A 72089-nucleotide genomic window follows, 5' to 3' on the forward strand; every position below is an offset into this window, starting at 1 on the left:
TCTCTAGACTCACTGCACTGCATCCCCAGTGGTGCCAGTGCACTCTCTGGACTCACTGCACTGCATCCCCAGTGGTGCCAGTGCACTCTCTGGACTCACTGCACTGCATCCCCAGTGGTGCCAGTGCACTCTCTGGACTCACTGCAGTGCATCCGCTCTTGTGGCAGTGCACTCTCTGCACTCACTGCGCTGCATCCTCAGTGGTGCCACTGCACTCTCTGGACTCACTGCACTGCATCCCCAGTGGTGCCAGAACACTCTCTGGACTCACTGCACTGCGTACCCAGTGGTGCCAGTGCACTCTCTGGACTCACTGAAGCGCATCCCCAGTGGTGCCTGTGCACTCTCTGGTCTCACTGCACTAAAACCCCAGTGGAGCCAGTGCACTCTCCGGACTCACTGCAGTGCATCCCCAGCGGTGCCAGTGCACTCTCTGGACTCACTGTACTGCATCCCCAGTGGAGCCAGTGCACTCTCTGGACTCACTGCACTGCATCCCCAGCGGTGCCAGTGCACTCTCTGGACTCACTGTACTGCATCCCCGGTGGTGCCAGTGCACTCTCTGGACTCACTGCACTGCATCCCCAGTGGTGCCAGTGCACTCTCTGGAGTCACTGCACTGCATCCCCAGTAGTGACAGTGCACTCTCTGTAGTCACTGCGCTGCATCCCGGTGGTGGTGACAGTGCACTCTCTGGACTCACTGCACTGCATCCCCAGTGGTGCCAGTGCACTCTCCGGACTCACGGCAGTGCATCTCCAGTGGTGCCAGTGCACTCTCTGGACTCACTGCAGTGCATCCCCAGTGGTGCCAGTGAACTCTCTGGACTCACTGCAGTGCATCCCCAGTGGTGACAGTGCACTCTCCGTAATCACTGCGCTGCATCCCCAGTGGTGACAGTGCACTTTCTGGACTCACTGCACTGCATCCCCAGTGGTGCCAGTGCACTCTCTGGACTCACTGCACTGCATCAGCATTGGTGCCAGGGCACTCTCCGGACTCACCGGGGTGCATCCGCAGTGGTGCCAGTGCACTTTTACAAGTCAGTGCACTGCATCCCCATTCGTGCCAGTGCATTCTCTGGACTCACTGCACTGCATCCCCAGTGGTGCCAGTGCACTCTCTGGACTCACTGCACTGCATCCCCTGTTGTGCTAGTGCATTCTCTGCCCTCACTGCACTGCATCCCCAGTGGTGCCAGTGCACTCTCTGCACTGCATCCCCAGTGGTGCCAGTGCACTCTCTGGACTCACTGCACTGCATCCCCAGTGGTGCCAGTGCACTCTCTGGACTCACTGCATTGCATCCCCATTGGTGCCAGTGCACTCTCTGGACTCACCGCACTGCATCCCCAGTGGTGCCAGTGCACTTTCTGGACTCACCGGGGTGCATCCGCAGTGGTGCCAGTGCACTTTCTGGAGTCACTGCAATGCACCTCCAGTGGTGCCAGTGCACTCTCTGGACTCACTGCACTGCATCCACAGTGGTGCCAGTGCACTCTCTGGACTCACTGCACTGCATCCCCAGTGGTGCCAGTGCACTCTCTGGACTCACTGCACTGCATCCCCCGTGGTGCCAGTGCACTCTCTGCACTCACTGCACTGCATCCCCAGTGGTTACAGTGCACTCTCTGGACTCACTGCACTGCAACCACAGTGGTGCCAGTGCACTCTCTGGACTCACTGCACTGCATCCCCAATGGTGCCACTGCACTCTCTGGACTCACTGCAGTGCATCCCCAGTGGTGCCAGTGGACTCTCTGGAGTCACTGCACTGCATCCCCAGTGGTGCCAGTGCAGTCTCTGGACTCACTGCAGTGCATCCCCAGTGCTGCCAGTGCACTCTCTGGACTCACTGCGCTGCATCACCAGTGGTGACATTGCACTCTCTGGACTCACTGCAGTGCATCCCCAGTGGTGCCAGTGCACTCTCTGGACTCACTGCACTGCAAGCCCTGTGCTGACAGTGCACTCTCTGGACTCACTGCACTGCATCCCCAGTGGTGCCAGTGCACTCTCTGGACTCACTGCACTGCATCCCCAATGGTGCCACTGCACTCTCTGGACTCACTGCAGTGCATCCCCAGTGGTGCCAGTGCACTCTCTGGACTCACTGCACTGCATCCCCAGTGGTGCCAGTGGACTCTCTGGAGTCACTGCACTGCATCCCCAGTGGTGCCAGTGCAGTCTCTGGACTCACTGCAGTGCATCCCCAGTGGTGCCAGTGCACTCTCTGGACTCACTGCACTGCATCCCCAGTGGTGCCAGTGCACTTTCTGGACTCACCGGGGTGCATCCGCAGTGGTGCCAGTGCACTTTCTGGAGTCACTGCAGTGCACCTCCAGTGGTGCCAGTGCACTCTCTGGACTCACTGCAATGCATCACCAGTGGTGCCAGTGCACAATCTGAGTCACTGCAGTGTATACCCTGTGGTGCCAGTGCACTCTGTGGACTCACAGCACTGCATCCCGGTGGTGCCAGTGCACTCTCTGCACTCACTGCAGTGCATCCCCAGTGCTGCCAGTGCACTCTCTGGACTCACTGCACTGCATCCCCAGTGGTGCCAGTGCACTCTCTGCACTCAATGCACTGCATCCCCAGTGGTGCCAGTGCACTCTCTGCACTCACTGCACTGCATCCCCAATGGTGCCACTGGACTCTCTGGACTCACTGCAGTGCATCCCCTGTGGTGCCAGTGCACTCTCTGGACACACTGCACTGCATCCCTAGCGGTGCCAGTGCACTCTCTGGACTCACTGCACTGCATCCCCAGTGGTGCCAGTGCACTCTCTGGACTCACTGCAGTGCATCCCCAGTGGTGCCAGTGCACTCTCTGGACACACTGCACTGCATCCCCAGTGGTGCCAGTGGACTCTCTGGACTCACTGCACTGCATCCCCAGTGGTGACAGTGCACTCTCTGTAATCACTGCGCTGCATCCCCAGTGGTGCCAGTGCACTCTCTGGACTCACTGCACTGCATCCCCAGTGGTGTCACTGCACTCTCTGGACTCACTGCACTGCATCACCATTGGTGCCAGGACACTCTCCGGACTCACTGGGGTGCATCCGCAGTGGTGCCAGTGCACTTTTTCGAGTCACTGCACTGCATCCCCATTAGTGCCAGTGCATTCTCTGGACTCACTGCACTGCATCCCCAATTGTGCCAGTGCACTCTCTAGACTCACTGCACTGCATCCCCAGTGGTGCCAGTGCACTCTCTGGACTCACTGCAGTGCATCCCCAGTGGTGCCAGTGCACTCTCTGGACTCACTGCACTGCATCCCCAGTGGTGCCAGTGCACTCTCTGGAGTCACTGCACTCCGTCGCCAGTGGTGCCAGTGTACTCTCTGGACTCACTGCACTGCATCTCCAGTGGTGCCTGTGCACTCTCTGGTCTCACTGCTCTAAAACCCCAGTGGAGCCAGTGCACTCTCTGGACTCACTGCACTGCATCCCCAGCAGTGCCAGTGCACTCTCTGGACTCACTGCACTGCATCCCCGGTGGTGCCAGTGCACTCTCTGGACTCACTGCACTGCATCCCCAGTGGTGACAGTGCACTCTCTGTAGTCACTGCGCTGCATCCCGGTGGTGGTGACAGTGCACTCTCTGGACTCACTGCACTGCATCCACAGTGCTGCCAGTGGAGTCTCTGGAGTCACTGCAGTGCATCCCCAGTGGTGCCAGTGAACTCTCTGGACTCACCGGAGTGCATCCGCAGTGGTGCCAGTGCACTTTTTCGAGTCAGTGCACTGCATCCCCATTAGTGCCAGTGAATTCTCTGGACTCACTGCACTGCATCCCCAATTGTGCCAGTGCATTCTCTGGACTCACTGCAGTGCATCCCCAGTGGTGCCAGTGCACTCTATGGACTCACTGCAGTGCATCACCAGTGGTGCCAGTGCACTCTCTGGACTTCTGCAGTGCATCCCCAGTGGTGCCAGTGCACTCTCTGGACTCACTGCACTGCATCCCCAGTGGTGCCAGTGCACTCTCTGGACTCACTGCACTGCATCCCCTATTGTGCTAGTGCATTCTCTGCACTCACTGCACTGCATCCCCAGTGGTGCCTGTGCACTGTCTGCACTGCATCCCCAGTGATGCCAGTGCACTCTCTGGACTCACTGCAGTGCATCCCCAGTGGTGCCAGTGCACTCTCTGGACTGACTGCATTGCATCCCCAGTGGTGCCAGTGCACTCTCTGGACTCACTGCAGTGCAACCCCAGTGGTGCCAGTGGACTCTCTGGACTCACCGCACTGCATCCCCAGTGGTGCCAGTGCACTTTCTGGACTCACGGCAGTGCATCTCCAGTGGTGCCAGTGCACTCTCTGGACTCACTGCAGTGCATCCCCAGTGGTGCCAGTGAACTCTCTGGACTCACTGCAGTGCATCCCCAGTGGTGACAGTGCACTCTCCGTAATCACTGCGCTGCATCCCCAGTGGTGACAGTGCACTTTCTGGACTCACTGCACTGCATCCCCAGTGGTGCCAGTGCACTCTCTGGACTCACTGCACTGCATCAGCATTGGTGCCAGGGCACTCTCCGGACTCACCGGGGTGCATCCGCAGTGGTGCCAGTGCACTTTTACAAGTCAGTGCACTGCATCCCCATTCGTGCCAGTGCATTCTCTGGACTCACTGCACTGCATCCCCAGTGGTGCCAGTGCACTCTCTGGACTCACTGCACTGCATCCCCTGTTGTGCTAGTGCATTCTCTGCCCTCACTGCACTGCATCCCCAGTGGTGCCAGTGCACTCTCTGCACTGCATCCCCAGTGGTGCCAGTGCACTCTCTGGACTCACTGCACTGCATCCCCAGTGGTGCCAGTGCACTCTCTGGACTCACTGCATTGCATCCCCATTGGTGCCAGTGCACTCTCTGGACTCACCGCACTGCATCCCCAGTGGTGCCAGTGCACTTTCTGGACTCACCGGGGTGCATCCGCAGTGGTGCCAGTGCACTTTCTGGAGTCACTGCAATGCACCTCCAGTGGTGCCAGTGCACTCTCTGGACTCACTGCACTGCATCCACAGTGGTGCCAGTGCACTCTCTGGACTCACTGCACTGCATCCCCAGTGGTGCCAGTGCACTCTCTGGACTCACTGCACTGCATCCCCCGTGGTGCCAGTGCACTCTCTGCACTCACTGCACTGCATCCCCAGTGGTTACAGTGCACTCTCTGGACTCACTGCACTGCAACCACAGTGGTGCCAGTGCACTCTCTGGACTCACTGCACTGCATCCCCAATGGTGCCACTGCACTCTCTGGACTCACTGCAGTGCATCCCCAGTGGTGCCAGTGGACTCTCTGGAGTCACTGCACTGCATCCCCAGTGGTGCCAGTGCAGTCTCTGGACTCACTGCAGTGCATCCCCAGTGCTGCCAGTGCACTCTCTGGACTCACTGCGCTGCATCACCAGTGGTGACATTGCACTCTCTGGACTCACTGCAGTGCATCCCCAGTGGTGCCAGTGCACTCTCTGGACTCACTGCACTGCAAGCCCTGTGCTGACAGTGCACTCTCTGGACTCACTGCACTGCATCCCCAGTGGTGCCAGTGCACTCTCTGGACTCACTGCACTGCATCCCCAATGGTGCCACTGCACTCTCTGGACTCACTGCAGTGCATCCCCAGTGGTGCCAGTGCACTCTCTGGACTCACTGCACTGCATCCCCAGTGGTGCCAGTGGACTCTCTGGAGTCACTGCACTGCATCCCCAGTGGTGCCAGTGCAGTCTCTGGACTCACTGCAGTGCATCCCCAGTGGTGCCAGTGCACTCTCTGGACTCACTGCACTGCATCCCCAGTGGTGCCAGTGCACTTTCTGGACTCACCGGGGTGCATCCGCAGTGGTGCCAGTGCACTTTCTGGAGTCACTGCAGTGCACCTCCAGTGGTGCCAGTGCACTCTCTGGACTCACTGCAATGCATCACCAGTGGTGCCAGTGCACAATCTGAGTCACTGCAGTGTATACCCTGTGGTGCCAGTGCACTCTGTGGACTCACTGCACTGCATCCCGGTGGTGCCAGTGCACTCTCTGCACTCACTGCAGTGCATCCCCAGTGCTGCCAGTGCACTCTCTGGACTCACTGCACTGCATCCCCAGTGGTGCCAGTGCACTCTCTGCACTCAATGCACTGCATCCCCAGTGGTGCCAGTGCACTCTCTGCACTCACTGCACTGCATCCCCAATGGTGCCACTGGACTCTCTGGACTCACTGCAGTGCATCCCCTGTGGTGCCAGTGCACTCTCTGGACACACTGCACTGCATCCCTAGCGGTGCCAGTGCACTCTCTGGACTCACTGCACTGCATCCCCAGTGGTGCCAGTGCACTCTCTGGACTCACTGCAGTGCATCCCCAGTGGTGCCAGTGCACTCTCTGGACACACTGCACTGCATCCCCAGTGGTGCCAGTGGACTCTCTGGACTCACTGCACTGCATCCCCAGTGGTGACAGTGCACTCTCTGTAATCACTGCGCTGCATCCCCAGTGGTGCCAGTGCACTCTCTGGACTCACTGCACTGCATCCCCAGTGGTGCCACTGCACTCTCTGGACTCACTGCACTGCATCACCATTGGTGCCAGGACACTCTCCGGACTCACTGGGGTGCATCCGCAGTGGTGCCAGTGCACTTTTTCGAGTCACTGCACTGCATCCCCATTAGTGCCAGTGCATTCTCTGGACTCACTGCACTGCATCCCCAATTGTGCCAGTGCACTCTCTAGACTCACTGCACTGCATCCCCAGTGGTGCCAGTGCACTCTCTGGACTCACTGCAGTGCATCCCCAGTGGTGCCAGTGCACTCTCTGGACTCACTGCACTGCATCCCCAGTGGTGCCAGTGCACTCTCTGGAGTCACTGCACTCCGTCGCCAGTGGTGCCAGTGTACTCTCTGGACTCACTGCACTGCATCTCCAGTGGTGCCTGTGCACTCTCTGGTCTCACTGCTCTAAAACCCCAGTGGAGCCAGTGCACTCTCTGGACTCACTGCACTGCATCCCCAGCAGTGCCAGTGCACTCTCTGGACTCACTGCACTGCATCCCCGGTGGTGCCAGTGCACTCTCTGGACTCACTGCACTGCATCCCCAGTGGTGACAGTGCACTCTCTGTAGTCACTGCGCTGCATCCCGGTGGTGGTGACAGTGCACTCTCTGGACTCACTGCACTGCATCCACAGTGGTGCCAGTGGAGTCTCTGGAGTCACTGCAGTGCATCCCCAGTGGTGCCAGTGAACTCTCTGGACTCACCGGAGTGCATCCGCAGTGGTGCCAGTGCACTTTTTCGAGTCAGTGCACTGCATCCCCATTAGTGCCAGTGAATTCTCTGGACTCACTGCACTGCATCCCCAATTGTGCCAGTGCATTCTCTGGACTCACTGCAGTGCATCCCCAGTGGTGCCAGTGCACTCTATGGACTCACTGCAGTGCATCACCAGTGGTGCCAGTGCACTCTCTGGACTTCTGCAGTGCATCCCCAGTGGTGCCAGTGCACTCTCTGGACTCACTGCACTGCATCCCCAGTGGTGCCAGTGCACTCTCTGGACTCACTGCACTGCATCCCCTATTGTGCTAGTGCATTCTCTGCACTCACTGCACTGCATCCCCAGTGGTGCCTGTGCACTGTCTGCACTGCATCCCCAGTGATGCCAGTGCACTCTCTGGACTCACTGCAGTGCATCCCCAGTGGTGCCAGTGCACTCTCTGGACTGACTGCATTGCATCCCCAGTGGTGCCAGTGCACTCTCTGGACTCACTGCAGTGCAACCCCAGTGGTGCCAGTGGACTCTCTGGACTCACCGCACTGCATCCCCAGTGGTGCCAGTGCACTTTCTGGACTCACCGGGGTGCATCCTCAGTGGTGCCAGTGCACTTTCTGGAGTCACTGCAGTGCACCTCCAGTGGTGCCAGTGCACTCTCTGGACTCACTGCACTGCATCCCCAGTGGTGCCAGTGCACAATCTGAGTCACTGCAGTGTATACCCTGTGGTGCCAGTGCACTCTGTGGACTCACTGCAGTGCATCAGCAGTGGTGCCAGTGCACTCTCTGGACTCACTGCAGTGCATCCCCAGTGGTGCCAGTGCACTCTCTGGACTCACTGCACTGCATCCCTAGCGGTGCCAGTGCACTCTCTGGAGTCACTGCACTGCATCCAAAGTGGTGCCCCTGCACTCTCTGGACTCACCGGGTTGCATCCGCCGTGGTGCCAGTGCACTCTCTGGACTCACTGCAGTGTATCCTCTGTGGTGCCAGTGCAATCTCTGGACTCACTGCAGTGCAACCCCAGTGGTGCCAGTGTACTCTCTGGACACACTGCACTGCATCCCCAGTGGTGCCCGTGTACTCTCTGCACTCACTGCAGTGCATCCCCAGTGGTGCCAGAGCACTCTCTGGACTCACTGCATTGCATCCCCAGTGGTGCCAGTGCACTCTCTGGACTCACTGCAGTGAATTCCCTCTGGAGCCAGTGCACTCTCTGGACTCACTGCACTGCATCCCCTGTTGTGCTAGTGCATTCTCTGCACTCACTGCAGTGCATCCCCAGTGGTGCCAGTGCACTCTCTGCACTGCATCCCCAGTGGTGCCAGTGCACTCTCTGGACTCACTGCACTGCATCTCCAGTGGTGCCAGTGCACTCTGTGGACTCACTGCATTGCATCCCCATTGGTGCCAGTGCACTCTCTGGACTCACTGCAGTGCAACCCCAGAAGTGCCAGTGCACTCTCTGGACTCACCGCACTGCATCCCCAGTGGTGCCAGTGCACTTTCTGGACTCACCGGGGTGCATCCGCAGTGGTGCCAGTGCACTTTCTGGAGTCACTGCAGTGCACCTCCAGTGGTGCCAGTGCACTCTCTGGACTCACTGCAATGCATCACAAGTAGTGCCAGTGCACAATCTGAGTCACTGCAGTGTATAGCCTGTGGTGCCAGTGCACTCTGTGGACTCACTGCACTGCATCCCGGTGGTGCCAGTGCACTCTCTGCACTCACTGCAGTGCATCCCCAGTGCTGCCAGTGCACTCTCTGGACTCACTGCACTGCATCCCCAGTGGTGCTAGTGCACTCTCTGGACTCACTGCACTGCATCCCCAGTGGTGCCAGTGCACTCTCTGCACTCACTGCACTGCATCCCCAGTGGTGACAGTGCACTCTCTGTAGTCACTGCGCTGCATCCCCAGTGGTGCCAGTGCACTCTCTGGACTCACTGCAGTGCATCCCCAGTGGTGCCAGTGCACTCTCCTGACTCACTGCACTGCATCCCCTGTGCTGACAGTGCACTCTCTGGACTCACTGCACTGCATCCCCAGTGGTGCCAGTGCACTCTCTGGACTCACTGCACTGCATCCCCAGTGGTGCCAGTGCACTCTCTGGACTCACTGCACTGCATCCCCTGTTGTGCTAGTGCATTCTCTGCACTCACTGCACTGCATCCCCAGTGGTGCCAGTGCACTCTCTGCACTGCATCCCCAGTGGTGACAGTGCACTCTCTGGAGTCACTGTGCTGCATCCCCAGTGGTGCCAGTGCACTCTCTGGACTCACTGCAGTGCATCCCCAGTGGTGCCAGTGCACTTTCTGGACTCACCGGGGTGCATCCGCAGTGGTGCCAGTGCACTTTCTGTAGTCACTGCAGTGCACCTCCAGTGGTGCCAGTGCACTCTGTGGACTCACTGCACTGCATCCCAGTGGTGCCAGTGCACTCTCTGCACTCACTGCAGTGCATCCCCAGTGCTGCCAGTGCACTCTCCTGACTCACTGCACTGCATCCCCTGTGCTGACAGTGCAGTCTCTGGACTCACTGCACTGAATCCCCAGTGGTGCCAGTGCACTCTCTGGACTCACTGCACTGCATCCCCAATGGTGCCACTGGACTCTCTGGACTCACTGCAGTGCATCCCCTGTGGTGCCAGTGCACTCTCTGGACACACTGCACTGCATCCCCAGCGGTGCCAGTGCACTCTCTGGAGTCACTGCACTGCATCCCCAGTGGTGCCAGTGCACTCTCTGGACTCACTGCAGTGCATCCCCAGTGGTGCCAGTGCACTCTCTGGACACACTGCACTGCATCCCCAGTGGTGCCAGTGGACTCTCTGGACTCACTGCACTGCATCCCCAGTGGTGACAGTGCACTCTCTGTAATCACTGCGCTGCATCCCCAGTGGTGCCAGTGCACTCTCTGGACTCACTGCACTGCATCCCCAGTGGTGCCACTGCACTCTCTGGACTCACTGCACTGCATCACCATTGGTGCCAGGGCACTCTCCGGACTCACTGGGGTGCATCCGCAGTGGTGCCAGTGCACTTTTTCGAGTCAGTGCACTGCATCCCCATTAGTGCCAGTGCATTCTCTGGACTCACTGCACTGCATCCCCAATTGTGCCAGTGCACTCTCTAGACTCACTGATCTGCATCCCCAGTGGTGCCAGTGCACTCTCTGGACTCACTGCAGTGCATCCCCAGTGGTGCCAGTGCACTCTCTGGACTCACTGCACTGCATCCCCAGTGGTGCCAGTGCACTCTCTGGAGTCACTGCACTCCGTCGACAGTGGTGCCAGTGTACTCTCTGGACTCACTGCACTGCATCTCCAGTGGTGCCTGTGCACTCTCTGGTCTCACTGCTCTAAAACCCCAGTGGAGCCAGTGCACTCTCTGGACTCACTGCACTGCATCCCCAGCAGTGCCAGTGCACTCTCTGGACTCACTGCACTGCATCCCCGGTGGTGCCAGTGCACTCTCTGGACTCACTGCACTGCATCCCCAGTGGTGCCAGTGCACTCTCTGGACTCACTGCACTGCATCCCCAGTGGTGACAGTGCACTCTCTGTAGTCACTGCGCTGCATCCCGGTGGTGGTGACAGTGCACTCTCTGGACTCACTGCACTGCATCCACAGTGGTGCCAGTGGAGTCTCTGCACTCACTGCAGTGCATCCCCAGTGGTGCCAGTGAACTCTCTGGACTCACCGGAGTGCATCCGCAGTTGTGCCAGTGCACTTTTTCGAGTCAGTGCACTGCATCCCCATTAGTGCCAGTGCATTCTCTGGACTCACTGCACTGCATCCCCAATTGTGCCAGTGCATTCTCTGGACTCACTGCAGTGCATCCCCAGTGGTGCCAGTGCACTCTCTGGACTCACTGCAGTGCATCACCAGTGGTGCCAGTGCACTCTCTGGACTTCTGCAGTGCATCCCCAGTGGTGCCAGTGCACTCTCTGGACTCACTGCACTGCATCCCCAGTGGAGCCAGTGCACTCTCTGGACTCACTGCACTGCATCCCCTATTGTGCTAGTGCATTCTCTGCACTCACTGCACTGCATCCCCAGTGGTGCCTGTGCACTGTCTGCACTGCATCCCCAGTGGTGCCAGTGCACTCTCTGGACTCACTGCAGTGCATCCCCAGTGGTGCCAGTGCACTCTCTGGACTGACTGCATTGCATCCCCATTGGTGCCAGTGCACTCTCTGGACTCACTGCAGTGCAACCCCAGTGGTGCCAGTGGACTCTCTGGACTCACCGCACTGCATCCCCAGTGGTGCAAGTGCACTTCCTGAACTCACCGGGGTGCATCCTCAGTGGTGCCAGTGCACTTTCTGGAGTCACTGCAGTGCACCTCCAGTGGTGCCAGTGCACTCTCTGGACTCACTGCACTGCATCCCCAGTGGTGCCAGTGCACAATCTGAGTCACTGCAGTGTATACCCTGTGGTGCCAGTGCACTCTGTGGACTCACTGCACTGCATTCCAATGGTGCCAGTGCACTCTCTGCACTCACTCCAGTGCATCCCCTGTGGTGCCAGTGCACTCTCTCCCTAGCGGTGCCAGTGCACTCTCTGGAGTCACTGCACTGCATCCCCAGTGGTGCCCCTGCACTCTCTGGACTCACCGGGTTGCATCCGCAGTGGTGCCAGTGCACTCTCTGGACTCACTGCAGTGTATCCTCTGTGGTGCCAGTGCAATCTCTGGACTCACTGCAGTGCAACCCCAGTGGTGCCAGTGTACTCTCTGGACACACTGCACTGCATCCCCAGTGGTGCCCGTTTACTCTCTGCACTCACTGCAGTGCATCCCCAGTGGTGCCAGAGCACTCTCTGGACTCACTGCATTGCATCCCCAATGGTGCCAGTGCACTCTCTGGACTCACTGCAGTGAATTTCCTCTGGAGCCAGTGCACTCTCTGGACTCACTGCACTGCATCCCCTGTTGTGCTAGTGCATTCTCTGCACTCACTGCAGTGCATCCCCAGTGGTGCCAGTGCACTCTCTGCACTGCATCTCCAGTGGTGCCAGTGCACTCTCTGGACTCACTGCACTGCATTCCCAGTGGTGCCAGTGCACTCTCTGGACTCACTGCATTGCATCCCCATTGGTGCCAGTGCACTCTCTGGACTCACTGCAGTGCAACCCCAGAAGTGCCAGTGCACTCTCTGGACTCACCGCACTGCATCCCCAGTGGTGCCAGTGCACTTTCTGGACTCACCGGGGTGCATCCGCAGTGGTGCCAGTGCACTTTCTGGAGTCACTGCAGTGCACCTCCAGTGGTGCCAGTGCACTCTCTGGACTCACTGCAATGCATCACCAGTGGTGCCAGTGCACAATCTGAGTCACTGCAGTGTATACCCTGTGGTGCCAGTGCACTCTCTAGACTCACTGCACTGCATCCCCGTGGTGCCAGTGCACTCTCTGCACTCACTGCAGTGCATCCCCAGTGGTGCCAGTGCACTCTCTGGACTCACTGCACTGCATCCCCAGTGGTGCTAGTGCACTCTCTGGACTCACTGCACTGCATCCCCAGTGGTGCCAGTGCACTCTCTGCACTCACTGCACTGCATCCCCAGTGGTGACAGTGCACTCTCTGTAGTCACTGCGCTGCATCCCCAGTGGTGCCAGTGCACTCCCTGGACTCACTGCAGTGCATCCCCAGTGGTGCCAGTGCACTCTCCTGACTCACTGCACTGCATCCCCTGTGCTGACAGTGCAGTCTCTGGACTCACTGCACTGAATCCCCAGTGGTGCCTGTGCACTCTCTGGACTCACTGCACTGCATCCCCAATGGTGCCACTGCACTCTCTGGACTCACTGCAGTGCATTCCCAGTGGTGCCAGTGCACTCTCTGGACTCACTGCAGTGCATCCCCAGTGGTGCCAGTGGACTCTCTGGAGTCACTGCACTGCATCCCCAATGGTGCCACTGGACTCTCTGGACTCACTGCACTGCATCCCCAGTGGTGCCAGTGCACTCTCTGGACTCACTGCACTGCATCCCCAGTGGTGCCCCTGCACTCTCTGGACTCACCGGGTTGCATCAGCAGTGGTGCCAGTGCACTCTCTGGACTCACTGCAGTGTATCCTCTGTGGTGCCAGTGCAATCTCTGGACTCACTGCAGTGCAACCCCAGTGGTGCCAGTGTACTCTCTGGACACACTGCACTGCATCCCCAGTGGTGCCAGTGTACTCTCTGCACTCACTGCAGTGCATCCCCAGTGGTGCCAGAGCACTCTCTGGACTCACTGCATTGCATCCCCAGTGGTGCCAGTGCACTCTCTGGACTCACTGCAGTGAATTCCCTCTGGAGCCAGTGCACTCTCTGGACTCACTGCAGTGAATCCACGCTGGTGCCAGTGCACTCTCTGGACTCACTGCACTGCATAACCATTGGTGCCAGGGCACTCTCCGGACTCACCGGGGTGCATCCGCAGTGGTGCAAGTGCAATTTTTCGAGTCAGTGCACTGCATCCCCATTAGTGCAGGGAAATTCTCTGGACTCACTGCACTGCATCCCCAAATGTGCCAGTGCATTCTCTGGACTCACTGCACTGCATCCCCAGTGGTGCCAGTGCACTCTCTGGACTCACTGCACTGCATCCCCAGTGGTGCCAGTACACTCTCTGGACTCACTGCACTGCATCCCCAGTGGTGCCAGTGCACTTTCTGGACTCACCGGGGTGCATCCGCAGTGGTGCCAGTGCACTTTCTGGAGTCACTGCAGTGCACCTCCAGTGGTGCCAGTGCACTCTCTGGACTCACTGCAATGCATCACCAGTGGTGCCAGTGCACAATCTGAGTCACTGCAGTGTATATCCTGTGGTGCCAGTGCACTCTGTGGACTCACTGCACTGCATCCCAGTGGTGCCAGTGCACTCTCTGCACTCACTGCAGTGCATACCCAGTGCTGCCAGTGCACTCTCTGGACTCACTGCAGTGCATCCCCAGTGGTGCCAGTGCAGTCTCTGGACTCACTGCACTGCATCCCCAGTGGTGCCAGTGCACTCTCTGCACTCACTGCACTGCATCCCCAGTGGTGACAGTGCACTCTCTGGACTCACTGCATTGCATCCCCTCTTGTGCTAGTGCATTCTCTGCCCTCACTGCACTGCATCCCCAGTGGTGCCAGTGCACTCTCTGCACTGCATCCCCAGTGGTGCCAGTGCACTCTCTGGACTCACTGCACTGCATCCCCAGTGGTGCCAGTGCACTCTCTGGACTCACTGCATTGCATACCCATTGGTGCCAGTGCACTCTCTGGACTCACCGCACTGCATCCCCATTGGTGCCAGTGCACTTTCTGGACTCACCGGGGTGCATCCGCAGTGGAGCCAGTGCACTTTCTGGAGTCACTGCAATGCACCTCCAGTGGTGCCAGTGCACTCTCTGGACTCACTGCAATGCATCACCAGTGGTGCCAGTGCACAATCTGAGTCACTGCAGTGTATACCCTGTGGTGCCAGTGCACTCTCTGGCCTCTCTGCAGTGCATCCCCAGTGGTGCCAGTGCACTCTCTGCACTCACTGCACTGCATCCCCAGTGGTGCCAATGCACTCTCTGGACTCACTGCACTGCATCCCCAAGGTGCCCGTGCACTCTCTGGACTCACTGCACTGCATCCCCAGTGGTGCCAGTGCAGTTTCTGGACTCACTGCACTGCATCCCCAGTGGTGCCAGTGCACTCTCTGGACTCACTGCAGTGCATCCCCAGTGGTGCCAGTGCACTCTCTGGACTCACTGTACTGCATCCCCAGTGGTGCCAGTGCACTCTCTGGACTCACTGCACTGCATCCCCAGTGGTGCCAGTGCACTCTCTGGACTCACTGCACTGCATCCCCAGTGGTGCCAGTGCACTCTCTGGACTCACTGCACTGCATCCCCTTTTGTGCCAGTGCACTCTCTGGACTCACAGCACTGCATCCCCTTTTGTGCCAGTTCACTCTCTGCACTCACTGCAGTGCATTCCCAGTGGTGCCTGTGCACTCTCTGGACTCACTACACTGCATACCCAGTGGTGCCAGTGCACTCTCTGGACTCACTGCAGTGCATCCCCAGTGGTGCCAGTGTACTCTCTGGACTCACTGCACTGCATCCCCTGTGGTGCCAGTGCACTCTCTGGACTCACTGCACTACATCACCAGTGGTGCCACTGCACTCTCTGGAATCACTGCACTGCATCCACAGTGGTGCCAGTGCACTCTCTGGACTCACTGCACTGCATCCCCAGTGGTGCCAGTGCACTCTCTGGACTCACTGCAGTGCATCCCTAGTGGTGCTAGTGCACTGTTGGACTCACTGCACTGCATCCCAAGGTGCCAGTGCACTCTCTGGACTCACTGCATTGCATCCCCAGTGGTGCCAGTGTACTCTCTGGACACACTGCACTGCATCCCCAGTGGTGCCAGTGTACTCTCTGCACTCACTGCAGTGCATCCCCAGTGGTGCCAGAGCACTCTCTGGACTCACTGCATTGCATCCCCAGTGGTGCCAGTGCACTCTCTGGACTCACTGCAGTGAATTCCCTCTGGAGCCAGTGCACTCTCTGGACTCACTGCAGTGAATCCCCGCTGGTGCCAGTGCACTCTCTGGACTCACTGCACTGCATAACCTTTGGTGCCAGGGCACTCTCCGGACTCACCGGGGTTCATCCGCAGTTGTGCAAGTGCAATTTTTCGAGTCCGTGCACTGCATCCCCATTAGTGCAGGGAAATTCTCTGGACTCACTGCACTGCATCCCCAAATGTGCCAGTGCATTCTCTGGACTCACTGCACTGCATCCCCAGTGGTGCCAGTGCACTCTCTGGACTCACTGCACTGCATCCCCAGTGGTGCCAGTGCACTCTCTGGACTCACTGCACTGCATCCCCTGTTGTGCTAGTGCATTCTCTGCACTCACTGCACTGCATCCCCAGTGGTGCCAGTGCACTCTCTGCACTGCATCCCCAGTGGTGACAGTGCACTCTCTGGAGTCACTGTGCTGCATCCCCAGTGGTGCCAGTGCACTCTCTGGACTCACTGCAGTGCATCCCCAGTGGTGCCAGTGCACTTTCTGGACTCACCGGGGTGCATCCGCAGTGGTGCCAGTGCACTTTCTGGAGTCACTGCAGTGCACCTCCAGTGGTGCCAGTGCACTCTGTGGACTCACTGCACTGCATCCCAGTGGTGCCAGTGCACTCTCTGCACTCACTGCAGTGCATCCCCAGTGCTGCCAGTGCAGTCTCTGGACTCACTGCACTGAATCCCCAGTGGTGCCAGTGCACTCTCTGGACTCACTGCACTGCATCCCCAATGGTGCCAGTGGACTCTCTGGACTCACTGCAGTGCATCCCCTGTGGTGCCAGTGCACTCTCTGGACACACTGCACTGCATCCCTAGCGGTGCCAGTGCACTCTCTGGACTCACTGCACTGCATCCCCAGTGGTGCCAGTGCACTCTCTGGACTCACTGCAGTGCATCCCCAGTGGTGCCAGTGCACTCTCTGGACACACTGCACTGCATCCCCAGTGGTGCCAGTGGACTCTCTGGACTCACTGCACTGCATCCCCAGTGGTGACAGTGCACTCTCTGTAATCACTGCGCTGCATCCCCAGTGGTGCCAGTGCACTCTCTGGACTCACTGCACTGCATCCCCAGTGGTGCCACTGCACTCTCTGGACTCACTGCACTGCATCACCATTGGTGCCAGGGCACTCTCCGGACTCACTGGGGTGCATCCGCAGTGGTGCCAGTGCACTTTTTCGAGTCAGTGCACTGCATCCCCATTAGTGCCAGTGCATTCTCTGGACTCACTGCACTGCATCCCCAATTGTGCCAGTGCACTCTCTAGACTCACTGATCTGCATCCCCAGTGGTGCCAGTGCACTCTCTGGACTCACTGCAGTGCATCCCCAGTGGTGCCAGTGCACTCTCTGGACTCACTGCACTGCATCCCCAGTGGTGCCAGTGCACTCTCTGGAGTCACTGCACTCCGTCGCCAGTGGTGCCAGTGTACTCTCTGGACTCACTGCACTGCATCTCCAGTGGTGCCTGTGCACTCTCTGGTCTCACTGCTCTAAAACCCCAGTGGAGCCAGTGCACTCTCTGGACTCACTGCACTGCATCCCCAGCAGTGCCAGTGCACTCTCTGGACTCACTGCACTGCATCCCCAGCAGTGCCAGTGCACTCTCTGGACTCACTGCACTGCATCCCCGGTGGTGCCAGTGCACTCTCTGGACTCACTGCACTGCATCCCCAGTGGTGCCAGTGCACTCTCTGGACTCACTGCACTGCATCCCCAGTGGTGACAGTGCACTCTCTGTAGTCACTGCGCTACATCCCGGTGGTGGTGACAGTGCACTCTCTGGACTCACTGCACTGCATCCACAGTGGTGCCAGTGGAGTCTCTGCACTCACTGCAGTGCATCCCCAGTGGTGCCAGTGAACTCTCTGGACTCACCGGAGTGCATCCGCAGTGGTGCCAGTGCACTTTTTCGAGTCAGTGCACTGCATCCCCATTAGTGCCAGTGCATTCTCTGGACTCACTGCACTGCATCCCCAATTGTGCCAGTGCATTCTCTGGACTCACTGCAGTGCATCCCCAGTGGTGCCAGTGCACTCTCTGGACTCACTGCAGTGCATCACCAGTGGTGCCAGTGCACTCTCTGGACTTCTGCAGTGCATCCCCAGTGGTGCCAGTGCACTCTCTGGACTCACTGCACTGCATCCCCAGTGGTGCCAGTGCACTCTCTGGACTCACTGCACTGCATCCCCTATTGTGCTAGTGCATTCTGTGCACTCACTGCACTGCATCCCCAGTGGTGCCTGTGCACTGTCTGCACTGCATCCCCAGTGGTGCCAGTGCACTCTCTGGACTCACTGCAGTGCATCCCCAGTGGTGCCAGTGCACTCTCTGGACTGACTGCATTGCATCCCCATTGGTGCCAGTGCACTCTCTGGACTCACTGCAGTGCAACCCCAGTGGTGCCAGTGGACTCTCTGGACTCACCGCACTGCATCCCCAGTGGTGCAAGTGCACTTCCTGAACTCACCGGGGTGCATCCTCAGTGGTGCCAGTGCACTTTCTGGAGTCACTGCAGTGCACCTCCAGTGGTGCCAGTGCACTCTCTGGACTCACTGCAATGCATCCCCAGTGGTGCCAGTGCACAATCTGAGTCACTGCAGTGTATACCCTGTGGTGCCAGTGCACTCTGTGGACTCACTGCACTGCATTCCAATGGTGCCAGTGCACTCTCTGCACTCACTCCAGTGCATCCCCTGTGGTGCCAGTGCACTCTCTCCCTAGCGGTGCCAGTGCACTCTCTGGAGTCACTGCACTGCATCCCCAGTGGTGCCCCTGCACTCTCTGGACTCACCGGGTTGCATCCGCAGTGGTGCCAGTGCACTCTCTGGACTCACTGCAGTGCATCCCCTGTGGTGCCAGTGCACTCTCTGGACACACTGCACTGCATCCCTAGCGGTGCCAGTGCACTCTCTGGACTCACTGCACTGCATCCCCAGTGGTGCCAGTGCACTCTCTGGACTCACTGCAGTGCATCCCCAGTGGTGCCAGTGCACTCTCTGGACACACTGCACTGCATCCCCAGTGGTGCCAGTGGACTCTCTGGACTCACTGCACTGCATCCCCAGTGGTGACAGTGCACTCTCTGTAATCACTGCGCTGCATCCCCAGTGGTGCCAGTGCACTCTCTGGACTCACTGCACTGCATCCCCAGTGGTGCCACTGCACTCTCTGGACTCACTGCACTGCATCACCATTGGTGCCAGGGCACTCTCCGGACTCACTGGGGTGCATCCGCAGTGGTGCCAGTGCACTTTTTCGAGTCAGTGCACTGCATCCCCATTAGTGCCAGTGCATTCTCTGGACTCACTGCACTGCATCCCCAATTGTGCCAGTGCACTCTCTAGACTCACTGATCTGCATCCCCAGTGGTGCCAGTGCACTCTCTGGACTCACTGCAGTGCATCCCCAGTGGTGCCAGTGCACTCTCTGGACTCACTGCACTGCATCCCCAGTGGTGCCAGTGCACTCTCTGGAGTCACTGCACTCCGTCGCCAGTGGTGCCAGTGTACTCTCTGGACTCACTGCACTGCATCTCCAGTGGTGCCTGTGCACTCTCTGGTCTCACTGCTCTAAAACCCCAGTGGAGCCAGTGCACTCTCTGGACTCACTGCACTGCATCCCCAGCAGTGCCAGTGCACTCTCTGGACTCACTGCACTGCATCCCCAGCAGTGCCAGTGCACTCTCTGGACTCACTGCACTGCATCCCCGGTGGTGCCAGTGCACTCTCTGGACTCACTGCACTGCATCCCCAGTGGTGCCAGTGCACTCTCTGGACTCACTGCACTGCATCCCCAGTGGTGACAGTGCACTCTCTGTAGTCACTGCGCTACATCCCGGTGGTGGTGACAGTGCACTCTCTGGACTCACTGCACTGCATCCACAGTGGTGCCAGTGGAGTCTCTGCACTCACTGCAGTGCATCCCCAGTGGTGCCAGTGAACTCTCTGGACTCACCGGAGTGCATCCGCAGTGGTGCCAGTGCACTTTTTCGAGTCAGTGCACTGCATCCCCATTAGTGCCAGTGCATTCTCTGGACTCACTGCACTGCATCCCCAATTGTGCCAGTGCATTCTCTGGACTCACTGCAGTGCATCCCCAGTGGTGCCAGTGCACTCTCTGGACTCACTGCAGTGCATCACCAGTGGTGCCAGTGCACTCTCTGGACTTCTGCAGTGCATCCCCAGTGGTGCCAGTGCACTCTCTGGACTCACTGCACTGCATCCCCAGTGGTGCCAGTGCACTCTCTGGACTCACTGCACTGCATCCCCTATTGTGCTAGTGCATTCTCTGCACTCACTGCACTGCATCCCCAGTGGTGCCTGTGCACTGTCTGCACTGCATCCCCAGTGGTGCCAGTGCACTCTCTGGACTCACTGCAGTGCATCCCCAGTGGTGCCAGTGCACTCTCTGGACTGACTGCATTGCATCCCCATTGGTGCCAGTGCACTCTCTGGACTCACTGCAGTGCAACCCCAGTGGTGCCAGTGGACTCTCTGGACTCACCGCACTGCATCCCCAGTGGTGCAAGTGCACTTCCTGAACTCACCGGGGTGCATCCTCAGTGGTGCCAGTGCACTTTCTGGAGTCACTGCAGTGCACCTCCAGTGGTGCCAGTGCACTCTCTGGACTCACTGCAATGCATCCCCAGTGGTGCCAGTGCACAATCTGAGTCACTGCAGTGTATACCCTGTGGTGCCAGTGCACTCTGTGGACTCACTGCACTGCATTCCAATGGTGCCAGTGCACTCTCTGCACTCACTCCAGTGCATCCCCTGTGGTGCCAGTGCACTCTCTCCCTAGCGGTGCCAGTGCACTCTCTGGAGTCACTGCACTGCATCCCCAGTGGTGCCCCTGCACTCTCTGGACTCACCGGGTTGCATCCGCAGTGGTGCCAGTGCACTCTCTGGACTCACTGCAGTGTATCCTCTGTGGTGCCAGTGCAATCTCTGGACTCACTGCAGTGCAACCCCAGTGGTGCCAGTGTACTCTCTGGACACACTGCACTGCATCTCCAGTGGTGCCCGTGTACTCTCTGCACTCACTGCAGTGCATCCCCAGTGGTGCCAGAGCACTCTCTGGACTCACTGCATTGCATCCCCAATGGTGCCAGTGCACTCTCTGGACTCACTGCAGTGAATTCCCTCTGGAGCCAGTGCACTCTCTGGACTCACTGCACTGCATCCCCTGTTGTGCTAGTGCATTCTCTGCACTCACTGCAGTGCATCCCCAGTGGTGCCAGTGCACTCTCTGCACTGCATCTCCAGTGGTGCCAGTGCACTCTCTGGACTCACTGCACTGCATCCCCAGTGGTGCCAGTGCACTCTCTGGACTCACTGCATTGCATCCCCATTGGTGCCAGTGCACTCTCTGGACTCACTGCAGTGCAACCCCAGAAGTGCCAGTGCACTCTCTGGACTCACCGCACTGCATCCCCAGTGGTGCCAGTGCACTTTCTGGACTCACCGGGGTGCATCCGCAGTGGTGCCAGTGCACTTTCTGGAGTCACTGCAGTGCACCTCCAGTGGTGCCAGTGCACTCTCTGGACTCACTGCAATGCATCACCAGTGGTGCCAGTGCACAATCTGAGTCACTGCAGTGTATACCCTGTGGTGCCAGTGCACTCTCTAGACTCACTGCACTGCATCCCCGTGGTGCCAGTGCACTCTCTGCACTCACTGCAGTGCATCCCCAGTGCTGCCAGTGCACTCTCTGGACTCACTGCACTGCATCCCCAGTGGTGCTAGTGCACTCTCTGGACTCACTGCACTGCATCCCCAGTGGTGCCAGTGCACTCTCTGCACTCACTGCACTGCATCCCCAGTGGTGACAGTGCACTCTCTGTAGTCATTGCGCTGCATCCCCAGTGGTGCCAGTGCACTCTGTGGACTCACTGCAGTGCATCCCCAGTGGTGCCAGTGCACTCTCCTGACTCACTGCACTGCATCCCCTGTGCTGACAGTGCAGTCTCTGGACTCACTGCACTGAATCCCCAGTGGTGCCAGTGCACTCTCTGGACTCACTGCACTGCATCCCCAATGGTGCCACTGCACTCTCTGGACTCACTGCAGTGCATTCCCAGTGGTGCCAGTGCACTCTCTGGACTCACTGCAGTGCATCCCCAGTGGTGCCAGTGGACTCTCTGGAGTCACTGCACTGCATCCCCAATGGTGCCACTGGACTCTCTGGACTCACTGCACTGCATCCCCAGTGGTGCCAGTGCACTCTCTGGACTCACTGCACTGCATCCCCAGTGGTGCCCCTGCACTCTCTGGACTCACCGGGTTGCATCCGCAGTGGTGCCAGTGCACTCTCTGGACTCACTGCAGTGTATCCTCTGTGGTGCCAGTGCAATCTCTGGACTCACTGCAGTGCAACCCCAGTGGTGCCAGTGTACTCTCTGGACACACTGCACTGCATCCCCAGTGGTGCCAGTGTACTCTCTGCACTCACTGCAGTGCATCCCCAGTGGTGCCAGAGCACTCTCTGGACTCACTGCATTGCATCCCCAGTGGTGCCAGTGCACTCTCTGGACTCACTGCAGTGAATTCCCTCTGGAGCCAGTGCACTCTCTGGACTCACTGCAGTGAATCCCCGCTGGTGCCAGTGCACTCTCTGGACTCACTGCACTGCATAACCATTGGTGCCAGGGCACTCTCCGGACTCACCGGGGTGCATCCGCAGTGGTGCAAGTGCAATTTTTCGAGTCAGTGCACTGCATCCCCATTAGTGCAGGGAAATTCTCTGGACTCACTGCACTGCATCCCCAAATGTGCCAGTGCATTCTCTGGACTCACTGCACTGCATCCCCAGTGGTGCCAGTGCACTCTCTGGACTCACTGCACTGCATCCCCAGTGGTGCCAGTACACTCTCTGGACTCACTGCACTGCATCCCCAGTGGTGCCAGTGCACTTTCTGGACTCACCGGGGTGCATCCGCAGTGGTGCCAGTGCACTTTCTGGAGTCACTGCAGTGCACCTCCAGTGGTGCCAGTGCACTCTCTGGACTCACTGCAATGCATCACCAGTGGTGCCAGTGCACAATCTGAGTCACTGCAGTGTATATCCTGTGGTGCCAGTGCACTCTGTGGACTCACTGCACTGCATCCCAGTGGTGCCAGTGCACTCTCTGCACTCACTGCAGTGCATACCCAGTGCTGCCAATGCACTCTCTGGACTCACTGCAGTGCATCCCCAGTGGTGCCAGTGCAGTCTCTGGACTCACTGCACTGCATCCCCAGTGGTGCCAGTGCACTCTCTGCACTCACTGCACTGCATCCCCAGTGGTGACAGTGCACTCTCTGGACTCACTGCACTGCATCCCCTCTTGTGCTAGTGCATTCTCTGCCCTCACTGCACTGCATCCCCAGTGGTGCCAGTGCACTCTCTGCACTGCATCCCCAGTGGTGCCAGTGCACTCTCTGGACTCACTGCACTGCATCCCCAGTGGTGCCAGTGCACTCTCTGGACTCACTGCATTGCATACCCATTGGTGCCAGTGCACTCTCTGGACTCACCGCACTGCATCCCCATTGGTGCCAGTGCACTTTCTGGACTCACCGGGGTGCATCCGCAGTGGAGCCAGTGCACTTTCTGGAGTCACTGCAATGCACCTCCAGTGGTGCCAGTGCACTCTCTGGACTCACTGCAATGCATCACCAGTGGTGCCAGTGCACAATCTGAGTCACTGCAGTGTATACCCTGTGGTGCCAGTGCACTCTCTGGCCTCTCTGCAGTGCATCCCCAGTGGTGCCAGTGCACTCTCTGCACTCACTGCACTGCATCCCCAGTGGTGCCAATGCACTCTCTGGACTCACTGCACTGCATCCCCAAGGTGCCAGTGCACTCTCTGGACTCACTGCACTGCATCCCCAGTGGTGCCAGTGCAGTTTCTGGACTCACTGCACTGAATCCCCAGTGGTGCCAGTGCACTCTCTGGACTCACTGCAGTGCATCCCCAGTGGTGCCAGTGCACTCTCTGGACTCACTGCACTGCATCCCCAGTGGTGCCAGTGGACTCTCTGGAGTCACTGCACTGCATCCCCAGTGGTGCCAGTGCAGTCTCTGGACTCACTGCAGTGCATCCCCAGTGGTGCCAGTGCACTCTCTGGACTCACTGCACTGCATCCCCAGTGGTGCCAGTGCACTTTCTGGACTCACCGGGGTGCATCCGCAGTGGTGCCAGTGCACTTTCTGGAGTCACTGCAGTGCACCTCCAGTGGTGCCAGTGCACTCTCTGGACTCACTGCAATGCATCACCAGTGGTGCCAGTGCACAATCTGAGTCACTGCAGTGTATACCCTGTGGTGCCAGTGCACTCTGTGGACTCACTGCACTGCATCCCAGTGGTGCCAGTGCACTCTCTGCACTCACTGCAGTGCATCCCCAGTGCTGCCAGTGCACTCTCCTGACTCACTGCACTGCATCCCCTGTGCTGACAGTGCAGTCTCTGGACTCACTGCACTGAATCCCCAGTGGTGCCAGTGTACTCTCTGGACTCACTGCACTGCATCCCCAATGGTGCCACTGGACTCTCTGGACTCACTGCAGTGCATCCCCTGTGGTGCCAGTGCACTCTCTGGACTCACTGCAGTGCATCCCTAGCGGTGCCAGTGCACTCTCTGGAGTCACTGCACTGCATCCCCAGTGGTGCCAGTGCACTCTCTGGACTCACTGCAGTGCATCCCCAGTGGTGCCAGTGCACTCTCTGGACACACTGCACTGCATCCCCAGTGGTTCCAGTGGACTCTCTGGACTCACTGCACTGCATCCCCAGTGGTGACAGTGCACTCTCTGTAATCACTGCGCTGCATCCCCAGTGGTGCCAGTGCACTCTCTGGACTCACTGCACTGCATCCCCAGTGGTGCCAGTGCACTCTCTGGACTCACTGCACTGCATCACCATTGGTGCCAGGGCACTCTCCGGACTCACTGGGGTGCATCCGCAGTGGTGCCAGTGCACTTTTTCGAGTCAGTGCACTGCATCCCCATTGGTGCCAGTGCATTCTCTGGACTCACTGCACTGCATCCCCAATTGTGCCAGTGCACTCTCTAGACTCACTGATCTGCATCCCCAGTGGTGCCAGTGCACTCTCTGGACTCACTGCAGTGCATCCCCAGTGGTGCCAGTGCACTCTCTGGACTCACTGCACTGCATCCCCACTGGTGCCAGAACACTCTCTGGACTCACTGCACTGCGTCCCCAGTGGTGCCACTGCACTCTCTGGACTCACTGAAGCGCATCCCCAGTGGTGCCTGTGCACTCTCTGGTCTCACTGCACTAAAACCCCAGTGGAGCCAGTGCACTCTCCGGACTCACTGCAGTGCATCCCCAGCGGTGCCAGTGCACTCTCTGGACTCACTGCACTGCATCCCCGGTGGTGCCAGTGCACTCCCTGGACTCACTGCAGTGCATCCCCAGTGGTGCCAGTGCACTCTCTGCACTCACTGCACTGCATCCCCAGTGGTGACACTGCACTCTCTGTAGTCACTGTGCTGCATCCCGGTGGTGGTGCCAGTGTACTCTCTGCACTCACTGCAGTGCATCCCCAGTGGTGCCAGTGCACTCTCTGGACTCACTGCACTGCATCCCCAGTGGTGCCAATGCACTCTCTGGACTCACTGCACTGCATCCCCAAGGTGCCAGTGCACTCTCTGGACTCACTGCAGTGCATCCGCTCTTGTGCCAGTGCACTCTCTGCATTCACTGCGCTGCATCCTCAGTGGTGCCAGTGCACTCTCTGGACTCACCGGGGTGCATCCGCAGTGGTGCCAGTGCACTTTCTGGACTCACTGCACTGCATCCCCAGTGGTGCCAGTGCACTCTCTGGACTCACCGCAGCGCATCCCCAGTGGTGCCTGTGCACTCTCTGGTCTCACTGCACTAAAAACCCAGTGGAGCCAGTGCACTCTCTGGACTCACTGCACTGCATCCCCAGCGGTGCCAGTGCACTCTCTGGACTCACTGTACTGCATCCCCGGTGGTGCCAGTGCACTCTCTGGACTCACTGCACTGCATCCCCAGTGGTGCCAGTGCACTCTCTGGAGTCACTGCACTGCATCCCCAGTGGTGACAGTGCACTCTCTGTAATCACTGCGCTGCATCCCGGTGGTGGTGACAGTGCACTCTCTGGACTCACTGCACTGCATCCCCAGTGGTGCCAGTGCACTCTCCGGACTCACTGCAGTGCATCTCCAGTGGTGCCAGTGCACTCTCTGGACTCACTGCAGTGCATCCCCAGTGGTGCCAGTGAACTCTCTGGACTCACTGCAGTGCATCCCCAGTGGTGACAGTGCACTCTCTGTAATCACTGCGCTGCATCCCCAGTGGTGACAGTGCACTTTCTGGACTCACTGCACTGCATCCCCAGTGGTGCCAGTGCACTCTCTGGACTCACTGCACTGCATCAGCATTGGTGCCAGGGCACTCTCCGGACTCACCGGGGTGCATCCGCAGTGGTGCCAGTGCACTTTTACAAGTCAGTGCACTGCATCCCCATTCGTGCCAGTGCATTCTCTGGACTCACTGCACTGCATCCCCAATTGTGCCAGTGCATTCTCTGGACTCACTGCAGTGCATCCCCAGTGGTGCCAGTGCACTCTCTGGACTCACTGCAGTGCATCCCCAGTGGTGCCAGGGCACTCTCTGGACTTCTGCAGTGCATCCCCAGTGGTGCCAGTGCACTCTCTGGACTCACTGCACTGCATCCCCAGTGGTGCCAGTGCACTCTCTGGACTCACTGCACTGCATCCCCTGTTGTGCTAGTGCATTCTCTGCCCTCACTGCACTGCATCCCCAGTGGTGCCAGTGCACTCTCTGCACTGCATCCCCAGTGGTGCCAGTGCACTCTCTGGACTCACTGCACTGCATCCCCAGTGGTGCCAGTGCACTCTCTGGACTCACTGCATTGCATCCCCATTGGTGCCAGTGCACTCTCTGGACTCACCGCACTGCATCCCCAGTGGTGCCAGTGCACTTTCTGGACTCACCGGGGTGCATCCGCAGTGGTGCCAGTGCACTCTCTGGACTCACTGCAATGCACCTCCAGTGGTGCCAGTGCACTCTCTGGACTCACTGCACTGCATCCACAGTGGTGCCAGTGCACTCTCTGCACTCACTGCACTGCATCCCCCGTGGTGCCAGTGCACTCTCTGCACTCACTGCACTGCATCCCCAGTGGTGACAGTGCACTCTCTGGACTCACTGCGCTGCATCCCCAGTGGTGACATTGCACTCTCTGGACTCACTGCAGTGCATCATCAGTGGTGCCACTGCACTCTCTGGACTCACTGCACTGCAAGCCCTGTGCTGACAGTGCACTCTCTGGACTCACTGCACTGCAACCACAGTGGTGCCAGTGCACTCTCTGGACTCACTGCACTGCATCCCCAATGGTGCCACTGCACTCTCTGGACTCACTGCAGTGCATCCCCAGTGGTGCCAGTGCACTCTCTGGAGTCACTGCACTGCATCCCCAGTGGTGCCAGTGCAGTCTCTGGACTCACTGCAGTGCATCCCCAGTGGTGACAGTGCACTCTCTGGACTCACTGCGCTGCATCACCAGTGGTGACATTGCACTCTCTGGACTCACTGCAGTGCATCCCCAGTGGTGCCAGTGCACTCTCTGGACTCACTGCACTGCAAGCCCTGTGCTGACAGTGCACTCTCTGGACTCACTGCACTGCATCCACAGTGGTGCCAGTGCACTCTCTGGACTCACTGCACTGCATCCCCAATGGTGCCACTGCACTCTCTGGACTCACTGCAGTGCATCCCCAGTGGTGCCAGTGCACTCTCTGGACTCACTGCACTGCATCCCCAGTGGTGCCAGTGGACTCTCTGGAGTCACTGCACTGCATCCCCAGTGGTGCCAGTGCAGTCTCTGGACTCACTGCAGTGCATCCCCAGTGGTGCCAGTGCACTCTCTGGACTCACTGCACTGCATCCCCAGTGGTGCCAGTGCACTTTCTGGACTCACCGGGGTGCATCCGCAGTGGTGCCAGTGCACTTTCTGGAGTCACTGCAGTGCACCTCCAGTGGTGCCAGTGCACTCTCTGGACTCACTGCAATGCATCACCAGTGGTGCCAGTGCACAATCTGAGTCACTGCAGTGTATACCCTGTGGTGCCAGTGCACTCTGTGGACTCACTGCACTGCATCCCAGTGGTGCCAGTGCACTCTCTGCACTCACTGCAGTGCATCCCCAGTGCTGCCAGTGCACTCTCCTGACTCACTGCACTGCATCCCCTGTGCTGACAGTGCAGTCTCTGGACTCACTGCACTGAATCCCCAGTGGTGCCAGTGTACTCTCTGGACTCACTGCACTGCATCCCCAATGGTGCCACTGGACTCTCTGGACTCACTGCAGTGCATCCCCTGTGGTGCCAGTGCACTCTCTGGACTCACTGCAGTGCATCCCTAGCGGTGCCAGTGCACTCTCTGGAGTCACTGCACTGCATCCCCAGTGGTGCCAGTGCACTCTCTGGACTCACTGCAGTGCATCCCCAGTGGTGCCAGTGCACTCTCTGGACACACTGCACTGCATCCCCAGTGGTGCCAGTGGACTCTCTGGACTCACTGCACTGCATCCCCAGTGGTGACAGTGCACTCTCTGTAATCACTGCGCTGCATCCCCAGTGGTGCCAGTGCACTCTCTGGACTCACTGCACTGCATCCCCAGTGGTGCCAGTGCACTCTCTGGACTCACTGCACTGCATCACCATTGGTGCCAGGGCACTCTCCGGACTCACTGGGGTGCATCCGCAGTGGTGCCAGTGCACTTTTTCGAGTCAGTGCACTGCATCCCCATTGGTGCCAGTGCATTCTCTGGACTCACTGCACTGCATCCCCAATTGTGCCAGTGCACTCTCTAGACTCACTGATCTGCATCCCCAGTGGTGCCAGTGCACTCTCTGGACTCACTGCAGTGCATCCCCAGTGGTGCCAGTGCACTCTCTGGACTCACTGCACTGCATCCCCAGTGGTGCCAGTGCACTCTCTGGAGTCACTGCACTCCGTCGCCAGTGGTGCCAGTGTACTCTCTGGACTCACTGCACTGCATCTCCAGTGGTGCCTGTGCACTCTCTGGTCTCACTGCTCTAAAACCCCAGTGGAGCCAGTGCACTCTCTGGACTCACTGCACTGCATCCCCAGCAGTGCCAGTGCACTCTCTGGACTCACTGCACTGCATCCCCGGTGGTGCCAGTGCACTCTCTGGACTCACTGCAGTGCATCCCCAGTGGTGACAGTGCACTCTCTGTAGTCACTGCGCTGCATCCCGGTGGTGGTGACAGTGCACTCTCTGGACTCACTGCACTGCATCCACAGTGGTGCCAGTGAACTCTCTGGACTCACCGGAGTGCATCCGCAGTGGTGCCAGTGCACTTTTTCGAGTCAGTGCACTGCATCCCCATTAGTGCCAGTGAATTCTCTGGACTCACTGCACTGCATCCCCAATTGTGCCAGTGCATTCTCTGGACTCACTGCAGTGCATCCCCAGTGGTGCCAGTGCACTTTATGGACTCACTGCAGTGCATCACCAGTGGTGCCAGTGCACTCTCTGGACTTCTGCAGTGCATCCCCAGTGGTGCCAGTGCACTCTCTGGACTCACTGCACTGCATCCCCAGTGGTGCCAGTGCACTCTCTGGACTCACTGCACTGCATCCCCTATTGTGCTAGTGCATTCTCTGCACTCACTGCACTGCATCCCCAGTGGTGCCTGTGCACTGTCTGCACTGCATCCCCAGTGGTGCCAGTGCACTCTCTGGACTCACTGCAGTGCATCCCCAGTGGTGCCAGTGCACTCTCTGGACTCACTGCAGTGCAACCCCAGTGGTGCCAGTGGACTCTCTGGACTCACCGCACTGCATCCCCAGTGGTGCCAGTGCACTTTCTGGACTCACCGGGGTGCATCCTCAGTGGTGCCAGTGCACTTTCTGGAGTCACTGCAGTGCACCTCCAGTGGTGCCAGTGCACTCTCTGGACTCACTGCACTGCATCCCCAGTGGTGCCAGTGCACAATCTGAGTCACTGCAGTGTATACCCTGTGGTGCCAGTGCACTCTGTGGACTCACTGCACTGCATCCCAATGGTGCCAGTGCACTCTCTGGACTCACTGCATTGCATCCCCATTGGTGCCAGTGCTCTCTCTGGACTCACTGCAGTGCAACCCCAGAAGTGCCAGTGCACTCTCTGGACTCACCGCACTGCATCCCCAGTGGTGCCAGTGCACTTTCTGGACTCACCGGGGTGCATCCGCAGTGGTGCCAGTGCACTTTCTGGAGTCACTGCAGTGCACCTCCAGTGGTGCCAGTGCACTCTCTGGACTCACTGCAATGCATCACCAGTGGTGCCAGTGCACAATCTGAGTCACTGCAGTGTATAGCCTGTGGTGCCAGTGCACTCTCTGCACTCACTGCAGTGCATCTCCAGTGGTGCCTGTGCACTCTCTGGACTCACTGCACTGCATCCCCAGTGGTGCTAGTGCACTCTCTGGACTCACTGCACTGCATCCCCAGTGGTGCCAGTGCACTCTCTGCACTCACTGCACTGCATCCCCAGTGGTGACAGTGCACTCTCTGTAGTCACTACGCTGCATCACCAGTGGTGCCAGTGCACTCTCTGGACTCACTGCAGTGCATCCCCAGTGGTGCCAGTGCACTCTCCTGACTCACTGCACTGCATCCCCTGTGCTGACAGTGCAGTCTCTGGACTCACTGCACTGAATCCCCAGTGGTGCCAGTGCACTCTCTGAACTCACTGCACTGCATCCCCAGTGGTACCAGTGCACTCTCTGGACTCACTGCACTGCATTCCCAGTGGTGCCAGTGCACTCTCTGGACTCACTGCAGTGCATCCCCAGTGGTGCCAGTGGACTCTCTGGAGTCACTGCACTGCATCCCCAATGGTGCCACTGGACTCTCTGGACTCACTGCAGTGCATCCCCTGTGGTGCCAGTGCACTCTCTGGACTCACTGCACTGCATCCCTAGCGGTGCCAGTGCACTCTCTGGAGTCACTGCACTGCATCCCCAGTGGTGCCCCTGCACTCTCTGGACTCACCGGGTTGCATCCGCAGTGGTGCCAGTGCACTCTCTGGACTCACTGCAGTGTATCCTCTGTGGTGCCAGTGCAATCTCTGGACTCACTGCAGTGCAACCCCAGTGGTGCCAGTGTACTCTCTGGACACACTGCACTGCATCCCCAGTGGTGCCAGTGTACTCTCTGCACTCACTGCAGTGCATCCCCAGTGGTGCCAGAGCACTCTCTGGACTCACTGCATTGCATCCCCAGTGGTGCCAGTGCACTCTCTGGACTCACTGCAGTGAATTCCCTCTGGAGCCAGTGCACTCTCTGGACTCACTGCAGTGAAACCCCGCTGGTGCCAGTGCACTCTCTGGACTCACTGCACTGCATAACCATTGGTGCCAGGGCACTCTCCGGACTCACCGGGGTGCATCCGCAGTGGTGCAAGTGCAATTTTTCGAGTCAGTGCACTGCATCCCCATTAGTGCAGGGAAATTCTCTGGACTCACTGCACTGCATCCCCAAATGTGCCAGTGCATTCTCTGGACTCACTGCACTGCATCCCCAGTGGTGCCAGTGCACTCTCTGGACTCACTGCACTGCATCCCCAGTGGTGCCAGTACACTCTCTGGACTCACTGCACTGCATCCCCAGTGGTGCCAGTGCACTCTCTGGACTCACTGCACTGCATCCCCTGTTGTGCTAGTGCATTCTCTGCACTCACTGCACTGCATCCCCAGTGGTGCCAGTGCACTCTCTGCACTGCATCCCCAGTGGTGACAGTGCACTCTCTGGAGTCACTGTGCTGCATCCCCAGTGGTGCCAGTGCACTCTCTGGACTCACTGCAGTGCATCCCCAGTGGTGCCAGTGCACTTTCTGGAGTCACTGCAGTGCACCTCCAGTGGTGCCAGTGCACTCTCTGGACTCACTGCAATGCATCACCAGTGGTCCCAGTGCACTCTGTGGAATCACTGTACTGCATCCCCAGTGGTGCCAGTGCACTCTGTGGACTCACTGCACTGCATCCCAATGGTGCCAGTGCACTCTCTGGACTCACTGCATTGCATCCCCATTGGTGCCAGTGCACTCTCTGGACTCACTGCAGTGCAACCCCAGAAGTGCCAGTGCACTCTCTGGACTCACCGCACTGCATCCCCAGTGGTGCCAGTGCACTTTCTGGACTCACCGGCGTGCATCCGCAGTGGTGCCAGTGCACTTTCTGGAGTCACTGCAGTGCACCTCCAGTGGTGCCAGTGCACTCTCTGGACTCACTGCAATGCATCACCAGTGCTGCCAGTGCACAATCTGAGTCACTGCAGTGTATAGCCTGTGGTGCCAGTGCACTCTCTGCACTCACTGCAGTGCATCCCCAGTGGTGCCAGTGCACTCTCTGGACTCACTGCACTGCATCCCCAGTGGTGCTAGTGCACTCTCTGGACTCACTGCACTGCATCCCCAGTGGTGCCAGTGCACTCTCTGCACTCACTGCACTGCATCACCAGTGGTGACAGTGCACTCTCTGTAGTCACTGCGCTGCATCACCAGTGGTGCCAGTGCACTCTCTGGACTCACTGCAGTGCATCCCCAGTGGTGCCAGTGCACTCTCCTGACTCACTGCACTGCATCCCCTGTGCTGACAGTGCAGTCTCTGGACTCACTGCACTGAATCCCCAGTGGTGCCAGTGCACTCTCTGGACTCACTGCACTGCATCCCCAATGGTGCCACTGCACTCTCTGGACTCACTGCACTGCATTCCCAGTGGTGCCAGTGCACTCTCTGGACTCACTGCAGTGCATCCCCAGTGGTGCCAGTGGACTCTCTGGAGTCACTGCACTGCATCCCCAATGGTGCCACTGGACTCTCTGGACTCACTGCAGTGCATCCCCTGTGGTGCCAGTGCACTCTCTGGACTCACTGCACTGCATCCCTAGCGGTGCCAGTGCACTCTCTGGAGTCACTGCACTGCATCCCCAGTGGTGCCCCTGCACTCTCTGGACTCACCGGGTTGCATCCGCAGTGGTGCCAGTGCACTCTCTGGACTCACTGCAGTGTATCCTCTGTGGTGCCAGTGCAATCTCTGGACTCACTGCAGTGCAACCCCAGTGGTGCCAGTGCACTCTCTGGACTCACTGCACTGCATCCCCAGTGGTGCCAGTGCACAATCTGAGTCACTGCAGTGTATACCCTGTGGTGCCAGTGCACTCTGTGGACTCACTGCACTGCATCCCAATGGTGCCAGTGCACACTCTGGACTCACTGCATTGCATCCCCATTGGTGCCAGTGCACTCTCTGGACTCACTGCAGTGCAACCCCAGAAGTGCCAGTGCACTCTCTGGACTCACCGCACTGCATACCCAGTGGTGCCAGTGCACTTTCTGGACTCAGCGGGGTGCATCCGCAGTGGTGCCAGTGCACTTTCTGGAGTCACTGCAGTGCACCTCCAGTGGTGCCAGTGCACTCTCTGGACTCACTGCAATGCATCACCAGTGGTGCCAGTGCACAATCTGAGTCACTGCAGTGTATAGCCTGTGGTGCCAGTGCACTCTCTGGACTCACTGCAGTGCATCCCCAGTGCTGCCAGTGCACTCTCTGGACTCACTGCACTGCATCCCCAGTGGTGCTAGTGCACTCTCTGGACTCACTGCACTGCATCCCCAGTGGTGCCAGTGCACTCTCTGCACTCACTGCACTGCATCCCCAGTGGTGACAGTGCACTCTCTGTAGTCACTGCGCTGCATCACCAGTGGTGCCAGTGCACTCTCTGGACTCACTGCAGTGCATCCCCAGTGGTGCCAGTGCACTCTCCTGACTCACTGCACTGCATCCCCTGTGCTGACAGTGCAGTCTCTGGACTCACTGCACTGAATCCCCAGTGGTGCCAGTGCACTCTCTGGACTCACTGCACTGCATCCCCAATGGTGCCACTGCACTCTCTGGAGTCACTGCACTGCATTCCCAGTGGTGCCAGTGCACTCTCTGGACTCACTGCAGTGCATCCCCAGTGGTGCCAGTGGACTCTCTGGAGTCACTGCACTGCATCCCCAATGGTGCCACTGGACTCTCTGGACTCACTGCAGTGCATCCCCTGTGGTGCCAGTGCACTCTCTGGACTCACTGCACTGCATCCCTAGCGGTGCCAGTGCACTCTCTGGAGTCACTGCACTGCATCCCCAGTGGTGCCCCTGCACTGTCTGGACTCACCGGGTTGCATCCGCAGTGGTGCCAGTGCACTCTCTGGACTCACTGCAGTGTATCCTCTGTGGTGCCAGTGCAATCTCTGGACTCACTGCAGTGCAACCCCAGTGGTGCCAGTGTACTCATGGACACACTGCACTGCATCCCCAGTGGTGCCAGTGTACTCTCTGCACTCACTGCAGTGCATCCCCAGTGGTGCCAGAGCACTCTCTGGACTCACTGCATTGCATCCCCAGTGGTGCCAGTGCACTCTCTGGACTCACTGCACTGCATAACCATTGGTGCCAGGGCACTCTCCGGACTCACCGGGGTGCATCCGCAGTGGTGCACGTGCAATTTTTCGAGTCAGTGCACTGCATCCCCATTAGTGCAGGGAAATTCTCTGGACTCACTGCACTGCATCCCCAAATGTGCCAGTGCATTCTCTGGACTCACTGCACTGCATCCCCAGTGGTGCCAGTGCACTCTCTGGACTCACTGCACTGCATCCCCAGTGGTGCCAGTACACTCTCTGGACTCACTGCACTGCATACCCAGTGGTGCCAGTGCACTCTCTGGACTCACTGCACTGCATCCCCTGTTGTGCTAGTGCATTCTCTGCACTCACTGCACTGCATCCCCAGTGGTGCCAGTGCACTCTCTGCACTGCATCCCCAGTGGTGACAGTGCACTCTCTGGAGTCACTGTGCTGCATCCCCAGTGGTGCCAGTGCACTCTCTGGACTCACTGCAGTGCATCCCCAGTGGTGCCAGTGCACTTTCTGGACTCACCGGGGTGCATCCGCAGTGGTGCCAGTGCACTTTCTGGAGTCACTGCAGTGCACCTCCAGTGGTGCCAGTGCACTCTCTGGACTCACTGCAATGCATCACCAGTGGTCCCAGTGCACTCTGTGGAATCACTGTACTGCATCCCCAGTGGTGCCAGTGCACTCTGTGGACTCACTGCACTGCATCCCAATGGTGCCAGTGCACTCTCTGGACTCACTGCATTGCATCCCCATTGGTGCCAGTGCACTCTCTGGACTCACTGCAGTGCAACCCCAGAAGTGCCAGTGCACTCTCTGGACTCACCGCACTGCATCCCCAGTGGTGCCAGTGCACTTTCTGGACTCACCGGCGTGCATCCGCAGTGGTGCCAGTGCACTTTCTGGAGTCACTGCAGTGCACCTCCAGTGGTGCCAGTGCACTCTCTGGACTCACTGCAATGCATCACCAGTGGTGCCAGTGCACAATCTGAGTCACTGCAGTGTATAGCCTGTGGTGCCAGTGCACTCTCTGCACTCACTGCAGTGCATCCCCAGTGGTGCCAGTGCACTCTCTGGACTCACTGCACTGCATCCCCAGTGGTGCTAGTGCACTCTCTGGACTCACTGCACTGCATCCCCAGTGGTGCCAGTGCACTCTCTGCACTCACTGCACTGCATCCCCAGTGGTGACAGTGCACTCTCTGTAGTCACTGCGCTGCATCACCAGTGGTGCCAGTGCACTCTCTGGACTCACTGCAGTGCATCCCCAGTGGTGCCAGTGCACTCTCCTGACTCACTGCACTGCATCCCCTGTGCTGACAGTGCAGTCTCTGGACTCACTGCACTGAATCCCCAGTGGTGCCAGTGCACTCTCTGGACTCACTGCACTGCATCCCCAATGGTGCCACTGCACTCTCTGGACTCACTGCACTGCATTCCCAGTGGTGCCAGTGCACTCTCTGGACTCACTGCAGTGCATCCCCAGTGGTGCCAGTGGACTCTCTGGAGTCACTGCACTGCATCCCCAATGGTGCCACTGGACTCTCTGGACTCACTGCAGTGCATCCCCTGTGGTGCCAGTGCACTCTCTGGACTCACTGCACTGCATCCCCAGTGGTGCCAGTGCACTCTCTGGAGTCACTGCACTGCATCCCCAGTGGTGCCCCTGCACTCTCTGGACTCACCGGGTTGCATCCGCAGTGGTGCCAGTGCACTCTCTGGACTCACTGCAGTGTATCCTCTGTGGTGCCAGTGCAATCTCTGGACTCACTGCAGTGCAACCCCAGTGGTGCCAGTGCACTCTCTGGACTCACTGCACTGCATCCCCAGTGGTGCCAGTGCACAATCTGAGTCACTGCAGTGTATACCCTGTGGTGCCAGTGCACTCTGTGGACTCACTGCACTGCATCCCAATGGTGCCAGTGCACACTCTGGACTCACTGCATTGCATCCCCATTGGTGCCAGTGCACTCTCTGGACTCACTGCAGTGCAACCCCAGAAGTGCCAGTGCACTCTCTGGACTCACCGCACTGCATACCCAGTGGTGCCAGTGCACTTTCTGGACTCAGCGGGGTGCATCCGCAGTGGTGCCAGTGCACTTTCTGGAGTCACTGCAGTGCACCTCCAGTGGTGCCAGTGCACTCTCTGGACTCACTGCAATGCATCACCAGTGGTGCCAGTGCACAATCTGAGTCACTGCAGTGTATAGCCTGTGGTGCCAGTGCACTCTCTGGACTCACTGCAGTGCATCCCCAGTGCTGCCAGTGCACTCTCTGGACTCACTGCACTGCATCCCCAGTGGTGCTAGTGCACTCTCTGGACTCACTGCACTGCATCCCCAGTGGTGCCAGTGCACTCTCTGCACTCACTGCACTGCATCCCCAGTGGTGACAGTGCACTCTCTGTAGTCACTGCGCTGCATCACCAGTGGTGCCAGTGCACTCTCTGGACTCACTGCAGTGCATCCCCAGTGGTGCCAGTGCACTCTCCTGACTCACTGCACTGCATCACCTGTGCTGACAGTGCAGTCTCTGGACTCACTGCACTGAATCCCCAGTGGTGCCAGTGCACTCTCTGGACTCACTGCACTGCATCCCCAATGGTGCCACTGCACTCTCTGGACTCACTGCACTGCATTCCCAGTGGTGCCAGTGCACTCTCTGGACTCACTGCAGTGCATCCCCAGTGGTGCCAGTGGACTCTCTGGAGTCACTGCACTGCATCCCCAATGGTGCCACTGGACTCTCTGGACTCACTGCAGTGCATCCCCTGTGGTGCCAGTGCACTCTCTGGACTCACTGCACTGCATCCCTAGCGGTGCCAGTGCACTCTCTGGAGTCACTGCACTGCATCCCCAGTGGTGCCCCTGCACTGTCTGGACTCACCGGGTTGCATCCGCAGTGGTGCCAGTGCACTCTCTGGACTCACTGCAGTGTATCCTCTGTGGTGCCAGTGCAATCTCTGGACTCACTGCAGTGCAACCCCAGTGGTGCCAGTGTACTCATGGACACACTGCACTGCATCCCCAGTGGTGCCAGTGTACTCTCTGCACTCACTGCAGTGCATCCCCAGTGGTGCCAGAGCACTCTCTGGACTCACTGCATTGCATCCCCAGTGGTGCCAGTGCACTCTCTGGACTCACTGCAGTGAATTCCCTCTGGAGCCAGTGCACTCTCTGGACTCACTGCAGTGAAACCCCGCTGGTGCCAGTGCACTCTCTGGACTCACTGCACTGCATAACCATTGGTGCCAGGGCACTCTCCGGACTCACCGGGGTGCATCCGCAGTGGTGCAAGTGCAATTTTTCGAGTCAGTGCACTGCATCCCCATTAGTGCAGGGAAATTCTCTGGACTCACTGCACTGCATCCCCAAATGTGCCAGTGCATTCTCTGGACTCACTGCACTGCATCCCCAGTGGTGCCAGTGCACTCTCTGGACTCACTGCACTGCATCCCCAGTGGTGCCAGTACACTCTCTGGACTCACTGCACTGCATCCCCAGTGGTGCCAGTGCACTCTCTGGACTCACTGCACTGCATCCCCTGTTGTGCTAGTGCATTCTCTGCACTCACTGCACTGCATCCCCAGTGGTGCCAGTGCACTCTCTGCACTGCATCCCCAGTGGTGACAGTGCACTCTCTGGAGTCACTGTGCTGCATCCCCAGTGGTGCCAGTGCACTCTCTGGACTCACTGCAGTGCATCCCCAGTGGTGCCAGTGCACTTTCTGGACTCACCGGGGTGCATCCGCAGTGGTGCCAGTGCACTTTCTGGAGTCACTGCAGTGCACCTCCAGTGGTGCCAGTGCACTCTTTGGACTCACTGCAATGCATCACCAGTGGTCCCAGTGCACTCTGTGGAATCACTGTACTGCATCCCCAGTGGTGCCAGTGCACTCTGTGGACTCACTGCACTGCATCCCAGTGGTGCCAGTGCAAACTCTGCACTCACTGCAGTGCATCCCCAGTGCTGCCAGTGCACTCTCCTGACTCACTGCACTGCATCCCCTGTGCTGACAGTGCAGTCTCTGGACTCACTGCACTGAATCCCCAGTGGTGCCACTGCACTCTCTGGACTCACTACACTGCATCCCCAATGGTGCCACTGGACTCTCTGGACTCACTGCAGTGCATCCCCTGTGGTGCCAGTGCATTCTCTGGACTCACTGCACTGCATCCCTAGCGGTGCCAGTGCACTCTCTGGAGTCACTGCACTGCATCCCCAGTGGTGCCAGTGCACTCTCTGGACTCACTGCAGTGCATCCCCAGTGGTGCCAGTGCACTCTCTGGACACACTGCACTGCATCCCCAGTGGTGCCAGTGGACTCTCTGGACTCACTGCACTGCATCCCCAGTGGTGACAGTGCACTCTCTGTAATCACTGCGCTGCATCCCCAGTGGTGCCAGTGCACTCTCTGGACTCACTGCACTGCATCCCCAGTGGTGCCACTGCACTCTCTGGACTCACTGCACTGCATCACCATTGGTGCCAGGGCACTCTCCGGACTCACTGGGGTGCATCCGCAGTGGTGCCAGTGCACTTTTTCGAGTCAGTGCACTGCATCCCCATTAGTGCCAGTGCATTCTCTGGACTCACTGCACTGCATCCCCAATTGTGCCAGTGCACTCTCTAGACTCACTGATCTGCATCCCCAGTGGTGCCAGTGCACTCTCTGGACTCACTGCAGTGCATCCCCAGTGGTGCCAGTGCACTCTCTGGACTCACTGCACTGCATCCCCAGTGGTGCCAGTGCACTCTCTGGAGTCACTGCACTCCGTCGCCAGTGGTGCCAGTGTACTCTCTGGACTCACTGCACTGCATCTCCAGTGGTGCCTGTGCACTCTCTGGTCTCACTGCTCTAAAACCCCAGTGGAGCCAGTGCACTCTCTGGACTCACTGCACTGCATCCCCAGCAGTGCCAGTGCACTCTCTGGACTCACTGCACTGCATCCCCGGTGGTGCCAGTGCACTCTCTGGACTCACTGCACTGCATCCCCAGTGGTGCCAGTGCACTCTCTCGACTCACTGCACTGCATCCCCAGTGGTGACAGTGCACTCTCTGTAGTCACTGCGCTGCATCCCGGTGGTGGTGACAGTGCACTCTCTGGACTCACTGCACTGCATCCACAGTGGTGCCAGTGCACTCTCTGGAGTCACTGCACTGCATCCCCAGTGGTGACAGTGAACTCTCTGGACTCACCGGAGTGCATCCGCAGTGGTGCCAGTGCACTTTTTCGAGTCAGTGCACTGCATCCCCATTAGTGCCAGTGCATTCTCTGGACTCACTGCACTGCATCCCCAATTGTGCCAGTGCATTCTCTGGACTCACTGCAGTGCATCCCCAGTGGTGCCAGTGCACTCTCTGGACTCACTGCAGTGCATCACCAGTGGTGCCAGTGCACTCTCTGGACTTCTGCAGTGCATCCCCAGTGGTGCCAGTGCACTCTCTGGACTCACTGCACTGCATCCCCAGTGGTGCCAGTGCACTCTCTGGACTCACTGCACTGCATCCCCTATTGTGCTAGTGCATTCTCTGCACTCACTGCACTGCATCCCCAGTGGTGCCTGTGCACTGTCTGCACTGCATCCCCAGTGGTGCCAGTGCACTCTCTGGACTCACTGCAGTGCATCCCCATTGGTTCCAGTGCACTCTCTGGACTCACTGCAGTGCATCCCCAGTGGTGCCAGTGCACTCTCTGTAGTCACTCTGCTGCATCCCCAGTGGTGCCAGTGCACTCTCTGGACTCACTGCAGTGCATCCCCAGTGGTGACAGTGCACTCTCTGTAGTCACTGTGCTGCATCCCCAGTGGTGCCAGTGCACTCTCTGGACTCACTGCAGTGCATCAGCAGTGGTGCCAGTGCACTCTCTGGACTCACTGCACTGCATCCCCAGTGGTGCCAGTGCACTCTCCGGACTCACCGGGGTGCATCCCCAGTGGTGCCACTGCACTCTCTGGACTCACTGAAGTGCATCGCCAGTGGAGCCAGTGCACTCTCTGGACTCACTGCACTGCATCCCCTTTTGTGCCAGTGCACTCTCTGCACTCACTGCACTGCATCCCCTGTGGTGCCAATGCACTCTCTGGACTCACTGCAGTGCATCCCCAGTGGTGCCAGTGCACTCTCTGGACTCACTGCACTGCATCCCTAGCGGTGCCAGTGCACTCTCTGGAGTCACTGCACTGCATCACCATTGGTGCCCCTGCACTCTCTGGACTCACCGGGTTGCACCGCAGTGGTGCCAGTGCACTCTCTGGACTCACTGCAGTGCATCCCCAGTGGTGCCAGTGCACTCTCTGGACTCACTGCAGTGCATCCCCAGTGGTGCCAGTGCACTCTCTGGACTCACTGCATTGAATTCCCTCTGGAGCCAGTGCACTCTCTGGACTCACTGCACTGCATCCCCTGTTGTGCTAGTGCATTCTCTGCACTCACTGCAGTGCATCCCCAGTGGTGCCAGTGCACTCTCTGGACTCACTGCACTGCATCCCCAGTGGTGCCAGTGCACTCTCTGGACTCACTGCACTGCATCCCCAGTGGTGCCAGTGCACTCTCTGGACTCACTGCATTGCATCCCCATTGGTGCCAGTGCACTCTCTGGACTCACTGAAGTGCAACCCCAGAAGTGCCAGTGCACTCTCTGGACTCACCGGGGTGCATCCGCAGTGGAGCCAGTGCACTTTCTGGAGTCACTGCAGTGCACCTCCAGTGGTGCCAGTGCACTCTCTGGACTCACTGCAATGCATCACCAGTGGTGCCAGTGCACAATCTGAGTCACTGCAGTGTATAGCCTATGGTGCCAGTGCACTCTGTGGACTCACTGCACTGCATCCCGGTGGTGCCAGTGCACTCTCTGCACTCACTGCAGTGCATCCCCAGTGCTGCCAGTGCACTCTCTGGACTCACTGCACTGCATCCCCAGTGGTGCTAGTGCACTCTCTGGACTCACTGCACTGCATCCCCAGTGGTGCCAGTGCACTCTCTGCACTCACTGCACTGCATCCCCAGTGGTGACAGTCCACTCTCTGTAGTCACTGCGCTGCATCCCCAGTGGTGCAGTGCACTCTCTGGACTCAATGCAGTGCATCCCCACTGGTGCCAGTGCACTCTCCTGACTCACTGCACTGCATCCCCTGTGCTGACAGTGCAGTCTCTGGACTCACTGCACTGAATCCCCAGTGGTGCCAGTGCACTCTCTGGACTCACTGCACTGCATCCCCAATGGTGCCACTGCACTCTCTGGACTCACTGCAGTGCATTCCCAGTGGTGCCAGTGCACTCTCTGGACTCACTGCAGTGCATCCCAATGGTGCCAGTGGACTCTCTGGAGTCACTGCACTGCATCCCCAATGGTGCCACTGGACTCTCTGGACTCACTGCAGTGCATCCCCTGTGGTGCCAGTGCACTCTCTGGACTCACTGCACTGCATCCCTAGCGGTGCCAGTGCACTCTCTGGAGTCACTGCACTGCATCCCCAGTGGTGCCCCTGCACTCTCTGGACTCACCGGGTTGCATCCGCAGTGGTGCCAGTGCACTCTCTGGACTCACTGCATTGTATCCTCTGTGGTGCCAGTGCAATCTCTGGACTCACTGCAGTGCAACCCCAGTGGTGCCAGTGTACTCTCTGGACACACTGCACTGCATCCCCAGTGGTGCCAGTGTACTCTCTGCACTCACTGCAGTGCATCCCCAGTGGTGCCAGAGCACTCTCTGGACTCACTGCATTGCATCCCCAGTGGTGCCAGTGCACTCTCTGGACTCACTGCAGTGAATTCCCTCTGGAGCCAGTGCACTCTCTGGACTCACTGCAGTGAATCCCCGCTGGTGCCAGTGCACTCTCTGGACTCACTGCACTGCATAACCATTGGTGCCAGGGCACTCTCCGGACTCACCGGGGTGCATCCGCAGTGGTGCAAGTGCAATTTTTCGAGTCAGTGCACTGCATCCCCATTAGTGCAGGGAAATTCTCTGGACTCACTGCACTGCATCCCCAAATGTGCCAGTGCATTCTCTGGACTCACTGCACTGCATCCCCAGTGGTGCCAGTGCACTCTCTGGACTCACTGCACTGCATCCCCAGTGGTGCCAGTACACTCTCTGGACTCACTGCACTGCATCCCCAGTGGTGCCAGTGCACTCTCTGGACTCACTGCACTGCATCCCCTGTTGTGCTAGTGCATTCTCTGCACTCACTGCACTGCATCCCCAGTGGTGCCAGTGCACTCTCTGCACTGCATCCCCAGTGGTGCCAGTGCACTCTCTGGAGTCACTGTGCTGCATCCCCAGTGGTGCCAGTGCACTCTCTGGACTCACTGCAGTGCAACCCCAGAAGTGCCAGTGCACTCTCTGGACTCACCGCACTGCATCCCCAGTGGTGCCAGTGCACTTTCTGGACTCACCGGGGTGCATCCGCAGTGGTGCCAGTGCACTTTCTGGAGTCACTGCAGTGCACCTCCAGTGGTGCCAGTGCACTCTCTGGACTCACTGCAAGGCATCACCAGTGGTGCCAGTGCACAATCTGAGTCACTGCAGTGTATATCCTGTGGTGCCAGTGCACTCTGTGGACTCACTGCACTGCATCCCAGTGGTGCCAGTGCACTCTCTACACTCACTGCAGTGCATCCCCAGTGCTGCCAGTGCACTCTCTGGACTCACTGCATTGCATCCCCATTGGTGCCAGTGCACTCTCTGGACTCACCGCACTGCATCCCCATTGGTGCCAGTGCACTTTCTGGACTCACCGGGGTGCATCCGCAGTGGTGCCAGTGCACTTTCTGGAGTCACTGCAATGCACCTCCAGTGGTGCCAGTGCACTCTCTGGACTCACTGCAATGCATCACCAGTGGTGCCAGTGCACAATCTGAGTCACTGCAGTGTATACCCTGTGGTGCCAGTGCACTCTCTGGCCTCTCTGCAGTGCATCCCCAGTGGTGCCAGTGCACTCTCTGCACTCACTGCACTGCATCCCCAGTGGTGCCAGTGCACTCTCTGGACTCACTGCACTGCATCCCCCGTGGTGCCAGTGCACTCTCTGGACTCACTGCACTGCATCCCCAGTGGTGACAGTGCACTCTCTGGACTCACTGCGCTGCATCCCCAGTGGTGACATTGCACTCTCTGGACTCACTGCAGTGCATCCCCAGTGGTGCCAGTGCACTCTCTGGACTCACTGCACTGCAAGCCCTGTGCTGACAGTGCACTCTCTGGACTCACTGCACTGCAACCACAGTGGTGCCAGTGCACTCTCTCGACTCACTGCACTGCATCCCCAATGGTGCCACTGCACTCTCTGGACTCACTGCAGTGCATCCCCAGTGGTGCCAGTGCACTCTCTGGACTCACTGCAGTGCATTCCCAGTGGTGCCAGTGGACTCTCTGGAGTCACTGCACTGCATCCCCAGTGGTGCCAGTGCAGTCTCTGGACTCACTGCAGTGCATCCCCAGTGGTGACAGTGCACTCTCTGGACTCACTGCGCTGCATCCCCAGTGGTGACATTGCACTCTCTGGACTCACTGCACTGCATCCCCAGTGGTGCCAGTGCACTCTCTGGACTCACTGCACTGCAAGACCTGTGCTGAGAGTACACTCTCTGGACTCACTGCACTGCATCCCCAGTGGTGCCAGTGCACTCTCTGGACTCACTGCACTGCATCCCCAGTGGTGCCAGTGCACTCTCTGGACTCACTGCAGTGCATCCCCAGTGGTGCCAGTGCACTCTCTGGACTCACTGCAGTGCATCCCCAGTGGTGCCAGTGCACTCTCTGGAGTCACTGCACTGCATCCCCAGTGGTGCCAGTGCAGTCTCTGGACTCACTGCAGTGCATCCCCAGTGGTGCCAGTGCACTCTCTAGACTCACTGCACTGCATCCCCAGTGGTGCCAGTGCACTTTCTGGACTCACTGCGCTGCATCCCCAGTGGTGACAGTGCACTCTCTGGACTTACTGCAGTGCATCCCCAGTGGTGCCAGTGCACTCTCTGGACTCACTGTACTGCATCCACAGTGGTGCCAGTGGACTCTCTGGACTCACTGCACTGCATCCCCAGTGGTGCCAGTGCACTCTCTGGACTCACTGCACTGCATCACCATTGGTGCCAGGGCACTCTCCGGACTCACTGGGGTGCATCCGCAGTGGTGCCAGTGCACTTTTTCGAGTCAGTGCACTGCATCCCCATTAGTGCCAGTGCATTCTCTGGACTCACTGCACTGCATCCCCAATTGTGCCAGTGCACTCTCTAGACTCACTGATCTGCATCCCCAGTGGTGCCAGTGCACTCTCTGGACTCACTGCAGTGCATCCCCAGTGGTGCCAGTGCACTCTCTGGACTCACTGCACTGCATCCCCAGTGGTGCCAGTGCACTCTCTGGACTCACTGCACTGCATCCCCAGTGGTGCCTGTGCACTCTCTGGAGTCACTGCACGCCGTCCCCAGTGGTGCCAGTGTACTCTCTGGACTCACTGCACTGCATCCCCAGTGGTGTCTGTGCACTCTCTGGTCTCACTGCTCTAAAACCCCAGTGGAGCCAGTGCACTCTCTGGACTCACTGCACTGCATCCCCAGCAGTGCCAGTGCACTCTCTGGACTCACTGCACTGCATCCCCGGTGGTGCCAGTGCACTCTCTGGACTCACTGCAGTGCATCCCCAGTGGTGCCAGTGCACTCTCTGGACTCACTGCACTGCATCCCCAGTGGTGACAGTGCACTCTCTGTAGTCACTGCGCTGCATCCCGGTGGTGGTGACAGTGCACTCTCTGTACTCACTGCAGTGCATCTCCAGTGGTGCCAGTGGAGTCTCTGGAGTCACTGCAGTGCATCCCCAGTGGTGCCAGTGACCTCTCTGGACTCACCGGAGTGCATCCGCAGTGGTGCCAGTGCACTTTTTCGAGTCAGTGCACTGCATCCCCATTAGTGCCAGTGCATTCTCTGGACTCACTGCACTGCATCCCCAATTGTGCCAGTGCATTCTCTGGACTCACTGCAGTGCATCCCCAGTGGTGCCAGTGCACTCTCTGGACTCACTGCAGTGCATCACCAGTGGTGCCAGTGCACCCTCTGGACTTCTGCAGTGCATCCCCAGTGGTGCCAGTGCACAATCTGGACTCACTGCACTGCATCCCCAGTGGTGCCAGTGCACTCTCTGGACTCACTGCACTGCATCCCCTATTGTGCTAGTGCATTCTCTGCACTCACTGCACTGCATCCCCAGTGGTGCCTGTGCACTGTCTGCACTGCATCCCCAGTGGTGCCAGTGCACTCTCTGGACTCACTGCACTGCATCCCCAGTGGTGCCAGTGCACTCTCTGGACTCATTGCAGTGCAACCGCAGTGGTGCCAGTGGACTCTCTGGACTCACCGCACTGCATCCCCAGTGGTGCCAGTGCACTTTCTGGACTCACCGGGGTGCATCCTCAGTGGTGCCAGTGCACTTTCTGGAGTCACTGCAGTGCACCTCCAGTGGTGCCAGTGCACTCTCAGGACTCACTGCACTGCATCCCCAGTGGTGCCAGTGCACTCTCTGGTCTCACGGCGCTGCATCCCCAGTGGTGCCAGTGAACTCTCTGGACTCACCAGAGTGCATCCGCAGTGGTGCCAGTGCACTTTTTCGAGTCAGTGCACTGCATCCCCATTAGTGCCAGTGCATTCTCTGGACTCACTGCACTGCATCCCCAGTGGTGCCAGTGCACTCTCTGGACTCACTGCATTGCATCCCCATTGGTGCCAGTGCACTCTCTGGACTCACTGCAGTGCAACCCCAGAAGTGCCAGTGCACTCTCTGGACTCAGCGCACTGCATCCCCAGTGGTGCCAGTGCACTTTCTGGACTCACCGGGGTGCATCCGCAGTGGTGCCAGTGCACTTTCTGGAGTCACTGCAGTGCACCTCCAGTGGTGCCAGTGCACTCTCTGGACTCACTGCAATGCATCACCAGTGGTGCCAGTGCACAATCTGAGTCACTGCAGTGTATACCCTGTGGTGCCAGTGCACTCTGTGGACTCACTGCACTGCATCCCAGTGGTGCCAGTGCACTCTCTGCTCTCACTGCAGTGCATCCCCAGTGCTGCCAGTGCACTCTCTGGAATCACAGCACTGCATCCCCTGTGGTGCTAGTGCACTCTCTGGACTCACTGCACTGCATCCCCAGTGGTGCCGGTGCACTCTCTGCACTCACTGCACTGCATCCCCAGTGGTGACAGTGCACTCTCTGTAGTCACTGCGCTGCATCCCCAGTGGTGCCAGTGCACTCTCTGGACTCACTGCAGTGCATCCCCAGTAGTGCCAGTGCACTCTCCTGACTCACTGCACTGCATCCCCTGTGCTGACAGTGCAGTCTCTGGACTCACTGCACTGAATCCCCAGTGGTGCCAGTGCACTCTCTGGACTCACTGCACTGCATCCCCAATGGAGCCACTGCACTCTCTGGACTCACTGCAGTGCATTCCCAGTGGTGCCAGTGCACTCTCTGGACTCACTGCAGTGCATCCCCATTGGTGCCAGTGGACTCTCTGGAGTCACTGCACTGCATCCCCAGTAGTGCCAGTGCACTCTCTGGACTCACTGCACTGCATCCCTAGCGGTGCCAGTGCACTCTCTGGACTCACTGCAGTGCATCCCCAGTGGTGCCAGTGCACTCTCTGGACTCACCGGGTTGCATCCGCAGTGGTGCCAGTGCACTCTCTGGACTCACTGCACTGCATCCCCAGAGGTGCCAGTGCACTCTCTGGACTCACTGCAGTGCATCCCCAGTGGTGCCAGTGAACTCTCTGGACTCACTGCACTGCATCATAGTTGGTGCCAGGGCACTCTCCGGACTCACCGGGGTGCATCCGCAGTGGTGCCAGTGCACTTTTTCGAGTCAGTGCACTGCATCCCCATTAGTTCCAGTGCATTCTCTGGACTCACTGCACTGCATCCCCAATTGTGCCAGTGCACTCTCTGGACTCACTGCATTGTATCCTCTCTGGTGCCAGTGCACTCTCTGGTCTCACTGCAGTGCAACCCCAGTGGTGCCAGTGTACTCTCTGGACACACTGCACTGCATCCCCTGTGGTGCCAGTGTACTCTCTGCACTCACTGCAGTGCATCCCCAGTGGTGCCAGTGCACTCTCTGGACTCACTGCAGTGAATCCCCGCTGGCGCCAGTGCACTCTCTGGACTCACTGCACTGCATCCCCAGTGGTGCCTGTGCACTCTCTGGACTCACTGCAGTGCATCCCCAGTGGTGCCAGTGTACTCTCTGGACTCACTGCAGTGAATCCCCGCTGGTGCCAGTGCACTCTCTGGACTCACTGCACTGCATCCCCGCTGGTGCCAGTGTACTCTCTAGACACACTGCACTGCATCCCCACTGGTCCCAGTGTACTCTCTGCACTCACTGCAGTTCATCCCCAGTGGTGCCAGTGCACTCTCTGGACTCACTGCACTGCATCCCCAGTGGTGCCTGTGCACTCTCTGGACTCACTGCACTGCATCCCCTCTGGTGCCAGTGTACTCTCTGGACTCACTGCACTGCATCCCCAGTGGTGCCAGTGCAGTCTCTGGACTCACTGCAGTGCATCCCCAGTGGTGCCAGTGCAGTCTCTAGACTCACTGCAGTGCAGCTCCTGCGGTGCCAGTGCACTCTCTGGACTCACTGCAGTGCATCCCCAGTGGTGCCAGTGCACTCTCTGGTCTCACTGCACTGAATCCCCGTTGGGGCCAGTGCACTCTCTGGACTCACTGCAGTGCATCCCCAGTGGTGCCAGTGCACTCTCTGGACTCACTGCACTGCATCCCCAATGGTGTCAGTGCACTCTCTGGACTCACTGCACTGCATCCCCAGTGGTTCCAGTGCACTCTCTGGAGTCACTGCAGTACACCTCCAGTGGTGCCAGTGTACTCTCTGGACTCACTGCGTGCCATCCCCAGTGGTGCCAGTGCAAAATCTGAGTCACTGCAGTGTATCCCCTGTGGTGCCAGTGCACTCTGTGGACTCACTGCACTGCATCCCCACTGGTGCCAGTGCACTCTCTGGACTCACTGCAGTGCATCCCCAGTGGTGCCACTGCACTCTCTGGACTCACTGTAGTGTATCCTCTGTGGTGCCAGTGCACTCTCTGGACTCCCTGCAGTGCAACCCCAGTGGTGCCGGTGTACTCTCTGGACTCACTGCACTGCATCCCCAGTGGTGCCAGTGTACTCTCTGCACTCACTGCAGTGCATCCCCAGTGGTGCCAGAGCACTCTCTGGACTCACTGCATTGCGTCCCCATTGGTGCCAGTGCACTCTCTGGACTCACTGCAGTGAATTCCCTCTGGTGCCAGTGCACTCTCTAGACTCACTGCAGTGCATCCCCACTGGTGCCAGTGCACTCTCTAGACTCACTGCAGTGCAGCTCCTGAGTTGCCAGTGCACTCTCTGGACTCACTGCAGTGCATCACCACTGGTGCCAGTGCACTCTCTGGACTCACTGCAGTGCATCCCCAGTGGTTCCAATGTACTCTCTGGACTAACTGAACTGCATCCCCAGTGGTGCCAGTGCACTCTCTGGACTCACTGTAGTGCAACCCCAGTAGTGCCAGTGTACTCTCTGGACTCACTGCAGTGCATCCCCAGTGGTGCCAGTGCACTCTCTGGTCTCACGGCGCTGCATCCCCAGTGGTGCCAGTGCACTCTCTGGAGTCACTGTAGTGCATCCGCAATGTTTCCAGGGCACTCTCTGGACTCACTGCAGTGCATCCCCAGTGGTGCCAGTGCAGTCTCTGGACTCACTGCACTCCATCCCCACTGGTGCCTTTGCACTCTCTGGACTCATTGCACTGCTCCAGCCGCGGCAGCCGCTCCAGCCGATGTAGCCCCTCCAGCCTCGGCAGCCGCTCCAGCCGCTCCAGCCGCGGCAGCCGCGGCAGCCGCTCCAGCCGCGGCAGCCGCTCCATCCGTGGCATACGCGGCAGACGCTCCAACCGCGGCAGCCGCTCCAGCCGCTCCAGCCGCGGCAGCCGCGGCAGCCGCTCCAACCGCGGCAGCCGCTCCAGCCGCGGCAGCCGCTCCAGCCGCTCCAGCCGCGGCAGCCGCTCCAACCGCGGCATCCGCTCCAGCCGTGGCAGCCGCTCCACTCGGTAGCGACTGGAGAGGCTGCCGCGGCTGGAGCGGCTGGAGCGGCTGCCGCTGTTGGAGCGGCTGCCTCGGCTGGAGCGGCTGCCGCGGCTGGAGCGTCTAGAGCGTCTGCCGCGGCTGGAGGGGCTACCGCGGCTGGAGCGTCTAGAGCGTCTGCCGCGGCTGGAGGGGCTACGGCGGCTGGAGCGGCTGACGCGGCCGGAGCGGATGCCGAGGCTGGAGCGGATGCCGCGGCTGGAGCACTGCAGTGAGTCCAGAGAGTGCACTGGCACCACTGGGGATGCAGTGCAGTGACTCCAGAGAGTGCACTGGCACCACTGGGGATGCAGTGCAGTGAGTCCAGAGAGTGCACTGTCACCTTTGGGGATGCACTGCAGTGACTGCAGAGAGTGCCCTGGTACCACTGGGAATGCACTGCAGTGAGTCCAGAGAGTGCACTGGCACCACTGGAGATACACTGCAGTGAGTGCAGAGACTGCACTGGCACCACTGGGGATGCAATGCAGTGAGTCCAGAGACTGCACAGGCACCACAGGGGATGCACTGCAGTGAGTCCAGAGAGTACATTGGCACCACTGGGGTTGCACTGCAGTGAGTCCTGAGAGTGCACTGGCACCACTGGGGATGCACTGCAGTGAGTCCAGAGAGTGCACTGGCACCACTGGGGATGCAGTGCAGTGAGACCAGAGAGTGCACTGGCACCACTGGGGATTCACTGCAGTGAGTCCAGAGAGTGCACTGGCACCAGCGGGGATTCACTGCAGTGAGTCCAGAGAGTGCACTGGCTCCAGAGGGAATTCACTGCAGTGAGTCCAGAGAGTGCACTGGCACCACTGGAAATGCACTGCACTGAGTGCACAGACTGCACTTGCACCACTGGGGATGCACTGCAGTGAGTCCAGAGAGTGCACTGGCACCACTGGGGATGCAATGCAGTGAATCCAGAGACTGCACTTGCACCACTGGGGATGCACTGCAGTGAGTCCAGAGAGTACACTGGCACCACTGGGGATGCAGTTCAGTGAGTCCAGAGAGTCCACTGGCACCACTGAGGATGCACGGCAGTGAGTCCAGAGAGTGCACTGGCACCACTGGGGATGCACTGCAGTGAGTACAGAGAGTGCACTGGCACCTCAGGGGCTGCACTGCAGTGAGTCCAGAGAGAGCACTGGCACCACTGGGGATGCACTGCAGTGAGTCCAGAGAGTGCACTGGCACAACTGGGGATGCATTGCAGTGGGTCCAGAGAGTGCACTGGCACCACTGGAGATGCACTGCAGTGAGTGCAGAGACTGCACTTGCACCACTGGGGATGCACTGCAGTGAGTCCAGAGACTGCAGTGGCACCACTGGGGATGCAATGCAGTGAATCCAGAGACTGCACAGGCACCACTGGGGATGCAGTTCAGTGACTCCAGAGAGTGTACTGGCACCACTGGGGATGCAGTGCAGTGAGTCCAGAGAGTGCACTGGCACCACTGGGAATGCACTGCAGTGAGTCCAGAGAGTGCACTGGCACCACTGGGGATGCAGTGCAGTGAGTCCAGAGAGTGCACTGGCACCAATGGGGATGCAGTGCAGTGAGTCCAGACACTGCACTGGCACCACTGGGGATGCACTGCAGTGAGTGCAGAGAGTGCACTGGCACCACTGGGGATGCAGTGCAGTGAGTCCAGAGAGTGCACGGGCACCACAGGGGCTGCACTGCAGTGAGTCCAGAGAGTGCACTGGCACCAATGGGGATGCAGTGCAGTGACTCCAGAGAGTGCACTGGCACATCTGGGGATGCACTGCAGTGAGTCCAGAGAGTGCACTGGTACATCTGGGGATGCAGTGCAGTGAGTCCCCAGAGTGCACTGGCTCCACAGGGGATACACTGCAGTGAGTCCAAAGAGTGCACTGGCACCACTGGGGATGCAGCGCAATGACTACAGAGAGTGCACTGGCACCACTGGGGATGCACTGCAGTGAGTCCAGAGAGTACACTGGCACTACTGGGGTTGCACTGCAGTGAGTCCAGAGAGTGCACTGGCACCACTGGGGATGCAGTTCAGTTAGTCCAGAGAGTACATTGGAACCACTGGGGATGCACTGCAGTGAGTCCAGAGAGTGCACTGGCACCTCAGGAGCTGCACTGCAGTGAGTCCAGAGAGTGCACTGGCACCAGTGGGGATGCACTGCAGTGAGTCCAGAGAGTGCACTGGCCCCCCTGGGGATGCACTGCAGTGAGTCTAGAGAGTTCACTGGAACCACTGAGGATGCACTGCAGTGACTCCAGAGAGTGCACTGGCAACAATGGGGATGCAGTACAGTGAGTGCAGAGACTGCACTGGCACCACTGGGGATGCACTGCAGTGAGTCCACAGAGTGCACTGGCACCACTGGGGATGCACTGCAGTGAGTCCAGAGAGTGCACTGGCACCACTGGGGATGCACCCCGGTGAGTCCAGAGAGTGCAGTGACACCACTGGGGATGCAGTGCAGTGAGTCCAGAGAGTGCACTGGCACCACTGGGGATGCAGTGCAGTGAGTCCAGAGAGTGCACTGGCACCTCTGGGGATGAGTGCAGTGATTCCAGAGAGTGCATTGGCACCACTGGGTATGCAGTGCAGTGAGTCCAGAGAGTGCACTGGCACCACTGGGGATGCAGTGCAGTGAGTCCAGAGAGTGCACTGGCACCACTGGGGCTGCAGTGCAGTGAGTCCAGAGAGTGCACTGTCAGCACTTGGGATGCAGTGCAGTGAGTCCAGAGAGTGCACTGGCACCACTGGGGATGCAGTGCAGTGAGTCCAAAGAGTGCACAGGCACCAATGGGGATGCACTGCAGTGAGTCCAGAGAATGCACTGGCACTAATGGGGATGCAGTGCAGTGATTCCAGAGAGCGCACTGGCACCACTGGGGATGCAGTACAGTGAGTCCAGAGACTGCACTGGCACAACTGGGGATGCAGTGCAGTGAGTCCAGAGAGTGCACTGGCACCTTGGGGATGCAGTGCAGTGAGTCCAGAGAGTGCACTGGCACCACTGAGGATGCAGTGCAGTGAGTCCAGAGAGTGCACTGGCACCACTGGGGATGCAGCGCAGTGAGTCCAGAGAGTGCACTGGCACCTTGGGGATGCACTGCAGTGAGTCCAGAGACTGCAGTGGCACCACTGGGGATGCAATGCAGTGAATCCAGAGACTGCACAGGCACCACTGGGGATGCAGTGCAGTGAGTCTAGAGAGTGCAATGGCACCACTGGGGATGCACTGCAGTGAGTCCAGAGAGTGCAATAGCACCACTGGGGATGCACTGCAGTGAGTCCAGAGAGTGCACTGGCACCACCTAGGATGTAGCGCAGTGATTCCAGAGAGTGCACTGTCTCCACTGGGGATGCAGCGCAATTACTACAGAGAGTGCACTGGCACCACTGGGGATGCACTGCAGTGAGTCCAGAGAGTGCACTGACACCAGTGGGGATGCATTGCAGTGGGTACAGAGAGTGCACTGGAACCACTGGAGATGCACTGCAGTGACTGCAGAGACTGCACTTGCACCACTGGGGATGCACTGCAGTGAGTCCAGAGAGTGCACTGGCACCACTGGGGATGCAATTCAGTGAGTCCAGAGACTGCAGAGGCTCCACTGGGGATGCAGTGCAGTGAGTCCAGAGAGTGCACTGGCACCACTGGGGATGCACTGCAGTGAGTCCAGAGAGTACACTGGCACCAGTGGGGATGCATTGCAGTGGGTACAGAGAGTGCACTGGAACCACTGGAGATGCACTGCAGTGAGTGCAGAGACTGCACTTGCACCACTGGGGATGCACTGCAGTGAGTCCAGAGAGTGCACTGGCACCACTGGGGATGCAGTGCAGTGACTCCAGAGAGTGCACTGGCACCACTGGGGATGCAGTGCAGTGAGTCCAGAGAGTACACTGACAACACTGGGGATGCACTGCAGTGAGTCTAGAGAGTGCACTGGCACCACTGGGGATGCAGTGCAGTGAGTCCAGAGAGTGCACTGGCACCACTGGGGATGCACTGCAGTGAGTCCAGAGACTGCACAGGAACCAATGGGGATGCAGTGCAGTGAGACCAGAGAATGCACTGGCACCAATGGGGATGCAGTGCAGTGAGTCCAGACACTGCACTGGCACCACTGGGGATGCACTGCAGTGAGTGCAGAGAGTGCACTGGCACCACTGGGGATGCAGTGCAGTGAGTCCAGAGAGTGCACTGGCACCACTGGGGATGCACTGCTGTGAGTCCAGAGAGTGCACCTGCACCACTGGGGATGCAGTGCAGTGAGTCCAGAGAGTGCAGTGGCACCACTGGGGATGCAGTGCAGTGAGTCCAGAGAGTGCACGGGCACCACCGGGGATTCACTGCAGTGAGTCCAGAGAGTGCACTGGCACCACAGGGGCTGCACTGCAGTGAGTCCAGAGAGTGCACTGGCACATCTGGGGATGCAGTGCAGTGACTCCAGAGAGTGCACTGGCACATCTGGGGATGCACTGCAGTGAGTCCAGAGAGTGCACTGGCACCAGTGGGGATGCAGTGCAGTGAGTCCAGAGAGTGCACTGGCACCACTGGGGATGCACTGCAGTGAGTCCAGAAAGTGGACTGGCACCACTGGGATGCAGTGCAGTGAGTCCCCAGAGTGCACTGGCACCACAGGGGATACACTGCAGTGAGTCCAAAGAGTGCACTGGCACCACTGGGGATGCAGCGCAATGACTACAGAGAGTTCACTGGCACCACTGGGGATGCACTGCAGTGAGTCCAGAGAGTGCACTGGCACCACTAGAGATGCACTGCAGTGAGTGCAGAGACTGCACTTGCACCACTGGGGATGCACTGCAGTGAGTCCAGAGACTGCACAGGAACCAATGGGGATGCAGTGAAACGAGTCCATGGAGTACACTGGCACCACTGGGGTTGCACTGCAGTGAGTCCAAAGAGTGCACTGGCACCACTGGGGATGCAGTTCAGTGAGTGCAGAGAGTGCACTGGCACCACTGGGGATGCACTGCAGTGAGTCCAGAGAGTACACTGGCACAACCGGGGATTCACTGCAGTGAGTCCAGAGAGTGCACAGGCACCACTGGGAATGCGCTGCAGTGAGTACAGAGAGTGCACTGGCACCTCAGGGGCTGCACTGCAGTGAGTCCAGAGAGTGCACTGGAACCACTGAGGATGCACTGCAGTGACTCCAGAGAGTGCACTGGCAACAATGGGGATGCAGTACAGTGAGTGCAGAGACTGCACTGGCACCACTGGGGATGCACTTCAGTGAGTCCAGAGAGTGCACTGGCACCACTGGGGATGCACTGCAGTGAGTCCAGAGAGTGCACTGTCAGCACTGTGGATGCAGTGCAGTGATTCCAGAGAGTGCAGTGACACCACTGGGGATGCAGTGCAGTGAGTCCAGAGAGTGCACTGGCACCACTGGGGATGAGTAGAGTGATTCCAGAGAGTGCATTGGCACCACTGGGTATGCAGTGCAGTGAGTCCAGAGAATGCACTGGCACCACTGGGGATGCACTGCAGTGAGTCCAGAGAATGCACTGGCACTAATGGGGATGCAGTGCAGTGAGTCCAGATAGTGCACTGGCACCACTGGGGATGCAGTGCAGTGAGTCCAGAGACTGCACTGGCACAACTGGAGATGCAGTGCAGTGAGTCCAGAGAGTGCACTGGCACCGCTAGGGATGCAGTGCAGTGAGTCCAGAGAGTGCATTGGCACCACTGGGGATGCACTGCAGTGAGTCCAGAGAGTGCACTGGCACCACTGAGGATGCAGTGCAGTGAGTCCAGAGAGTGCACTGGCACCACTGGGGATGCAGCGCAGTGAGTCCAGAGAGTGCACTGGCACCTTGGGGATGCACTGCAGTGAGTCCAGAGACTGCAGTGGCACCACTGGGGATGCAATGCAGTGAATCCAGAGACTGCACAGGCACCACAGGGGAAGCAGTGCAGTGAGTCTAGAGAGTGCAATGGCACCACTGGGGATGCACTGCAGTGAGTCCAGAGAGTGCACTGGCACCACTGGGGATGCACTGCAGTGAGTCCAGAGAGTGCACTGGCACCAGTGGGGATGCATTGCAGTGGGTACAGAGAGTGCACTGGAACCACTGGGGATGCACTGCAGTGAGTGCAGAGACTGCACTTGCACCGCTGGGGATGCACTGCAGTGAGTCCAGAGAGTGCACTGGCACCACTGGGGATGCAATTCAGTGACTCCAGAGAGTGCACTGGCACCACTGGGGATGCAGTGCAGTGAGTGCAGAGAGTGCACTGGCACCACTGGGGATGCAATGCAGTGAGTCCAGAGAGTGGACTGGCACCACTGGGGATGCAGTGCAGTGACTCCAGAGAGTGCACTGGCACCACTGGGGATGCAGTGCAGTGAGACCAGAGAGTGCACTGGCACCACTGGGGATGCACTGCAGTGAGTCCAGAGAGTGCACTGGCACCTTGGGGATGCATTGCAGTGAGTCCAGAGACTGCATTGGCACCACTGGGGATGCAGTGCAGTGAGTCCAGAGAGTGCACTGGCACCACTGGGGATGCAGTGCAGTGAGTCCAGAGATTGCACTGACACCACTGGGGATGCAGTGCAGTGAGTCCAGAGAGTGCACTGGCAATTTGGGGATGCAGTGCAGTGAGTCCAGAGAGAACACTGGCACCACTGGGGATGCACTGCAGTGAGTCCAGATAGTGCACTGGCACCACTGGGGATGCAGTGAAGTGAGTCCAGAGAGTGCACTGGCACCACTGGGGATGCACTGCAGAGAGTGCAGAGAGTGCACTGGCACCTCAGGGGCTGCACTGCAGTGAGTCCAGAGAGTGCACTGGCACCACTGGGGATGCAGTGCAGTGAGTCCAGAGAGTGCACTGGCACCACTAGGATGCAGTGCAGTGAGTCCACAGAGTGCACTGGCACCACCTAGGATGCAGCGCAGTGAGTCCAGAGAGTGCACTGTCTCCACTGGGGATGCAGCGCAATTACTACAGAGAGTGCACTGGCACCACTGGTGATGCACTGCAGTGAGTCCAGAGAGTGCACTGGCACCAGTGGGGATGCATTGCAGTGGGTACAGAGAGTGCACTGGAACCACTGGAGATGCACTGCAGTGAGTGCAGAGACTGCACTTGCACCGCTGGGGATGCACTGCAGTGAGTCCAGAGAGTGCACTGGCACCACTGGGGATGCAATTCAGTGAGTCCAGAGACTGCACAGGCTCCACTGGGGATGCAGTGCAGTGAGTCCAGAGAGTGCACTGGCACCACTGGGGATGCAGTGCAGTGAGTCCAGAAAGTGCACTGGCACCACTGGGGATGCAGTGCAGTGGGTACAGAGAGTGCACTGGAACCACTGGAGATGCACTGCAGTGAGTGCAGAGACTGCACTTGCACCACTGGGGATGCACTGCAGTGAGTCCAGAGAGTGCACTGGCACCACTGGGGTTGAACTGCACTGAGTCCAGAGAGTGCACTGGCACCACTGGGGATGCAGTGCAGTGACTCCAGAGAGTGCACTGGCACCACTGGGGATGCACTGCAGTGAGTCCAGAGAGTGCACTGGCACCACCGGGGATGCAATGCAGTGAGTCCAGAGAGTGGACTGGCACCACTGGGGATGCAGTGCAGTGACTCCAGAGAGTGCACTGGCACCACTGGGGATGCAGTGCAGTGAGTCCAGAGAGTGCACTGGCACCACTGGGGATGCACTGCAGTGAGTCGAGAGTGTGCACTGGCACCTTGGGGATGCATTGCAGTGAGTCCAGAGAGTGCATTGGCACCACTGGGGATGCAGTGCAGTGAGTCCAGAGAGTGCACTGGCACCACTGGGGATGCAGTGCAGTGAGTCCAGAGATTGCACTGGTACCACTGGGGATGCAGTGCAGTGAGTCCATAGAGTGCACTGGCAATTTGGGGATGCAGTGCAGTGAGTCCAGAGAGAACACTGGCACCACTGGGGATGCACTGCAGTGAGTCCAGATAGTGCACTGGCACCACTGGGGATGCAGTGAAGTGAGTCCAGAGAGTGCACTGGCACCACTGGGGATGCAGTGCAGTGAGTCCAGAGAGTGCACTGGTACCACTGGGGATGCACTGCAGTGAGTCCAGAGAGTGCTCTGGCACCACTGGGAATGTAGTTGAGTCCAGAGAGTGCACTGGCACCACTGGTGATGCAGTGCAGTGAGTGCAGAGAGTGCACTGGCACCACTGGGGATGCACTGCAGAGAGTGCAGAGAGTGCACTGGCACCTCAGGGGCTGCACTGCAGTGAGTCCAGAGAGTGCACTGGCACCACTGGGGATGCAGTGCAGTGAGTGCAGAGAGTGCACTGACAACACTGGGGATGCACTGCAGTGAGTCTAGAGAGTGCACTGGCACCACTGGGGATGCAGTGCAGTGAGTCCAGAGAGTGCACTGGCACCACTGGGGATGCACTGCAGTGAGTCCAGAGACTGCACAGGAACCAATGGGGATGCAGTGCAGTGAGACCAGAGAGTGCACTGGCACCACTGGGGATGCAGTGCAGTGAGTCCAGAGAGTGCACTGGCACCAATGGGGATGCAGTGCAGTGAGTCCAGACACTGCACTGGCACCACTGGGGATGCACTGCAGTGAGTGCAGAGAGTGCACTGGCACCACTGGGGATGCAGTGCAGTGAGTCCAGAGAGTGCACTGGCTCCACTGGGGATGCAGTACAGTGAGTCCAGAGAGTGCAGTGGCACCACTGGGGATGCAGTGCAGTGAGTCCAGAGAGTGCATTGGCACCACTGGGGATGCACTGCAGTGAGTCCAGAGAGTACACTGGCACCACTGGGGATGCAGTGCAGTGAGTCCAGAGAGTGCACTGGCACCACTGGGGATGCAGTGCAGTGAGTCCAGAGCGTGCACTGGCACAACTGGGGATGCAGTGCAGTGAGTGCAGAGAGTGCAGTGGCACCACTGGGGATGCAGTGCAGTGAGTCCAGAGAGTGCACGGGCACCACCGGGGATTCACTGCAGTGAGTCCAGAGAGTGCACTGGCACCACAGGGGCTGCACTGCAGTGAGTCGAGAGAGTGCACTGGCACATCTGGGGATGCAGTGCAGTGACTCCAGAGAGTGCACTGGCACATCTGGGGATGCACTGCAGTGAGTCCAGAGAGTGCACTGGCACATCTGGGGATGCAGTACAGTGAGTCCAGAGAGTGCACTGGCACCACTGGGGATGCACTGCAGTGAGTCCAGAAAGTGGACTGGCACCACTGGGATGCAGTGCAGTGAGTCCCCAGAGTGCACTGGCACCACAGGGGATACACTGCACTGAGTCCAAAGAGTGCACTGGCACCACTGGGGATGCAGCGCAATGACTACAGAGAGTGCACTGGCACCACTGGGGATGCACTGCAGTGAGTCCAGAGAGTGCACTGGCACCACTAGAGATGCACTGCAGTCAGTGCAGAGACTGCACTTGCACCACTGGGGATGCAGTGCAGTGAGTCCAGAGACTGCACAGGAACCAATGGGGATGCAGTGAAACGAGTCCATGGAGTACACTGGCACCACTGGGGTTGCACTGCAGTGAGTCCAAAGAGTGCACTGGCACCACTGGGGATGCAGTTCAGTGAGTGCAGAGAGTGCACAGGCTCCACTGGGGATGCAGTGCAGTGAGTTCATGGAGTACACTGGCACCACTGGGGTTGCACTGCACTGAGTCCAGAGAGTGCACTGGCACCACTGGGGATGCAGTGCAGGGAGTCCAGAGAGTGCACTGGCACCACTGGGGATGCAATTCAGTGAGTCCAGAGACTGCACAGGCTCCACTGGGGATGCAGTGCAGTGAGTTCATGGAGTACACTGGCACCACTGGGGTTGCACTGCAGTGAGTCCAGAGAGTGCACTGGCACCACTGGGGATGCAGTGCAGTGACTCCAGAGAGTGCACTGGCACCACTGGGGATGCAGTGCAGTGAGTCCAGAGAGTGCACTGGCACCACCGGGGATGCAATGCAGTGAGTCCAGAGAGTGGACTGGCACCACTGGGGATGCAGTGCAGTGACTCCAGAGAGTGCACTGGCACCACTGGGGATGCAGTGCAGTGAGTGCAGAGAGTGCACTGGCACCACTGGGGATGCACTGCAGTGAGTCCACAGAGTGCACTGGCACCACAGGGGATGCAGTGCAGTGAGTCCAGAGAGTGCACTGGCACCACTGGGGATGCAGTGCAGTGTGTCCAGAGAGTGCACTGGCACCTTGGGGATGCATTGCAGTGAGTCCAGAGAGTGCATTGGCACCACTGGGGATGCAGTGCAGTGAGTGCAGAGAGTGCACTGGCACCAATGGGGATGCAGTGCAGTGAGTCCAGAGATTGCACTGGCACCACTGGGGATGCAGTGCAGTGAGTCCATAGAGTGCACTGGCAATTTGGGGATGCAGTGCATTGAGTCCAGAGAGTGCACTGGTACCACTGGGGATGCACTGCAGTGAGTCCAGAGAGTGCTCTGGCACCACTGGGAATGCAGTTAAGTGAGTCCAGAGAGTGCACTGGCACCACTGGGGATGCAGTGCAGTGAGTCCAGAGAGTGCAGTGGCACCACTGGGGATGCAGTGCAGTGAGTCCAGAGAGTGCACGGGCACCACCGGGGATTCACTGCAGTGAGTCCAGAGAGTGCACTGGCACCACAGGGGCTGCACTGCAGTGAGTCCAGAGAGTGCACTGGCACATCTGGGGATGCAGTGCAGTGACTCCAGAGAGTGCACTGGCACATCTGGGGATGCACTGCAGTGAGTCCAGAGAGTGCACTGGCACATCTGGGGATGCAGTACAGTGAGTCCAGAGAGTGCACTGGCACCACTGGGGATGCACTGCAGTGAGTCCAGAAAGTGGACTGGCACCACTGGGATGCAGTGCAGTGAGTCCCCAGAGTGCACTGGCACCACAGGGGATACACTGCACTGAGTCCAAAGAGTGCACTGGCACCACTGGGGATGCAGCGCAATGACTACAGAGAGTGCACTGGCACCACTGGGGATGCACTGCAGTGAGTCCAGAGAGTGCACTGGCACCACTAGAGATGCACTGCAGTGAGTGCAGAGACTGCACTTGCACCACTGGGGATGCACTGCAGTGAGTCCAGAGACTGCACAGGAACCAATGGGGATGCAGTGAAACGAGTCCATGGAGTACACTGGCACCACTGGAGTTGCACTGCAGTGAGTCCAAAGAGTGCACTGGCACCACTGGGGATGCAGTTCAGTGAGTGCAGAGAGTGCACTGGCACCACTGGGGATGCACTGCAGTGAGTCCAGAGAGTACACTGGCACAACCGGAGATTCACTGCAGTGAGTCCAGAGAGTGCACAGGCACCACTGGGAATGCACTGCAGTGAGTACAGAGAGTGCACTGGCACCTCAGGGGCTGCACCGCAGTGAGTCCAGAGAGTGCACTGGCCCCCCTGGGGATGCACTGCAGTGAGTCCAGAGAGTGCACTGGCACTAATGGGGATGCAGTGCAGTGAGTCCAGATAGTGCACTGGCACCACTGGGGATGCAGTACAGTGAGTCCAGAGACTGCACTGGCACAACTGGAGATGCAGTGCAGTGAGTCCAGAGAGTGCACTGGCACCGCTAGGGATGCAGTGCAGTGAGTGCAGAGAGTGCATTGGCACCACTGGGGATGCACTGCAGTGAGTCCAGAGAGTGCACTGGCACCGCTGAGGATGCAGTGCAGTGAGTCCAGAGAGTGCACTGGCACCACTGGGGATGCAGCGCAGTGAGTCCAGAGAGTGCACTGGCACCTTGGGGATGCACTGCAGTGAGTCCAGAGACTGCAGTGGCACCACTGGGGATGCAATGCAGTGAATCCAGAGACTGCACAGGCACCACTGGGGATGCAGTGCAGTGAGTCTAGAGAGTGCAATGGCACCACTGGGGATGCACTGCAGTGAGTCCAGAGAGTGCACTGGCACCACTGGGGATGCACTGCAGTGAGTCCAGAGAGTGCACTGGCACCACTAGGATGCAGTGCAGTGAGTCCACAGAGTGCACTGGCACCACCTAGGATGCAGCGCAGTGAGTCCAGAGAGTACACTGGCACAACCGGGGATTCACTGCAGTGAGTCCAGAGAGTGCACAGGCACCACTGGGAATGCACTGCAGTGAGTACAGAGAGTGCACTGGCACCTCAGGGGCTGCACTGCAGTGAGTCCAGAGAGTGCACTGGCCCCCCTGGGGATGCACTGCAGTGAGTCCAGAGAGTGCACTGGAATCACTGAGGATGCACTGCAGTGACTCCAGAGAGTGCACTGGCAACAATGGGGATGCAGTACAGTGAGTGCAGAGACTGCACTGGCACCACTGGGGATGCACTGCAGTGAGTCCACAGAGAGCACTGGCACCACTGGGGATGCACTGCAGTGAGTCCAGAGAGTGCACTGGCACCACTGGGGATGCACATCGGTGAGTCCAGAGAGTGCAGTGACACCACTGGGGATGCAGTGCAGTGAGTCCAGAGAGTGCACTGGCACCACTGGGGATGCAGTGCAGTGAGTCCAGAGAGTGCAGTGGCACCATTGGTTATGCACTGCAGTGACTCTAGAGAGTGCACTGGCACCACAGGGGTTGCAGTGCAGTGAGTCCAGAGAGTGCCCTGGCACCACTGGGGATGAGTGCAGTGATTCCAGAGAGTGCATTGGCACCACTGGGTATGCAGTGCAGTGAGTCCAGAGAGTGCACTGGCACCACTGGGGATGCAGTGCAGTGAGTCCAGAGAGTGCAGTGGCACCACTGGCGATGCAGTGCAGTGAGTCCAGAGAGTGCACTGTCAGCACTGGGGATGCAGTGCAGTGAGTCCAGAGAGTGCACTGGCACCACTGGGGATGCAGTGCAGTGAGTCCAAAGAGTGCACTGGCACTAATGGGGATGCAGTGCAGTGAGTCCAGAGAGTGCACTGGCACCACTGGGGATGCAGTACAGTGAGTCCAGAGACTGCACTGGCACAACTGGGGATGCAGTGCAGTGAGTCCAGAGAGTGCACTGGCACCTTGGGGATGCAGTGCAGTGAGTCCAGAGAGTGCATTGGCACCACTGGGGATGCACTGCAGTGAGTCCAGAGAGTGCACTGGCACCACTGAGGATGCAGTGCAGTGAGTCCAGAGAGTGCACTGGCACCACTGGGGATGCAGCGCAGTGAGTCCAGAGAGTGCACTGGCACCTTGGGGATGCACTGCAGTGAGTCCAGAGACTGCAGTGGCACCACTGGGGATGAAATGCAGTGAATCCAGAGACTGCACAGGCACCACTGGGGATGCAGTGCAGTGAGTCTAGAGAGTGCAATGGCACCACTGGGGATGCACAGCAGTGAGTCCAGAGAGTGCACTGGCACCACTGGGGATGCACTGCAGTGAGTCCAGAGAGTGCACTGGCACCACTGTGATGCAGTGCAGTGAGTCCACAGAGTGCACTGGCACCACTGCTGATGCACTGCAGTGAGTCCAGAGAGTGCACTGGCACCACCTAGGATGCAGCGCAGTGAGTCCAGAGAGTGCACTGTCTCCACCGGGGATGCAGCGCAATTACTACAGAGAGTGCACTGGCACCACTGGGGATGCACCGCAGTGAGTCCAGAGAGTGCACATTCTCCACTGGGGATGCAGCGCAATTACTACAGAGAGTGCACTGGCACCACTGGGGATGCACTGCAGTGAGTCCAGAGAGTGCACTGGCACCACTGGGATGCAGTGCAGTGAGTCCACAGAGTGCACTGCCACCACTGCTGATGCACTGCAGTGAGTCCAGAGAGTGCACTGGCACCACCTAGGATGCAGCGCAGTGAGTCCAGAGAGTGCACTGTCTCCACCGGGGATGCAGCGCAATTACTACAGAGAGTGCACTGGCACCACTGGGGATGCACCGCAGTGAGTCCAGAGAGTGCACATTCTCCACTGGGGATGCAGCGCAATTACTACAGAGAGTGCACTGGCACCACTGGGGATGCACTGCAGTGAGTCCAGAGAGTGCACTGGCACCAGTGGGGATGCATTGCAGTGGGTCCAGAGAGTGCACTGGAACCACTGGAGATGCACTGCAGTGAGTGCAGAGACTGCACTTGCACCACTGGGGATGCACTGCAGTGAGTCCAGAGAGTGCACTGGCACCACTGGGGATGCAATTCAGTGAGTCCAGAGACTGCACAGGCTCCACTGGGGATGCAGTGCAGTGAGTTCATGGAGTACACTGGCACCACTGGGGTTGCACTGCAGTGAGTCCAGAGAGTTCACTGGCACCACTGGGGATGCAGTGCAGTGAGTCCAGAGAGTGCACTGGCACCACTGGGGATGCAGTGCAGTGAGTGCAGAGAGTGCATTGGCACCACTGGGGATGCACTGCACTGAGTCCAGAGAGTGCACTGGCACCTTGGGAATGCATTGCAGTGAGTCCAGAGAGTGCATTGGCACCACTGGGGATGCAGTGCAGTGAGTCCAGAGAGTGCACTGGCACCACTGGGGATGCACTGCAGTGAGTCCAGAGATTGCACTGGCACCACTGGGGATGCAGTGCAGTGAGTCCAGAGAGTGCACTGGCAATTTGGGGATGCAGTGCAGTGAGTCCAGAGAGAACACTGGCACCACTGGGGATGCACTGCAGTGAGTCCAGATAGTGCACTGGCACCACTGGGGATGCAGTGAAGTGAGTCCAGAGAGTGCACTGGCACCACTGGTGATGCAGTGCAGTGAGTGCAGAGAGTGCACTGGCACCACTGGGGATGCACTGCAGAGAGTGTAGAGACTGCACTGGCACCTCAGGGGCTGCACTGCAGTGAGTCCAGAGAGTGCACTGGCACCACTGGGGATGCAGTGCAGTGAGTCCAGAGAGTGCACTGGCACCACTGGGGATGCAGTGCAGTGAGTCCAGAGACTGCACAGGAACCAATGGGGATGCAGTGCAGTGAGTCCAGAGAGTGCACTGACACCACTGGGGATGCACTGCAGTGAGTGCAGAGAGTGCACTGGCACCACTGGGGATGCAGTGCAGTGAGTACAGAGAGTGCACTGGCACCACTGGGGATGCACGCCGGTGAGTCCAGAGAGTGCACTGGCACCACTGGGGATGCACTGCAGTGAGTCCAGAGAGTGCACTGGCACCAGCGGGGATTCACCGCAGTGAGTCCAGAGAGTGCACTGGCACAACAGGGGATGCACTGCAGTGACTCCAGAGAGTGCACTGGCACCACTGGGGATGCAGTGCAGTGAGTCCAGAGAATGCACTGGCACCACTGGGGATGCACTACAGTGAGTCCAGAGAGTGCAGTGGCACCATTGGGGATGCAGTGCAGTGAGTCCAGAGAGTGCACTGGCACCACTGGGGATGCAGTACAGTGAGTCCAGAGCGTGCACTGTCACCACTGGGGATGCAGTGCAGTGAGTCCAGAGAGTGCACTGGCACCACTGGGGATGCACTGCAGTGAGTACAGAGAGTGCACTTGCACCACTGGGGATGCACTGCAATGAGTCCAGAGAATGCACTGGCACTAATGGGGATGCAGTGCAGTGACTCGAAAGAGTGCACTGGCACCACTGCGGATGCACTGCAGTGAGTCCAGAGAGTGCCCTGGCACCACTGGGGATGCAATGCAGTGAGTCCAGAGAGTGGACTGGCAACACTGGGGATGCACTGCAGTGACTCCAGAGAGTGCACTGGCACCCCTTTGGATGCAGTGCAGTGAGTGCAGAGAGTGCATTGGCACCACTGGGGATGCAGTGCAGTGAGTCCAGAGAGTGCACTGGCACCACTGGGGATTCAGTGCAGTGAGTCCAGAGAGTGCACTGTCAGCACTGTGGATGCAGTGCAGTGAGTCCAGAGAGTGCACTGGCACCACTGGGGATGCAGTGCAGTGAGTACAGAGAGTGCACTGGCACCTTGGGGATGCAGTGCAGTGAGTCCAGAGAGTGCACTGGCATCACTGGGGATGCAGTGCAGTGACTCCAGAGAGTGCACTGGCACCACTGGGGATGCAGTGCAGTGAGTCCAGAGAGTGCACTGGCACCACAGGAGATGCAGTGCAGTGAGTGCAGAGAGTGCACTGGCACAACATTGTATGCAGTGCAGTGAGTCCAGAGAGTGCACTGGCACCACTGGGGATGCAGTGCAGTGAGTCCAGAGAGTGCACTGGCACCACTGGGGATGCAGTGCAGTGAGTGCAGAGAGTGCACTGACAACACTGGGGATGCACTGCAGTGAGTCCAGAGAGTGCACTGGCACCACTGGGGATGCAGTGCAGTGAGTCCAGAGAGTGCACTGGCAACACTGGGGATGCACTGCAGTGAGTCCAGAGACTGCACAGGCACCAATGGGGATGAAGTGCAGTGAGTGCAGAGAGTGCACAGGCACCACTGGGGATGCAGTGCAGTGAGTCCAGAGAGTGCACTGGCACCACTGGGGATGCAGTGCAGTGAATCCAGAGAGTACACTGGCACCACTGGCGATGCACTGCAGTGAGTCCAGAGAGTGCACTGGCACCACTGGGGATGCAGTGCAGTGAGCCCAGAGAGTGCACTGGCAACACTGGGGATGCAATGCAGTGAGTGCAGAGAGTGCACTGGCACCACTGGGGATGCACTGCAGTGAGTCCAGAGAGTGCAGTGGCACCACTGGGGATGCACCCCGATGAGTCCAGAGAGTGCACTGGCAACACAGGGGATGCACCCCGGTGAGTCCAGAGAGTGCACTGGCACCACTGGGGATGCAGTGCAGTGAGTGCAGAGAGTGCACTGGCACCACTGGGGATGCACTGCAGTGAGTCGAGAGAGTGCACTGGCAACACTGGGGATGCACTGCAGTGAGTGCAGAGAGTGCACTGGCACCACTGGGGATGCAGTGCAGTGAGTCCAGAGAGTGCACTGGCACCACTGGGGATGCACCCCGGTGACTTCAGAGAGTGCACTGGCACCACTGGGGATGCAGTGCAGTGAGTCCAGAGAGTGCACTGGCACCAGCGGGGATTCACTGCAGTTATTCCAGAGAGTGCACTGGCACCACTGGGGATGCAGTGCAGTAAGTCCAGAGAGTGCACTGTCACCACTGGGGATGCAGCGCAGTGAGTCCAGAAAGTGCACTGGCGCCACTGGTGATGCAGTGCAGTGAGTCCAGAGAGTGCACTGGCACCACTGGGGATGCACCACAGTGACTACAGAGAGTGCACTGTCACCACTGGGGATGCAGTGCAGTGAGTCCAGAGAGTGCACTGGTACCACTGGGGATGCAGCGCAGTAAGTCCAGAGAGTGCACTGTCACCACTGGGGATGCAGCGCAGTGAGTCCAGAGAGTGCACTGGCACCACTGCTGATGCACTGCAGTGAGTCCAGAGAGTGCACTGGCACCACTGGGGATGCAGCACAGTGACTACAGAGAGTGCACTGTCACCACTGGGGATGCAGTGCAGTGAGTCCAGAGAGTGCACTGTCACCACTGGGGATGCAGTGCAGTAAGTCCAGAGAGTGCACTGTCACCACTGGGGATGCAGCGCAGTGAGTCCAGAGAGTGCACTGGCACCACTGCTGATGCACTGCAGTGAGTCCAGAGAGTGCACTGGCACCACTGGGGATGCAGCACAGTGACTACAGAGAGTGCACTGTCACCACTGGGGATGCAGTGCAGTGAGTCCAGAGAGTGCACTGGTACCACTGGGGATGCAGCACAGTGACTACAGAGAGTGCACTGGCACCACTGGGGATGCACTGCAGTGAGTCCAGAGAGTGCACTGGAACCAATGGGGATGCACTGCAGTGAGTGCAGAGGGTGCACTGGCACCACTGGGGATGCAGTGCAGTGAGTGCAGAGAGTGCACTGGCACCACTGGGGATGCACTGCAGTGAGTCCAGAGACTGCACAGGCACCAATGGGGATGCAGTGCAGTGAGTCCAGAGAGTGCACTGGAAGCACTGGGGATGCACTGCAGTGAGTCCAGAGAGTGCACTGGCACCACTGGGGATGCAGTGCAGTGAGTCCAGAGAGTGCACTTGAACCACTGGGGATGCAGTGCAGTGAGTGCAGAGAGTGCACAGGCACCACTGGGTATGCAGTGCAGTGGTGCAGTGAGTCTAGAGAGTGCACTGGCACCACTGGGGATGCAGTGCAGTGAATCCAGAGAGTACACTGGCACCACTGGGGATGCACTGCAGTGAGTCCAGAGAGTGCACTGGCACCACTGGGGATGCACTGCAGTGAGTCCAGAGAGTGCAGTGGCACCACTGGGGATGCACCCCGGTGAGTCCGGAGAGTGCACTGGCACCACTGGGGATGCACCCCGGTGAGTCCAGAGAGTGCAGTGGCACCACTGGGGATGCACCCCAGTGAGTCCGGAGAGTGCACTGGCACCACTGGGGATGCACCCCGGTGAGTCCAGAGAGTGCACAGGCACCACTGGGGATTCACTGCAGTGAGTCCAAAGAGTGCACTGGCACCACTGGGGATGCAGCGCAATGACTACAGAGAGTGCACTGGCACCACTGGGGATGCACTGCAGTGAGTCCAGAGAGTGCACTGGCACCACTAGAGATGCACTGCAGTGAGTGCAGAGACTGCACTTGCACCACTGGGGATGCACTGCAGTGAGTCCAGAGACTGCACAGGCTCCTCTGGGGATGCAGTGAAACGAGTCCATGGAGTACACTGGCACCACTGGGGTTGCACTGCAGTGAGTCCAAAGAGTGCACTGGCACCACTGGGGATGCAGTTCAGTGAGTGCAGAGAGTGCACTGGCACCACTGGGGATGCACTGCAGTGAGTCCAGAGAGTGCACTGGCACAACCGGGGATTCACTGCAGTGAGTCCAGAGAGTGCACAGGCACCACTGGGAATGCACTGCAGTGAGTACAGAGAGTGCACTGGCACCACTGGGGATGCACTGCAGTGAGTCCAGAGAGTGCACTGGAACCACTGAGGATGCACTGCAGTGACTCCAGAGAGTGCACTGGCAACACTGGGGATGCAGTACAGTGAGTGCAGAGACTGCACTGTCACCACTGGGGATGCACTGCAGTGAGTCCACAGAGTGCACTGGCACCACTGGGGATGCACTGCAGTGAGTCCAGAGAGTGCACTGGCACCACTGGGGATGGGTGCAGTTATTCCAGAGAGTGCATTGGCACCACTGGGTATGCAGTGCAGTGAGTCCAGAGAGTGCAGTGGCACCACTGGGGATGCAGTGCAGTGAGTCCAGAGAGTGCACTGGCACCACTGGGGATGGGTGCAGTTATTCCAGAGAGTGCATTGGCACCACTGGGGATGCAGTGCAGTGAGTCCAGAGAGTGCAGTGGCACCACTGGGGATGCAGTGCAGTGAGTCCAGAGAGTGCACTGTCAGCACTGGGGATGCAGTGCAGTGAGTCCAGAGAGTGCACTGGCACCACTGGGGATGCAGTGCAGTGAGTCCAAAGAGTGCACTGGCACCACTGGGGATGCAGTGCAGTGAGTCCAGAGAGTGCATTGGCACCTTGGGGATGCAGTGCAGTGAGTCCAGAGAGTGCAGTGGCACCACTGGGGATGCAGTGCAGTGAGTCCAGAGAGTGCTCTGGCACCTTGGGGATGCAGTGCAGTGAGTCCAGAGAGTGCATTGGCACCACTGGGGATGCACTGCAGTGAGTCCAGAGAGTGCACTGGCACCACTGAGGATGCAGTGCAGTGAGTCCAGAGAGTGCACTGGCACCACTGGGGATGCAGCGCAGTGAGTCCAGAGAGTGCACTGGCACCGTGGAGATGCACTGCAGTGAGTCCAGAGACTGCAGTGGCACCACTGGGGATGCAATGCAGTGAATCCAGACACTGCAGAGGCACCACTGGGGATGCAGTGCAGTGAGTGCAGAGAGTGCACTGGCACCACTGGGGATGCACTGCAGTGAGTCCAGAGAGTGCACTGGCACCACTGGGGATGCACTGCAGTGAGTCCAGAGAGTGCACTGGCACCACTGGGATGCAGTGCAGTGAGTCCACAGAGTGCACTGGCACCACAGGGGATAAACTGCAGTGAGTCCAGAGAGTGCACTGGCACCACCTAGGATGCAGCGCAGTGAGTCCAGAGAGTGCACTGTCTCCACTGGGGATGCAGCGCAATTACTACAGAGAGTGCACTGGCACCAGTGGGGATGCATTGCAGTGGGTCCAGAGAGTGCACTGGAACCACTGGAGATGCACTGCAGTGAGTGCAGAGACTGCACTTGCACCACTGGGGATGCAGTGCAGTGAGTCCAGAGAGTGCACTGGCACCACAGGGGATGCAGTGCAGTGAGTGCAGAGAGTGCACTGGCACAAAAGGGGATGCAGTGCAGTGAGTCCAGAGAGTGCACTGGCTCCACTGGCGATGCACTGCAGTGAGTCCAGAGAGTGCACTGGCACCACTGGGGATGCAGTGCAGTGAGTCCAGAGAGTGCACTGGCACCATTGGGGATGCACTGCAGTGAGTCCAGAGAGTGCACTGGCACCACTGCTGATGCACTGCAGTGAGTCCAGAGAGTGCACTGGCACCACTGGGGATGCAGCACAGTGACTACAGAGAGTGCACTGTCACCACTGGGGATGCAGTGCAGTGAGTCCAGAGAGTGCACTGGCACCACTGGGGATGCAGTGCAGTGAATCCAGAGAGTACACTGGCACCACTGGCGATGCACTGCAGTGAGTCCAGAGAGTGCACTGGAAACACTGGGGATGCAATGCAGTGAGTGCAGAGAGTGCACTGGCACCACTGGGGATGCACTGCAGTGAGTCCAGAGAGTGCAGTGGCACCACTGGGGATGCACCCCGATGAGTCCAGAGAGTGCACTGGCAACACTGGGGATGCACCCCGGTGAGTCCAGAGAGTGCACTGGCACCACTGGGGATGCAGTGCAGTGAGTGCCGAGAGTGCACTGGCACCACTGGGGATGCAGTGCAGTGAGTCGAGAGAGTGCACTGGCAACACTGGGGATGCTCTGCAGTCAGTGCAGAGAGTGCACTGGCACCACTGGGGATGCAGTGCAGTGAGTCCAGAGAGTGCACTGGCACCACTGGGGATGCACCCCGGTGACTCCAGAGAGTGCACTGGCACCACTGGGGATGCACTGCAGTGAGTCCAGAGAGTGCACTGGCACCAGCGGGGATTCACTGCAGTGATTCCAGAGAGTGCACTGGCACCACTGGGGATGCAGTGCAGTAAGTCCAGAGAGTGCACTGGCACCACTGGGGATGCAGTGCAGTGAGTCCAGAGAGTGCACTGGCACCAGTGGGGATGCACTGCAGTGAGTCCAGAGACTGCACTGGCACCACTGGGGATGCAGTGCAGTAACTCCAGAGAGTCCACTGGCACCACTGGGGATGCACTGCAGTGAGTCCAGAGAGTGCACTGGCACCACAGGGGATGCAGTGCAGTGAGTGCAGAGAGTGCACTGGCACCACTGGGGATGCACGCCGGTGAGTCCAGAGAGTGCAGTGGCACCACTGGGGATGCACTGCAGTGAGTCCAGAGAGTGCACTGGCACCACTGCTGATGCACTGCAGTGAGTCCAGAGAGTGCACTGGCAACACTGGGGATGCACTGCAGTGAGTCCAGAGACTGCACAGGCACCAATGGGGATGAAGTGCAGTGAGTGCAGAGAGTGCACAGGCACCACTGGGGATGCAGTGCAGTGAGTCCAGAGAGTGCACTGGCACCACTGGGGATGCAGTGCAGTGAATCCAGAGAGTACACTGGCACCACTGGCGATGCACTGCAGTGAGTCCAGAGAGTGCACTGGCACCACTGGGGATGCAGTGCAGTGAGCCCAGAGAGTGCACTGGCAACACTGGGGATGCAATGCAGTGAGTGCAGAGAGTGCACTGGCACCACTGGGGATGCACTGCAGTGAGTCCAGAGAGTGCAGTGGCACCACTGGGGATGCACCCCGATGAGTCCAGAGAGTGCACTGGCAACACAGGGGATGCACCCCGGTGAGTCCAGAGAGTGCACTGGCACCACTGGGGATGCAGTGCAGTGAGTGCCGAGAGTGCACTGGCACCACTGGGGATGCACTGCAGTGAGTCGAGAGAGTGCACTGGCAACACTGGGGATGCACTGCAGTGAGTACAGAGAGTGCACTGGCACCACTGGGGATGCAGTGCAGTGAGTCCAGAGAGTGCACTGGCACCACTGGTGATGCACCCCGGTGACTTCAGAGAGTGCACTGGCACCACTGGGGATGCAGTGCAGTGAGTCCAGAGAGTGCACTGGCACCAGCGGGGATTCACTGCAGTTATTCCAGAGAGTGCACTGGCACCACTGGGGATGCAGTGCAGTAAGTCCAGAGAGTGCACTGTCACCACTGGGGATGCAGCGCAGTGAGTCCAGAAAGTGCACTGGCGCCACTGGTGATGCAGTGCAGTGAGTCCAGAGAGTGCACTGGCACCACTGGGGATGCACCACAGTGACTACAGAGAGTGCACTGTCACCACTGGGGATGCAGTGCAGTGAGTCCAGAGAGTGCACTGGTACCACTGGGGATGCAGCGCAGTAAGTCCAGAGAGTGCACTGTCACCACTGGGGATGCAGCGCAGTGAGTCCAGAGAGTGCACTGGCACCACTGCTGATGCACTGCAGTGAGTCCAGAGAGTGCACTGGCACCACTGGGGATGCAGCACAGTGACTACAGAGAGTGCACTGTCACCACTGGGGATGCAGTGCAGTGAGTCCAGAGAGTGCACTGTCACCACTGGGGATGCAGTGCAGT

This window comes from Anser anser, assembly GCF_964211835.1.
Source record: "Anser anser genome assembly, contig: HAP1_SCAFFOLD_57, whole genome shotgun sequence".
Classification (NCBI taxonomy): Eukaryota; Metazoa; Chordata; class Aves; order Anseriformes; family Anatidae; genus Anser; species Anser anser.